Here is a 72,089-nt window from a genome sequence, read left to right on the forward strand (position 1 = left end):
AGAGGATACACATAGCCAACCATAAACAAAAGTCAAGCAGTTGTAACACATATCCTTAATCCAATCACATGGCAGGCAGAGTTGCTGTGTGTTCAAGGACACAGCCAAGTGTGGTGACACACGCCTTTAATCCCAACCATAGAGACCTGGAGGTCTGTATAGACAGGCAGTGACCGGAAATTGAGGTAGCTGGGCTAAGAGCCAATGAGAAGGCAGAACAGCAAGGCAATAAAGGCACACGATAGACAACAGGAAGAAGCTGGCTCTGGGGAAGCTATGGTGGTGTGGAGAGCTAAGGTTAGATGGTGGTTATTCCTATTTCTCTGATCTCTAAGGCTTTCGCCCCTACATTTGACTCTGTGTTTCTTATTTAATAAAACTCTTTAGAAATTCATCTACATTTATGTGAATAAAATTTAATTTGTAATATGTTTATACAACTACACTGAATTAGTGATAATTTTCTAGGTGTAAATAATGATAACTTACAAAAACTTATGTAAATGTTCTCATGACTTTAATTCTGATATTGAGGCAATTTTTATGTTTATTGAATTCAAGTTTTTGGTAAAGATGTTTTAATGTTTTATATGATCAGTAATGACACTTTCTTTAATTGCATTTTATGCCTACATTATATTGGCCTACAAAGCAATTCAAGCTTCAATAGAATAGATTGCAAACACACATGTGGTTTTTAAATGGAACAAAGAATAGAACAGTCGTATGAACAAAATTCATTTTTATGTTCAAACAAGTATTATTGAAGTAGATTGGTGCTGCCAGGACCAGACATAACTCATAGTCATAAAAAAAAACTATGCTATTAAAACACCTTAAATGTCATATTCAGTAAGTCTCTAAAGTGTTTGAAGATGACCTGTCAGTCTAAAACATATCTTCTTCACCTTGAAAACGTACCTAACATGGTAGAGTTTGTAAAGGTGCCTCCCTCCAACCCTGTATTTCAAGAGGTTTACATGATTGAAGGGGACATGACTCCTGTGAGTTGTTACCTAAATCTCTTTCTCTTTCCTAGAAGTATATTACAATGTCATCCACAGACATGGCAATGTTGTCATAGACAGCAATGGAAATGCTCTGAACTCAGCCTTGCTTTGCTGCATTATCATGGATGAATTCTGCAATCACGGCAAGAGAAATAGACCTAAGTGTTAAAAACATGACTGGGGCTAACTTCATGGTTCTTCTTCATGAAGTTATCCCTCAGATAATGCTGCATTTTGTTGGATGTATAGTCTATATTGCATTGTGTGTTAATTTGTTTTTATTACTATAGAGTGGCCAGAAGAGTGTCCCTTTGCTCCACAGCCCTCTTAAGTTTCTTCCAGTCTGGCATGATCATGCCAAGGAATGCCAAGTACAAACATTTTAAAGCCAGATCCCCCAAGATCAATCATTCTGCTGCCATGGATAGACAGCTGGGAGGGAAGGAACTGCTCTGGATTTAGAAATTTCCTATGCTGTGGGTTTCCAACCTCAAAATCTAATCTCCACCTTATATGTAAACTTATTGTCTTCCTCTGATGTCATCTGTTTGAGACTTATGATGTGGGCCAGTGGTTACATGGTATTTATCTTGCTGAAGCACAATCAGAGGTTCCAAAACATGTATAGAGTTCTGTGTCCTAGGTCATCTCCTGAAACCAGAGCCACCTAAATCATCCTTGTCCTGGTGAATAGTTTTGTGCTCTTTTATACAATATCTAACATCTTAACCATGTGTTTAACTTTTATAACTGGAATCACTAGGTTGCGGGTCATTTCCATTGCAGAAACAGCTCCATAATTTCTATAATTTGACCACTTTCTGCTCATCAGGCACTACACCTCAGTTTCCATGCTCTTCTGTACTTGCTAATATCAAACAACAGATTACAATTCAGAGTGTTGCAACATTTACATTGCCTGCCCTCTTTCTATTCTTTTGTTGGAACATTTTATCTTTCCTATAACCAAACACTTACTGAAATTTCGTCTCTACTCAGGCCAATATCTAAAGATGGATGTAAATGTTAAAACAATTAACATTTCTTTCAATGAGATCATAATCAATAGAGAAATGTAAGTATCATAGCAATTAAGAGCATTAGGAATATGTATCATAATCAATGATACATTTTTGTGTGTGTGTGTGTGTGTGAATTATATTGATATATGGAAAAAAAATAAAAGAACAAATTTGAAGCAAATTGGATTTAGCTTAGAAAAATAGCATATGTTTACTCTCATGAACATGCTGGCCTATAATTGTTATATATGGATTTAAATGTGGAGTAAATAAAGGAAATGTGAAGGTAGTTAGAAAAGGCCTATATGTTCTGCTTCCTTGTTATACAGAAAGGATATAATCTCTCAATATATGTACTGGCCCGTGAACTTTACATTTCTACTCCTTGAAAGTTGTTCTTGGAGATTTAGTTGTAGTGCATGTGTTGAGATGCATCAAATTGTGGCTCAGCACTTTATAGTCAGTTGTTCACTGCATTTTGACAAGTTGTGGACTTCTGTAATGATCTCTATTTACTATCAATGGAAGTTTCTTTGCTGATGAGGGGTGAGACCTACTCTTACTTCTGAGTATCAGAGTAAGTACATAGAATACAATTTTAAATTATATTGTTGTAGGAAGGTGGAAATAGTAAGTTCTCTTATAGGTTTATGGCCTCCTCAGCCATGAAGCTATTGAGCTAAGTTAACAGTACCAGACATGAATTCTCTCCTCTTGAGCAAGCCCTCAGTTTATTTATGAAATTTCTAGAATATGATTTTGTAAACAAGGCTTGAACAGTGGCAGCACCACTGGATGGGGATTTTGATAATTCTCTACCTCTGGATGGAAACCTACAAGTAATTAATGAGTGCACGTAAAGGGAGAATTTGTCTTCCCTAGGGATTGGTTATCCAATGCTATGTGGTCAGCCCTAAAATTATATACATTTGATCAATACTACATGAATTTAGAAGTTTATAAATATGCATATAATATTAATTGTAAAAATAAATATATTCAATGCATTTTAACATATATTTACATTTTATATGATTCAAGATATATCATTATATATATGCCTAATTTTATATATATGAAAAGTAAAAGAAAGTATGAATTTAAAAGACAGCTGGCACCCTTCTAATGATATATCTTCTTTATTATATCATATTAATTATACAAAGTAATGAATATCTTTATGTGTGATCACTTCCAAGGACAGACTCAGACATTACAACACAAAGTTCTAAATTCTGGGTCTGGAAAACTCCTAGGTTGTTGACATTGGTTATTGTGTCTAAAACTGGGCATGGATGTAACCTGGATTCACTTTAAAAGTTATTAGCATCATGGGCTTTCTGATGCATAGTGAATGCTTTATACTATAGGCCAATATCTAGGATTAAAAAGGGTTCAGAGGCTGTAGAGGGTCATTGATAAAGCATTGTCTATATCCAACATCTTCCTACCACTGTGATTTTCACAAATCCACTACACCTCATCATACTCCTCTAGTGTTTATTGCATCCCATTTCCACCCTGCAAACTCATTGAGTGACTCTGTGTCTGCATTAGTTTAAACTCCTTAGCAGTGACCTTCCTAGCCAGTCCATTGTCAATTATCTTTGACTCCATCCTCATGTTGTAAGACTCCTCTCAATCACAATATCTTACAGTAGACACTACTCCAAATGCTTTGTGCCTTGTGTTTTAGGCATTTTCAAATCCTCTATGACACTAATAAATACTGTTGACACCTAGAGTCTTTGTCATTTTTGGAGCACTTTTATACAATTCAGACAAACAATTGTCCCATAATCCCTAGTTCCCTTCAGTTTATTTTGTGGGGGGGGGGGCTCATTTACCTTCCTTCATCATATCTGTATCGTTCACCCAATTTATTCCTTTTATTGATATGGCTCAAATATAAAATGCTTCCCAGAAGGGTGGTGACAGCACACGCCTTTAATCCCAGTACTCAGGAGGCAGAGCCAGGCAGAGATCTGTGAGTTTAGGTCATTCTGGTCTACAGAGTGAGGTCCAGGGCAGGAACCAAAACTACACAGAGGAACCCTGCCTTGAAAAACCAAAGAAAGGAAAAGAAAAAAAAATGCTTTCCGAAGACTTGGGTTTTATGGAATGTACCCCAACTATGGCACTATTTAAAAAAATTGTGGAACTTTTTGCAAGTTAAACATAACTCGAGGTGGTTAGTAAGCATATAACTCCTGTGTATAATATTCTTGGTTCCTAACCATTGACAGTAGGTTTATAGTATGCAACCTTTATTATGTTTAGGTATTATCCCTGTATCTCTTGACACTCTATGGCATTTATGGGGAAAATGCTGGAGTTTATTAAAAGTATTTCTGACATCAGTGCTGGCAAAGTGGATGTTTCCATCAAATCCATCCCTTCAGAGAACAGACAACACCATGGGAGAGGAGGTAGAAAGAGCGCAAGAGCCAGAGAGAATGGAGGACACAAGGACAACAGAGCCTTCTAAATCAACTGAGGAAAGATCCCATGGAATCATGGAGACTGAAGTCACAAGAACAGGGACTGCACACATCTTCATCTAGCCCTCTGCACATACACTACAGTTTTCCATTTAGTATTTTTGTGGGCCCCCTGAGTATATGAATGAACAGGTATGTTTTATCCAATTTTGATCAGATTTATTTTATTTCATTATATTTTATGTGTCATGTTCATGATATATATCAGAAGCCTGTCTTTCTAATGACAGAAAGGAAGTGGATCTGATTAGGAGAGGAGGTGGAAGGAACTAGGAGAGGCAGAGGGAGGAGAAGTTGTAATCACGTTATATTGTATAAGAAAGGAAACTATTTTCATTAAAAAAAGGGTAATTTGTGGCATCAAATAAGACATTCGTGTGATTTATGTCTTTTAGTCCATCTGTGTGGTGCACTGTGTTTACTGATGACTATAACTAAGCCATCCTTATATCTTTGGATAAGTTGTGATACCATTTTATTTTAAACTAAAATCACTGTATTGTAATGAACTCATGAATAAAAGCATTAAAGCCCTCCAACAAAATAGCCACGCAAATGAAAACTTACCCAGACACAATTTCTTTATATTTTAATTTAGTTCTGTACAGTTAAAAGAACTATGCCGTAGCAATTGATCTTTGCTTAGGGTATTACACTGTCACTAACAAGTATATTTTTATGCCCTTATTGACTGCAGAATAAGAAATTGGCAGAGTTGAAGACAGAAAAATAACTAACTTGATATACTCTCACATAACTACCTTACTGCCACTTTGCCTGACATTACATTTGGGGTCTCCTTTCTAAGTGTCATAATAAAGATAAATGTACCTACTTACATATAAACATTTGAACCTTATAAGATCAGATATGCATAAAACGGGAGGATTTGAATGTTTTTCTGAGTTGGTGTACCCTGTTTTAGTGTAATTCATTACAAGACCATCCACATTCCTACACTGTTTGTGATTTCTTCTATCACTGGAGTTGAATAATAGTCCATTTTATGTATTAAAACAAATCTGATAAGGATTTATTTGTTTATGGATATATAGCTGGTCTTCATTTCCTTGTTATAATAAATAGAGCAACAATAAAAGTGGATTTGGATATATCTCTGTGAAAGTATATGGGGTTTTCTGGGTATAGGCCCAAGAGAGGAATAACACTTCTTTTTTAGTTTTCTTGGGAGCCTCCAAACTGATTTCCATCATTGTACTATGAATTGGCTTCCAAACTATTGATTAATCCAGCACTGCAGTGATTCCAAACTAGATGTTAATAAAGGAAATTTACAGACTAATCTCCCTGATGAACATAGATGAAAAAAATTCTAAAACATGTTGACATATAAAATTCAAGATAACATTAAAAACATTCATTTCCATTGATTATATTTTTCACTAAGTGCTAAGGTAAGATGCCCTTTCTGAGACCTTGTTGAGGACTATTACCACAAGCTTTGCAAACAAACCTGATTGTCTCTAGTGCAGCTAAAAGCAGGATATTTGGGAAGTTATGGTTGAAGAACTTTTCTGGGACTGGTGCAGGCTAGGGCTGTTGTGAATGGACCAGCCATGGTTTCATTTTTCTTTGCCATTAGACTGTAGGACCCATAAGCTGTTTGTGAAAACTCTAAGCACTCAGGGTGCCTTAGAAAATGAGAGTGGGAAGAAAGCCACCTTTATTGACAGCATTTTGCTAGCTCCTTTGTACATCAGCAGGACAAAGGGATGCCTAGCAAGGGTAAGTTGTAAAGTGAGATAGTCCTCTTACAATGGGATAAACTCATGTAGGCTGCAAATGAAACCAGTTGAAAAAGCTCCCAATTTATCAATTTGGTCAATTGTTAAAAGACAAGACACCAACTCCTTCACTTTCTGTACTGACATTCTGAGGGAGATGGTAGAGTAAACACCTGGATACCACGAAAAAAATATCATTTACATACTTAAAGTAAGAATTAGAGATTTTATTCTTTATCCAGACCAAATTGAGTCTAGGAACCACAGAGTAACGATTTATAAGAACAAAAGGTGCAAAACAGGGAAAACCCAGAGAAGTGAGGCAGTTAATGTTCACCAGCCACCAACTGTGATTATACAAAAGAGCAACACAGCCTTGTAAGATGGAGGAGAGAGTACAAAAAGACAGGAAGATAGACACCAGGGCCAGGATGCTCTGGGTGGCTTTGGACTCAAAGCAGATTCTACTGGAACCACGAGTGCTACGGATGTGTTGAATTCTCTGTTTGTGTCTGTACAGAATGATAACCATGGAGCCACTGGACCAGGCCATGAGCAAAGAAAAGAAGATTTCAGGGCACACCACCAGTGCTGAATAGAGTGAGTCATTAATTTCATCCCTCCCTGCAGTGGAACAGTATCCAAAATCTCGTTTTCTTGTCAGATTTTCACTATTCTTTTCAGTAAGTGGGTACACAAAGAAAATGACATTTATCGACAGGTACAAAACCCAGAGGAGGGCAATGGAGCACCCAATGTACTTTGAAGCTTTGACCTTTAGATCCTTACAGCAGCACTCCTTGTGACTGATTGTGATGACTTGGAAGACACTCAAGAGGCAGGTGGTGGCAATGGACACACTCCTGCCAACTCTTTGAATGTACAAAATTAATCTACATGCAGAATGATTTAAAAAGTGCTTTAACCCAAAAGCTGCCATTGTGTTCGGCACTCCTGTAGAGAGAATGATCCAAGTGTTGGCTGTCATTAAGTGCATGTGAATCAAATCTGTGGGCTTTAATTTGCTTTCTCTGTAGTGAACTCGAAAGTAGTATAGAAGAGAGAAATTTCCCATAATTCCAGCTGTAGTTTGTGATAAGAAAATGATTTTGATGGTCATATTCCAGAAGTCCATTCTGTGATTGCATATGATTTTGTCTAGATATGGCCACAGCCATTTTGCTGGTCAAAATTAATGAAAATATTAGTACTCCAAAGAGAAACAGAGGGACAAAATCAGAATGCTCATTAGAACTCAGGAGTAACATCTCAGTCTAGACTACATAACTAAAATTTTTCAAAGTTAATGTCAGGAAAATTATTTACTTAAAATGTATACTACTCTAAGATGTCTAAAGGCCTCAGCACACACAGGTGTAGAGGGGATGTGTCTCCATAATGACAGAATAGGCAGCATTATGAGTAAGGATATCTGACCTACCTGTGAGAAGCAATGAAAAGTAAGAGTCAACACTATCAATCAAAATGTAACACAATAAAAATATACTGTTATTTTCTAGACTTGGTACAAAAGAAGACAATTTTAATAACCATAACCAAACAAAAAATCATCTATTTTTAAAGCATATCTTATCTAAAATTAAAAGTTGATTAATGAAAAATTTGTAATACCATTCAGAATATATCTACAGCTCTACATAAAAAAATTTGTTAAGATCATAAAATGTATTCTCATGATGGGTCAAGTGAAAGCTTTTATCTTACTAAGTTAAGAGCTAGCTCTTATGAAAAGTCACACACACACATACAATCTCAGGTTATGGTTGTTAGAGCATTGTTGACATACAGTGGGATGAAATCCCACAAAATGCTCAACAGAACAATAATAGACAAAATAAGTCAGCAGAATTAACAAGGATATGATCACTATCTGAAGAATGATAGCTAATGGGGATATGTTTAGTGTCTCTATTGAAACTCTGTCTGGGAAAATCAGGCACCAGACAGAAGTCTAGAGTGGAAAAGGAAGGAAAGAACACAGTCAGTTAAACAGTCCTTAAGTGCAGTAGGAGGAGACTCTCAGGATGCAATACTCTTCCTGCAGGAGAATGTGTGTGTAGCCCTCTTTAGTAGGGTGAGATCCCCTTGAAGAAAAAGGTAGAAGCAGCTGTGAATCAGTACCAGGCTGAACCAAGAAGCCTCAGGAAGGGAGACATTGCTCCACTTACTAATTTGCTATGCAAAGACAGTTAGCCAGCCAATCAGCAGGACAATCAGAAACTGGGGAAAAATTACCAGTGAATCTTGAAATCTGAAGAAGTTAAAAGATGATGAGCAGAGATGAGCTGAGACCAGATAGTAGCAGTTTCCCTTTATCAATGCACTGGGACAGGGGATCTCCCAAGAAAATGAATGTATCAGAAAATTAAAAGTATTCTAGTAAGTGGTGTAATACAGTCTGAGAAGGATAAGTAGTGTACATTGTGTCTCAATGTTGTTTCTTGGCTTATCGTTTTTAAAATACGTGATTATATGGTAATGACTGTGTGTCAAGGCCCCAAAAGCTTGTATGATGCCCATAAGAGGATTAAAAATAGCCTCTCTGAGAGGCCAGTGAAGATGAGAAAATACAATAATAACAGCATAGAAGAAGTGTGTCTGGACCACATATGCTGGATATGGGTGGACAGATGGGGAAAAAAGTGGGATTGGTTCAATCAGAACACTAAATAGGAAAAAGCCCAAAAGAAACCTGCTACTTTTATCTAATTAAAAATTAGTAACCAAAATACAAAGGATACTTAAAATGACAAATGATAAAGGAAAATATAATTGACACCACAAAAGTTGGGTATGATTCTGAGTAAACCAAGAACCTCAAGAACTGGTAATGCCAGTGAATGTCACTACAAACACTCAGGAAAACTGGTCACATCTGCTTATGGGAAACAAATACAAAAAACAACCTACATAAATAAATTTCTTTTTATCAGCAAAGTGGTGGTTATATTTCAATAATAGTCTTGAATACTTCAACCTGCAGACCACCCACATTAACCCACTTACAGTTCTTGATCAATAAATCAATAGAGACACAGGAAAGAATTCTGCATACCAGAAGGTTCTTGAAATCTTACAGTATTTTTTTGTGCTTCATCTGTTGGGTTCCTTGTGATATTTCCCTTGTGACATTCCCGTGAAATATATGGACATGAGTTTTTTTCCTTATTTGAAAATGTACAATACTCAAAGAAAAAAGAAATTGAGTTTGGTTTAGGTTGTTGGAGGAATGGCAGCTTGTGTCTGTACATGACACTCACAGAATCACAGTTTTAGACTGATATTGCAACAAACATTTTCTAATTTCTGTCAACACTGATGCTCACTCATTCAGAGATGACATCACTGAAAAGATCACCAGAACAGTATCACAAATATGTTCTTTGTTGATGTTTTTGCTTCTTCTGATGATGATCACACACACAGGAAATATGACATTTTTTTTTAACTTTTAACTTCTTCATTAATTCTTTTGGAGTTTCAGATCATTCACCCCAATTCTGTTCACCTCCTCATCCCTCCATTTTCATCCTTCACACCTGCAGAGCCCTACCACAAAAGAAAACACATCAAGGAAGGAAGCAAGCAAGCAGCCAAAAAAACAAGAACAAACAAACAAACCCCCCTCGTAGCTTATCCTTCTTCACTACCTCTCCAACACCTCTTCATTCATCCTAGAGGCATTGGGAACCTCAATGTGTCTTATATTATATCCTTTAATCCTATCAGCTTTACTAGCAAATATTCATTGCAATGAGTCACTGGTCTTGTTCAAGGTCTCTGGTTTCTTGTACAAAATCATGACTGGATTCTCACTGGAACTCCTCTGGGATACTGCATTGCTGCCGTGAGTCTTAGAGATCTTAGGAGTGTTGTTTCATAGCCAGTCTTTTCAAAAGCTACAGCATGTCTTAAATGGGGTAGATTTTAGGGTGCATGAACCCATTGCCCAGGTTTGGGCCTGGTTGGTAACTGAACTGGTCATTCTGTAACACTGTGACCACCCACCTCAGGTGAGGCAGAGTCAAATCCCTTATGCCCATGCCTTCAGCATCACTTCCTCCTTGCCTCTGATGAGGGGTGGAGGACCTCTCTCTGGAGTGCATTGGCCAACTGTGATGTATTTTAAGACACACAATATTTAACATAGTACAAATGAAACTCAACATCCCTGGAAGCTTTTTAAAGTTCTACATACCTGCAATTGTGCTTACTGAGAGTCCAGGAACATTTCAGGGTAATTGATGCCAGTGCAACTATATTGTCAAATCTGGGAGGATGGAAAAAAGTACAAGTATCTAAGGTGGAGTGTGGTCACAATGGTCACATCCATTGATATCCTGTATTCTCACATGAAAATACTGTTTTTAAAATTTTTGTAGGTATAAGTGTATAATAGAAAATATAATTTTTGTGAGTTAAATATAATTTATGTATATATGGAAAACAGCAATGACAATTTATGATTCACTGCTATACTCTAAGTTTGACATTTTCTTTGATGTTTAAAACTGTATCATATACACAGTAACATTATTTCCACTGTCAGGAACTGAACTTAGAATCACAAAAAGCATGTGCCTCTTTAAAGACAAAAAATGCTTAGAGTCAATATTGGGACTAGACCATGACTAGTTTGGCACAAGCACAGTCTTCTCAGTCAATGCTAACAAAGCCATGTAGGAGGTCTCAAACCTGTTCCAGAATTCTATGCTGTTTGCGTTCCTCATGTGATTGATTTTTGTTCACTATGTTGATATTCAGTTGTATGTTTGGGCTTTAAAATGTTTTCATTTGAGGGAACTAAAGGTTACTCAATGGTAAGGAAAAGTGGTGTCACTGTAAGGGTTCTGTGTTTGGGTCCCTGCACCCACATGGTGCCTTACAACTGCTGGTAACTCCAATTCCACTGGGTTCTCTCATCATCTAGTGGCCTCTGCAGGCACTGCATTCTCAAAGAGCTCAGTTACATGCAGGCAAAAATACATACGCACACAAAATAAAGATAGACATAAATCTTTCTAGAAATAACTTTTCACTTTCACATAAAGGTTTATGTCACAGGAAATGTCAAGTTCCAGTGCTTCTGAGCTTTGAGTAAAGTGCAGTGTTCTCAGTACAGTTTGACCTCCCAGGAAATTGTCCTAAGTACATCTTGATTTCAGAAGCACAAAATAGACATGTTTTTTATGATGTCACAAGATATATGATTTATTGTCTTCATACATGTAAAGGCTTTAGTAGGTAGTACAGAGGAATTACTATCACTATTAATCTGTAAAAAATATGACATGAAACACTAATTAACATGGAATTAATATATAATTAACAGATAATACCATGAGAAGAACAGTAAGTTCCTATACATTTCTTTTAAATGTGAGCATGCACTTGCTGATTTTTTTTGTGATTTTTTTCATGATTGGGTATTACTATGTAGCTGTGGCTGTCCTCAGTCTCACTATGTAAATTCCGTTGGGCTCAAATTCACAGAGATATGCCTTCCTCTGCCTCCCAAGCCCTGGGATGAAAGGTTTTCACCACATGTCTGGCTTATTTGCTTATTCTTATATTCATGAATCTATTGCAATAAAATTGATAGTGCATTCAGAGAGGAGCAGCATGTGAGATTTTAAAGTATAATCTGAATAATGTGAAACCTTAAATATTGGCTAGTGAGATATAGCATACTAAATGTTAGTGTCAATTTAGTTGACAGAACCCTGGAACATCAAAAACAAGGCTCTGTCTTCCTTTAGCAGTAAGGATAAACAGTGAGTGAAGACATGCCATCAGGTCGTGATTAAAAATAAAATATAATGAAATCAGGGTCAATAACTCAAGATACACTTGGGACTGGCTGTCCTTGTCTGATACTCATAATGGACCTTCTCTTCCATTTTCCTTTTTCAAGTATAAGAGGTAAAGTCTTCAGCTCAGTCATTTTAGCAATGGCCATTCAATACAGATTCAGTTATTGCTTCTAAAACCAGATCATAAATTTAGTGTCACATATAAACTCCTTACTTCACAATCCTAGTCATATCCTGCACTTCCCAGGCATGTGTGCTTCTTATATTTCCATTTTAATCTTTACTAGGAAATTTCCATTCTAATGTTTACATGAATCCAAGGTAATTCAGCTAAAATAATAATACTGAAAAGAGAGTATACACATCATGTTAACTGAGGTGAATTAGCTCATTGTCTTATTACCATAACCTTTCAGCACATTCACAGATGGGCTGCATTATCCTGGTGTTACCCAAAGTCACCCATGGTGGGGGACTTACATTACATTAAGAAAAAAATAGAGACATAATTAGGAACACTTCAATCTTTCTAATTCATCTTTTACATATGCAATTATTCTTATGCCTTCTTTGTCTATTCCATGAATCTGTTTCTATGCCCAATCTCTTACCAGACAGGAACACTTACTCAGGCCTTCCTTCTTTGCTGACTTTCCCACTTTGACTGAAATACCAGGCACTCACCTTGCTTCTTGTCTCTGTAGGATAGTGGATTCATTGGGCAGATCTAGTCCCATTAATAAGCATCACTGTGGGAGAGTTATAACAAGGCGGATGTAGAGGCCTGTGACTCTGTGACCTCACCTACCTCCAGAACTGTAATTTTCATTTCAACTGCAGTGGCAATGACAATGACAGAGCTGGCTTTGGGAGACTAGATTATTTATTAAAAAAGTTCTGGTTGTTAATTAGTAAAGACCCTTTAGAGATCTTAGTGATTTTATCCTAAGGGGTAAAGTGTATTGAAGAGGCTCTGAGTTTTCATGATCCCTGAAGGCTGACCAGGGCACCTGGGGAAGGAGCTAGAAACTTTGAATTCAGATTTATGAGAAAGTTAGAGAAGTCTCTGTGTCTCTTTGGATTCTGCACTTCACTGACTTCTTCCAACACAAACCAACATAGTTAACTTTTAGAATATTTATATGATGTATTACGTAAAACATTTGAGTGTTCTATACATGCATTTATCTTTATTCAAGTCTAAAAATGACTATCTCCTTCCAGTTCCTTTTTTATCCACACACCACAATTCCTTTCAATTTTCATGTGTTCCTTAACACAAGGGAAAAAAGACTTAAAAATTAAAAATCACCAAGTCTACTTAGTGACAGTACTATGTGTCTAGTAGAGTGGCATCTATGGAATCATGAGTAGTCCCTAATAATTAGAAATCTGACACATCCTCTTTCAGAAACCATATGTGACCATTAGCTCTTCAGTTAAGAATGGGACTTCCTGAACACCTCCAGTCTACTGGGATTTTTATAGATTAATTTGTACAGGTTTTGTGCATGGGGTCCTAACAAGTAAATTAACATATGGAAGAGCTTTGTTCTGTCTGGACAAAACCAGTTTCCTCATAATCTTCTATCACCAGAAAGGCTTTAACCTGCTTTCTGCCTCTTCTTTCATGATGATCATTAATTCTTTGGAGGAAGAGGTTTTGTATAGATGTCCTATTTTTAACTGGACACTTCAGCATACCTTATTCACAGTACCATGCATAATATGTGTCATTCCCCATAGACTGTAAAAAGAAGCTTCTCTAATTAGGGTTGAGAAATATACTGATCAATCATCATAATGATAAGAGTTTAGTGGAAAGTTTATTACTATGTCCTTTAAGATAGATAATAGTGTTAGTTTCTTCCCACATGATGAGCAAGTCTGAATCTATCTTAATATTGGTGGCCATCTTGTTTCAATGTCAAAATACATCAAAATACATTCATTTCTGTTTACTGTAAAACCCAGCTCTCTGGTTTCTGAAATTTGACTTGTTCCATACCTTAATTTATCTTGACCTCCATCCTTTCCTAATCCACAGGATGTTCTGCCAGTGAATCTTAAACTGTTATCTGCTCATATATTTTGCATTCAAGGTTTCTGTGTTGCCATGTTCCTCAGGCAACCGCAAGATTATGATTTTCATATATAAAAGGAGTCTAGAAATTTGTATTGTGGCTGTTCTCCTAAGCCCCACATTAGGGGACACAGCTACTGGACCAGCTTTGCTGTGCACAGAAGTAAAACTTGCTTAACTGGATCAAAATTATGGTTGAGCAGTGGTGGTGCTTGCCAGAAATTGGGAGGCAGAGTGAGATGGATATCTTTGAGTTTGAAGCCAGTCTTGTCTTCCTAGGGAGTCTCAGGACAGCCAAGGCTACAGAGAGAAACCTTGTCATGAAAAACCTAAACAATAAAAGCAACAACATTAACAAAATTCAGGCTAATATCATTACACTGATGGTCTTTGTATTTATTCAGTGGATTTAACACTGGGTCTAAGTACTCCATAGCCACATATTCTTGTCCTAGATAATACCCCAAAGCACAGGTTCTGTCATGGGGAGTGGACCTTGAGTTCTTCATGAAATTATTAGTTATTCCCATGATGTTCATGACTGTATTGAACCAGGCTTGTTGATGTTAATGTTACAGTGGTAGATATGGTGTTTTCATGGAACTAGATTACCACCTCCAAAATGTGCTGACAATTCCAGTTGTTTCTGTCAGTATTTCCTCCCTTCCTCACAACTCCACCCACTGTCATTCCACATACAAAATCTAATCTATTTCCCCTTCCCATGGAGATCCTTGTGTCCACATTAATCTCATTGTGTTACTTAGCCTCTCTGGGTCTGTGTACGGTAGCATTTTTTTTTTTTTACTTTACAACTAATACCCTTGTATAAGTGAGTAAATACCATGGCGTTCTTTCTGGGTCATGGTTACTTCACTCAGGATGATTTTTTTTTTCAAGTTCAGGTTTTCATATTGCCTGCAAATTCTACGATGTCACTGCTTTTAACAGCAGAGTAATACTCCATTGTGTAAATGTACAACATTTTCTTTATCCATTCTTTAGTTGGGTGACATCTGGGTTGTTTCTAGTTTCTGGGTATTATGAACAAATCTGATAGGAACATAGTCGAGCAAGTGTCCTTGTGATAGGATGGGATATCTTTGGGTATATGGCCAGGAGTGTTATGGTCTTGAGATAGATAGATTCCAAATTTTCCACAAAATCAACATATTTATTTTAATAGTGGCTGTACAAGTTTGAACTCCCACCAGCGGTAGAGTAGGGCTTCCTTGTTCTACATCCTCACCAGCATGAAAAGTCACTTCTGTTATTGATCTTAACCATTGTGACATGGGAAAGATAGAGTTCATAAGTCATTTTGAATTTCATTTTACTGATTGCAAAGGATGTTAAACATTTCTTTAAGTGCTGCTCAACCATTTCAGATTCTTCTGTTGAGAATTCCATTTAGACCTCTACCCAATTTTTAATTGAATTTTTTAGTTTGTTGATGTTTAATTTCTTGATTTCTTTACGTATTTTGGGTATCAGTGATCTGTTAGATGGAGAATTGGGGAAAACCTTTTCCCATTCTGTGGGCTGACTTTTTGTCCTATTGACAGTGTCCTTTGCCTTACAAATACTCAGTTTCATGAAAATTTATTAATTGTCTAACCTAGTGCATGAGCTTTGTGTTCTGTTTAGGAAGTTGACACCTGTGCCACAGAGTTCAAGGCTATTCCTCGTGTTCTGTAGCAAGTTTATGCAAGATGATTGATATGGACCTATACAAATTTTGCTACAAACAGACATCCAGCTGGATGAGCAAAATTTGATGAAGATGCTTTCTTTTTCCATTTTATAGTTCTGGATTTTTCAATCATAAATCAGTGGTCCCTTAGTGTGTGGATATATGTCTGGGTCTTTGATTCAATGCCACTGATCAATATTTCTGTTTTTATGCAAACACCATGAAGTTTTTATTAATAGGCTATGTAGTAGAACTTTATTTCAGGGTTGGTGAAATCTCCAGGAGTTTCTTTATTTCAAAGGCAATTTTTACCTATCCTGGGTTTTTTAATATTTCCACATCAATATGTGTAGCACAAATCTTAAAATTTCTTATTAATAAAAACAAACCTGGAGCCAGGTATTGGGTTGAACACTAGAAGATCAGAGAAATAGAACAAGCCATAACTACCTCACCTCACCAATTCCTCAGCTGATCCTGTTTCCTCAGACTGGAAGCGTCTGAGTCCTCATCCAAATTGATCTCAGCTGAACTGTGCTGCTCAAAACCTAAAACCTTAACCAGCTCTATTTATTGGTTTTCATGCCTTCTATACATTTCTACATTCTGCCATAACTTCCTGGGATTAAAGCCATGTGTCACCATGCCTAGCTATTTCCAGTGTGGCTATGAACTCAAAGAGATCCAGATGGATCTCTGCCTCCAGAATGCTTGGATTAAAGGGGTGTGTGCCACAATTTTCTGGCCTCTGTATCTAGTGGCTGTTCTGTTCTCTGACTTCAGATGAGTTTATTAGGGTGCACAATATTTTGGGGAACACAATATCACCACAAATATTAGTACTAGTCTTTCATGCTTGTAAAGAATTGTGTTAGAATTTTGATGGTGATTATATTGAAACTGTAGATTTCTTTTAGTAAGGTGGCCATTTTTACTATATTAATCTTACTGATCCATGAACATGGGAGAACTTTCCGTCTTCTGACATATTCTTCAATTTCCATCTTCAAAGTCTCAAAGTTTCTATCATAAAAGTCTTTCACTTGCTTGGGTAGACTTACTCAAATATATTTTATATCATTTGTGTCTATTGTGAAGGGTGTTGTTTCCCAGATTTCTCTCTCAGACCTAAACTTCAAAGACAGACACTACCTCAGAGTAAAAAACTGGGAAAAGACTTTCCCATCAAATGGACTTAGGAATCAAGTTGGTGGAGCAATCCTAATATCTAACAAAATAGACTTCAAACTAAAATCAATCAAGAGAGACCGAAACAGACGTTACATACTCATCACAGGAAAGATCCACCAAGGTATGTTTCAACTCTGAACATTTGTGCCCCAAATACAAATGCACCCAAATATGCATAAGAAAAATTCTAAAGCTTAAATCCCACATCAAACCCACACATTAATAGTGGGAGACTTCAACACCCCACTCTCACCACTGGACAGATCTTCCAAGTCAAAACTTAATAGAGAATTAAGGGATCTAACAGATGTTGTGACTCAAATAGTCTTAACCTATATCTACAGAGCATTCCACCCTAACAAAAAAAGAATATAGCTTCTTCTCAGCACCCCATGGAACCTTCTCTAAAATCAACCACATACTCAGTTACAAAGCAAATCTCAACAGATATAAAAAAAAATTGGAATAGCATCCTGTATTCTATCAGACCACCATGGTTTAAAGTTAAGTTTCAACAACAACAAAAATTTCAGAAAGCCTACAATCTCATGTAAAATAAATAATGCTCAACTGGATCACCAAAGGATCAAGGCATAAATAAAGAAAGAAATTAAAGATTTCCTAGAATTCAATAAAAATTAATGTACTACATAACCAAACTTCTGGGACACTACGAAAGCAGTGCTAAGAAGAAAATTCATATCACTAAATGCACACATAAAGAAGTTAGAGAAATGTCACACTACTGACTTAACAGGACAGCTCTATACGAAGAAGAAGCAAAGTTATACTGGAGGAATAGTCACCAGGAAATAATCAAATTGAGAGTTGAAATCAATAAAATAGAAACAAAGGCAACAATACAATAAATCAATAAAACAAGGAGTTGGTTCTTTGAGAAAATAAACAGCATCAACAAGCCATTATCCAAACTAACCAAAAGGCAGAGAGAGAACACCCAAACATACGAAATCAGAAATGAAGAGGGAGACGTAAAAACAGACATTGAGGAAATCCAGAGAACCATCAGATCATGCTTCAAACACCTGTACTTCACAAAATTGGAAAATCTAAAAGAAATGGGCAATTCTCTGAATAGGTACCACATACCAAAGTTAAATCAAGACCAGATAATCAATTTAAATAGACCAATAACCCCTAAGGAAATAGAAACAGTCATTAAAAGTCTCCCAACCAAAAAAAGCACAGGACCAGAGGTTTTCAACACAGAATTCTACCAGATTTTCAAAGAAGAGTTAATACCAATAGTCTTTAAATTGTTCCACACAATAGAATCAGAAGTAACATTACCAAACTCCTTCTATGAGGCTACAATTACCCTGATTCCTACGTCAAACAAAGATGAAACAAAGAAATAGATCTATCTGAGTAAGAAATCAGAGAAACATCACCATGTTCAATAGCCACAAATAACATCATATACCTTGGAGTAATTCCAACTAAGCAAGTGAAAGACCTGTATGGCAAGAACTTTAACTCTCTGAAGAAAGAATTTGAAGAAGATATCAGAAAATGGCAGGATATCCCATGCTTGTGGATAGATAGGATTCACATAGTAAATACGGCAACCTTACCAAAAGAAATCTACAGATTCAATGCAACACCCTTCAAAATCCCAACACAATTTTTCACAAAGATGGAAAGAAAAAAAGACAACTTCATTTGGAAAAACAGAAAATCCAGGATGGCTAAAGAATCCTGTACAAGACAGTCACCTCTGGAGGTGTCACCATCCCTGATATCAAGCTCTACTATATAGATATGATTATTTTAAAAAAACAACTTGGTGTTGGCATAAAAAAACCGACATATGGACCAATAGAATTGAACTGAAGACCCTGATATTAATCCACATACTTATGCCCAACTGATTTTTGACAAAAAAGCCTTAACTGTAAAACGTTAAAAAAGAAAGGATCTTCAACAAATGGTGATGGCATAACTGTACATCAACATGCAGAAGACTGCAAATAGACCCATATCTATTGCCATACACAAAACTCAAGTCCAAGTGGATCAAAGACCTCAATTTTAAACCAGCTACTCTGAATCTGATAGAAGGGAAAGTAGGAAATAGTCTTGAATACATTGACACAGGAGATTACTTCCTAAATATAACACCAGTAGCACAGACACTGAGAACAACAATTAATAAATGGGACCTCCTGAAACTGAGAAGCTTCTGTAAGGCAAAGGACACAGTAAATAAGACAAAACAACAACATACATAATGGGAAAGATTTTTGGTAACCCCACATCTGACAGAGGGTAGATCTCCAAAATACATAAAAATTCAAGAAACTAGACATCAAAATACCTAACAGTCCAATTAAAAAATGGGCCATACAGCTAAACAGAGAATTCTCAAAGGACATTTAAGGAATTGCTTAAATGCCAAAAAACATTTAAGGAATTTCTCAACATCTTTAGTCATTAGGAAAATACAAATCAAACCAACTCTGAGACACCATCTTACACCTGTCAGAATGGCTAAAATCAAAAACACTGCAGACAGCTTATGTTGGAGAGGATATGGAGCAAGGGAAACATTCCTCCACTGTTGGTGAGAGTGAAAACTAGTACAGCTACTTTGGAAATCAGTATGGCAATTTCTGAATATGGGGACTCAATCTACCCTGAGACTAAGCTGTACAACTCTTGGGCATATACCCAAGGAATGCTCAATCATACCACAAAGGCACATGCTCAACTATGTTCATAGCAGCATTATTTGTAATAGCCAAAACCTAGAAACAACCTAGATGCTCCTCAATTTAACAATGGATTAAGAAAACGTGGTGTATATACCCAGTTGAATACTACTCAGCAGTAAAAAACAATGACATCATGAGGTTTGTAGGCAAATGGATGGAACTAGAAAATATCATCCTGAGTGAGATAACTCATACTCAGTAGGACAAATATAGTATGTACTCACTCACTCATAATTTGATACTTGATGTAAAGTAAAGGATAACAAGGCTACAACCCACAGCTCCAGGGAAGCTAGATAACAAGGATGACCCAAACAGTGACAGATGGATTGCCCTGGGAAGGAGAAATAGATGAAATCTCCATGAGTTAACTGTGGATGATGAGTGGGCAATGGAGGGTAGGAAAACTATAAATTTTACTTGTAACCAGATTTTTTCTCTATTTTGCTATTTTTTTTACAATGTTCTCTTGTTACTTTCAATATCTTTTTGGATCGTTTTAGTAACAGAAATGTTCAATTAAAGGTCTTTTTAGAAAAGCAATTCCACATTCCCTTTCTAAAGCTCTGTGCATTGATTTATTGTCTCCATAGACATGAGGAGCACTGGATACTCTAAGGCTTCCATGCTCTCTGAGTGATTTATGCATAAATCTGAGTGAGGAAAAGCCAGAATATAATGATTTCCAGAGCCGTCTTATGTGGTGATATTTTGTTCCCCAATATATTGTGCACCTTAATAAACTTATCTGGGGTCAGAGAACAGAACAGCCACTAGATATAGAGGCCATAAAATGGTGGCGCACACACACCTTTAATCCTAGCATTCCAAAGTCAGAGATCCATCTGGATCTCTATGAGTTCAAAGCAACACTGGAAACATCCATGCATGGTGACAGATGCCTTTAATCACAAGAGAAGTAATGTAAGGGGTAAAAAGGTATATAAGATGTGAGAACCAGGAACTAGAGACTGGTTAAGTTTTTAGACATTTTAGCAGTAGTTGAGCTGAGATTCATTCTGGATGAGGATTCAGAGGCTTCCAGTTTGAGGAATCAGTATTGGCTGAGAAGTGGGCAAGGTAAATTAGATGTAGCCTATTCTGTCTCTCTGATCTTTCAGAGTTCACACCAATACCTGCCTCCAAGTTTTTTTTATTAATAAGACCCTTTAAGTTTCATGCTACAATCTTATGGCTCTTTTAATTATGATTTAACTCACACTCCTCCTTTACAACTCTGACCTCCATACTTTTGTGTAAATTTATTTCAGGTTTCTTTTCCACATCATTCTCATTCTTTTCCTTCATCTTCTCTGGAGTTACTTGAGCAGTGAGGCCTGATAAAAATTTTTTAAATCCCCATTGTCAATGTTGCATGACACTATGGTCATCAAGTTCATCAAGTTCACAGTGTAACACATGTTAAAATTCCCTTTGAGAACATAGTAAGAGAATGAACAATGCTGACTTCTGAGCTTTTGGTCTTTATGATTCACATTTAACATAGTTACAGAAGTAGTTTTGCTTCAAATACATTTAAGGTTTTAAGTACTATGCCTAAATTGTATATATAAACCTCAAATGTCCCTAAACTTTATAGGATGTAACATAACTGTACATTAGGAATTTTCCAAACATGAAAATCTACTTTTAAAAATAGGCTGATATTGTAAAATTTGCTATTCTTAAAAGATAGTAGCTGTCTTGAAAACAACAACAACAAAAAGATAGAAGGTCATAAGGCTAACTGCATTTTCATCATTTGTAATCAAACTTCCTTACTCTGCTCTGAAAGATGACTAAGACACTTACAAGACACATATTTTTAAATCAGCCTTTATCTACATGCAGGCAGAATACACATAACCTTGTGAATTATGACTATACAATCCCTAGATTGATAGGGCTAGCTTCTATATTTTGGATAAGCTCATGGCTGTGGTGATATTTTATTTGTGCAGAAATGTGGTGATATTTAATTTATGCATTAATAAATAAACCTTGCTTGGAGATCAGGAGTAAAAGGCCAGCCATTTTAAGTATAAAAGAAGTCAAGCAGCACACTCCATTAATTGATTAGCAGGCAAGAACTCTGTGTGTTCATGGTCACACTAGGGAACAGAGCCAAGCACGGTGACACACACCTTTAATACTAGTATCAACCATAGAGACCTGGATGTCTGTAGAGACAGACAGACAGTGACACAGCTATGTAGGAAGAGGAAGTTAGGTAGCTGGGTTAAGAGCCAATAAGAGGGCATAAAAGGAAGGCATATAAGCCTGGGTAGAAAGGAAGTCACTCTTGGGACACTGTGGTGTTGGTGACGGAAGGTTAGCTGGTGAATTTCTATATTTCCCTGATCTCTCTAAGGCTTTAACCCAAATTTCTGGCTCCATGTTTTTTATTTAATAAGATCTTTTTAAGATTCATATTACATTTGGCACCCAACATGGGGCTCTCAAAATTCCATAAGGCCTAAAAGGTTCAAAAACAGCTTCTAAATATATCATAACAGAGGCAAAAACAGATTTGTACTTCTTGTCTCACAAGGGTCAAGATATAGTGATGCCATGGTGTGTAGACTTGAGCTACAATATGGCGGGTTCACTGCTTATGGGCTTGAGTGCAGCATGGCAGATTCCTGCCACTGTACACGGTGGCATCTGCAAGCCATGCAGCGTGGTGTGTGATGGATACAGCTTTTGCTAGTATAAAAAAAATAAGATTTCTAGGCTACACACTGCTGGATGGAGGTATGTACCCATCACCTCCCATACTCAGTGGAGATCATGGCTCCCAGAACTGGCAATGAATTACCTCCACCATATTGGGAATCTGAGGTGGGCAGATCCAGCAGCCAAAGCCGATAGCTTGATCTAGCCATGAAGTTTAGCAGTTTAAAATCTTTTTTGGTTAGGCAAAGATTATAGATTCACAATAAGACAGATTCAAATGAAATAAAACTCTAAACAGGTTACATTGTGTGTAAAATGCACATAGGTTTGGAAGAGAGAGGAAAAGGAGGTTAGACAATTATGTAAAGAAATGTAAGTTTTAAAAGATAAAGTCTTTAAAGAGAAAGTAAAAGTAATATAAAAAATAAGCCATGTAATGGTGGAATTAACACAGACAGTCTGGATTATACTGTCTTTGGGATTTTTTAAATGTGGAAAAACATTTAATTATAAAGGCTGCTCAGTTAAAGCAATATGTATAGTTTAAAGGTATCTTGACTTCAAAATTTGGATCTAAGTATATGATGCTTTGGAAAGGAGGCTCTGGTTTTGTTTCCACAGGAAGCAAGAAGCTATGGATTTGTTTCAGGTTACAATGGATCAGATTTCATCAAGTCAGACCTCTGAACATCAACAGATGATTCCTAACAATAAAGGTTACAGCTGGTCTTTCCAGGACTTGTCAAATATCTAGAATTTTCTCAGGATCCCCATAAGACTACCAGCACCCCCTGTCAGCAGGAAGTAGCATAGAACACTATGCCTATATATCCAAAAAAATGAATTGTGGGTGTTTGCCTTTGTTTAGGTTGTTGGTTACAAATTGTTATTGGCCATAGTCAACCTCTTTCTAAAACAAGAAAGAGTGATATGATACAGAATTATAGGATACAGATATGATAGGATAAAAAGATAGATTATTGAATCTACTCTTAGAGAGCAACTTGTATAAAATGTTTTACATTGGTATAGATTTTAGTTTATTGATTCAAATTTAAAGTTAATTTTATTATACTATACATATTTCTACTCTTGTTTAAGGTATGTTATGTAACTCATTTAAATTGCAATGGTTAATTAAGAAATACAGATTAATAATTAGTCTTCTGTGATAATCAAATTTAAGTTTTCTAGGTATACATAGATAAATTTCAGTTAGGTAAGTAATCTTCAAAAACTTCAAAAATCTGCAGTATACAGCATTTAAAATATTTTGAAAACTTAGAATTTTCTAGACAATGAGGCATATTTGCTCCTGGCATCACCAATTATTTCAAGGAGAATGGCAGTCATGGAATAAATTCATTATGGAGTTTGCTTTCTTTGTGCCAAAAGTTAGCCACTGGTCATAAAACATGCCCTTGCATCAAATGATTGACTGTATGTTGTATAAACTGGACAAGCAGGACCCATATATAAGAAGGTGACCACTGAAATATGCAAGGTATGATTGTCCTTCAGGTTTCTTCTTTGCAGAAAAATCTTCCAGACATTTGAAAGGACACAGAGAGAGGTGACTGAGAGACTCTAGGCCTATGGACTGAAGAAGAATGCCCCATCATTGCAGATGAACTTTTGATGACTGTCCAGTCAGACAGATGCCAATGTCATTTCCAGAATTTTGAATGTTGCTTACAATGCATTTCTTGCTTACTTAGGTAATTTTGTATCCTTCTGAGGTCTTCCACATAGTTGAAGACTAGATAGTTATGATTATCATTTTCCTAGGTTATGATAAGACATAAGTTATATATGAAACCCTAGACTCACAAATAAAGGATATATAAAAAATTTTCTTTGAATTTGCCAAATATAAATAGACTAGACATTATAACTGTAATTTTGCTTGATATCTGTTTTGTTATATGTAATTTTACTATGTTAAAGTTAAAACCATCATTTTTAATTAGACAGAAAAGGAGAAATGATGTGTGATATTGCTCTCTATGCTGTGAATGTATTGCACTGATTGGTTGATAAATAAAATCCTGTATGGCCAGTAGCTAGGCTGGAAGTTTAAGCAGGATAAGCAGACAAAGAGAATTCTGGGGACAGGAAGGCTGAGTCAGGAGTCACCAGCCAGACACAGAGGAAGTAAGATGTGAAGACAGGACTGAGAAAAGATACCAAGCCACGTGGCCAAACATAAATAAGAATTATGGGTTAATTTAAGTGTAAGAACTAGTCAGTAATAAGCCTGAGTTAATGACCATACAGTTTGTAATTAATATAAGCCTCTGTGTGTTTAGTTGGGGGACATGACTGGGAGAGATTTGTCCTGACCACCGGCCAGCTGGGAAACAGGAAAACTTCCAACTACATTTGGCACCCCATGTGGAGCTCGAACCCATGACACTGAGATTAAGAGTCCCATGTTCTACCGACTGAGCTACCCTGCCTCTGTGTTTTATTTTTATTTTATAAGACCTTTTAAGATTCATATTATACATGGCTACAAACCTGGGCCCAATCTGTAAAGGTAGCAGTAGCTATATAAAAATCCCATTCTTACTAAAATCGATTCATGACCATAAAGAATCTCTGAGTTACTCCAGATCCATAAGAAAAGCAAGCTATGCTAAATGGAAATTTTACTTTCATAGTGCATATCTAATTCCCTTTCTCCTAAATTAAAATAACAATGTGTTCCCTTAGTTGTCATGGAACTGTGGCACTAAGTAATCCAAGTCTTGTTCCTACAAAGAAATTTCTACAGGTTGTGTTTGTCTTACTGGAAAAATAATTTGGATTGCTATTGTGTGTGTGTGTGTGTGTGTGTGTGTGTGTGTGTGTGTGTGTGTGTCTGTGTCTGTGTTTGTGTGTCTCTGTGTGTGTTAATGACATTTTTATTGGTTTAATCAGTAAATTTTAGGGATATTGATTCCAAAATTCAAAATCCACCTATAGCATTCCGTTTCACCATTATTCACTATTCTCCAGAATCCATACCTCTCCTCCAGCTCCTTGGGTTCCTTTGTGTCCTAACACCCTAGGAGAACAGATCCCAGGTAAGTCTTCAGTATTTCTTTCCGGTCTTTAAAAAAAGATTGAAAGTTTCTCAGTTTGTGATGGGAAGAAGTATTCTTCAGGAATGACATCAACTCCTCAGCAGGCAGTGTTATGTTTGTAACTTCAAATTGACCATAAGGAAGATGAGGTCTCAGCATATTAACATGTCAATAACACTCTATGATTGACTCCCTCCTACATGGAGACAGGCTGTCTGTCACATTGGCAACTGAGTGGCTATCTAGGATTTGTCATCACTGAGAAATATATTTTGATTTGTTCCCTCGAGCCCACAGAAGCTATAACTGCAAACTTTGTTAAATTAGTAGTTTGCTCTTTCTTTAGAGAAACCAGCAGAGGTAAAATACCTAAAGAGAGACTGATGATCGATGACACCTCAGCATAACAAAGGTTCAGAAACCTGTACATGAGATGCTTTTTCAGTCCTGTTCAGGTCTTCTTGGAACTATTTGCTATTGTTTTAGCCATAGGTCAATACCAGTAAGACAGAGGAGGAATCTTTGTGATTGTTACTTGTTATCACAATGCTTAGAGGTTATCCTCTTCTCCCTATACCTTTGAAGATATCTCATGCCCTTTTCAGTGAGATTCTGCAATGCATGGTAAGCATGTTGAGATAGGATTGTGTTTTCCTATAGACTTGAACCACCTTTGCCTAACTATATAAACTCCCTTTCCAGAAGAATTTGATCAATGATTTTCTTTTTCCTAGTTTAAACCTCAGGTGATAGTGGATATTAAGAGGCTATTTTCCCTTTGTGAATAGAAGTACTAGTACTGAGGAATTATGTTGAATTTATGTGTATAAAATTATAAAAGTCCATTATCTATAGATACCAATAGCAAGTGATTCTAATGGGTTACTCTCATTGTACCAAATATAATTATCATTGTTGGAGCTGGATGTTTACATTACTTATATCTGAATTTCTAATTGGTAGACATTATTTTGCCTTCTGGGTTCTTCCTTGGTGGTATATGCATATAGTACGTATTTTCACTCTGTATACTTGCTAATATTAGATACTGTATTTATGTGAATAAAATTTAATTTATAATGTATTTATACATCTACACTGAATTAGTGATAATTTTCTAGGTGTAAATAATGATAACATACGAAAAATAGGTAAATGTTCTCATAACTTTAATTCTTATATTGAGACAATTTTTACATTTATTGAATTCAAGTTTTAGGTAAAGATGTTTTAATGTTTTATATGATCATTATTGACACTTTCTACACTTGTATTTTATACCTTCAGTATATAGGCCTACAAAGTAATTCAAGCTTCAATAGGATATTTTGGAGATGCAGGTGGTGTTTTTAAATAGAACTAAGAAAAGAACAGTCATATGAACCAAATTCATTTTTACATTCAAACAAAGATTATTGAAGTAGATTGGTGGTTCCAGGAGCAGACATGTCTCATAGTCATAAAAAAAGTCCATAAATGTCATATTCAGTAGATCTCTGAATTGTTTGAAGATGACCTGTCTATCTGAAATATATCTACTTGACATTGAAAACGTACCTAATATGGTTCAGTTTGTAAAGGTGCCTCTCTCCAACCCTTGTAATTCCAGAGGTTTACATGATTGAAGGGAACATGACTCCTGTGAGTTGTTACCTAAATCTCTTTCTCTTTCCTAGAAGTATATTACAATGTCATCCACAGACATGACTATGTTGTCAGAGACAGCAAAGGAAATGCTCTGAACTCAGCCTTGCTTTGCTGTATTATCATGGATGAATTCTGAGATCAGGGCAAGGGCTATAGACCTAAGTGTTAAAAACATGACTGGGTGCTAACTTCATGATTTTTGTCCATAAAGTAATTCCTCAGACAATGCTGTGTTTTGGTGGATGTATATTCTATATAGCATTGTATGTTAATTTGTTTTTATATCTATGGAGTGGCCAGAAGATTGTCCCTATGCTCCATATCCCTCTTAAGTTTCTTTCAGTCTGGCATAATCATGCCAAGGAACGCCAAGTACAAACATTTTAAAGCCAGATCCCACAAGACCATTTGACTTTCTGTTATACTATGCTGGTCCCTGCAACTTGTTATTAATGGATTCATTGTTCTTCTGTTGACAAACATCTGGGATGGAAAGAACTGCACTGGGTTTAGACATTTCCCATGCTGTGGGTGCCCAAACCTAAAAGTCTAATCCACACCTTATATGTAACCTTATTGGGTTCCTCTGATGTCACATGTTTGGAACTCATGATCGGGGCCAGTAGTTACATGGTGCTTATCTTGTTGAAACACAATTAAAGGTTCCCACACATGTATAGAGTCCTGTGTCCTAGATCATCTCTTGATACCAGAGCCACACAAATCATCTTTGTCCTAGTGAATACTTTTGTGTTCCTTTATACAATATCTGGCATTTTAAACATATGTTTAAGTTTTATAAATGGAATCAGTAGGTGACTGGTCAATGCCATTGCATAAACAGCTCCATGCTTTCAAGCATTTTGCCTCTTTTTGCCTACCAGTCACTACACCTCAGTTTCCATGCTCTTCTGTACTTGCTAATACCAAACAACAGATTACAATTCAGAGTTGCAATATTTACATTACCTGTCTTCTTTCTATTCTTTTGTTGTAACATTTTATCATTCCTATAATCAAACACTTACTAAAAATTCATCTGTACTCAGGCCAGTATCTAAAGATGGATGTAAATGTTAAAACAATTAACATTTCTTTCAATGAGATCGTAATCAATAGAGAAATGTAGGTATCCTAGCAATTAAGAGCATTAGGGTTATGTATCATAATCAATGATACATTGTGTGTGTTTGTGTGTGAGTATGTGTGTGTGTGTGTGTGTGTGTGTGTGTGTGTGTGTATGTGTGTGTGTGTGTATTTTATTGAGTTTTGGAGAAAAAAATAAAAGAACAATTTTTTGGCAAATTGGATTTTGCTTAGAAAATAGCATATGTTATTCTCATGAACATACTGACCTTTTATTGTTATATACAGATTTAAATGTGGGAGTATATAAAAGAAATGTTAAGGTAGTTAGAAAGGGCCTATATGTTTTGCTTCTTTGTTATACAGAGAAGATATAATCTCTCAGCATATATACTGGCCCTTGAATTTTATGTTTCTACTCCTTGAAAGTTGTTCTAGGAGGTTTTGTTGTAGTAGATGTGTTGTAGATGCATTAAATTGTGGCTCAGCACCCTATAGTCAGTTGTTCTGCATTTTGACTAATTGTGGACTTTTGTAATGATCTCTATTTACTGTCAATGGAAGCTTCTTTGCTAATGAGGAGTGAGACCTACTCTTACCTCTGAGTATCAGAGTAAGTACATAGAATACAATTTTAAATTATATTGGTATAGAAAGTTGTTAATAGTAAGTTCTCTTCTAGGTTAATGGCCTCCTCAGCCATTAAACTACTGAGATATGGTAACAGTACCAAGTATGAATTCTCTCTTCTTGAGCTAGCCTTAACTTTTTTCATGAAGTTTCAAGAATATGATTATCCATACAAAGCCTGAACTTTGGCAGCACCATTTGACAAGCAAACATTGATGGGAAATCTGACAATTCTCCACCCCTGGATGGAAAGCTACAAGTAATTAATAAGAGCACATAAAGGGAGAATCTGTACTCCCTAGGGATTGGTTACCAAATACTATGTAGTCACCCCTAAAATTATATACATTTGACCAACACTAAATGAATTTAGCTGTATATAAATTTGCATATAATGGTAATTATTATAAAAATAAACATATGTAATATATTTTATCATATATTTACATTTTATATAGTTCAATATGTAGCCTTAATATATGTCTAATTTTATATGTATGTAAAGTAAGAGGCTATAAATTTGAAAGACACCTGGCATCCTTCTGATGGTACTTCTTCTTTATAATAGCATATTAATTATGCAAAGTAATGGGTATCATTATGTATGGTTGATTCCAAGGATAGGCTCAGACATTACAACACAAAGTTCAAATTCAAGATCTAGAAAACTCCTAGACATGTTGACAATGGTTACCATGTCTAAATCTGGGCATGGATGTAACCTGGATTCACTTTAAAAGTTATTAGCATCATGGGCTTTCTGATGCATGGTGAATGCTTTGTAATATAGGCCAATATCTAGGATTAAAAAGGGTTCAGAGGCTGTAGAGGGTCATTGAGAAATATTATCTGTATTCAAAGTCTTTCTACCACTGTGATTTTCACAAATCCACTACACCTCATCATACTCCACTAGTGTCTATTACATCTCATTTCCACCCTGCAAACTCATTGAGTGACTCTGTGTTTGCATTAGTTTAAGCTCCTTAGCAGTGACCTTTTTAGCCTAGTCCATTGTCAATCATCTTTGACTCCATCCTCATGTTCTAGGACTCCTCTCAATCACAATATCTTACAGAAGACACTACTCCAAATGCTTTGCCCCTCATATTTTAGGTATTTTCAAATCCTCTATGACACCAGTAAATACTGTTGACATCCAGTCTTTGTCATTTTTTGGAACACTTTTATATAACTCAGATACACAATTGTCCTATATTCCCTAGTTCCCTTCAGTTTTTTGTGCTCATTTAACTTCCCTCATCATATCTTTATTGTTCACCCATCCTGTTCCTTTTATTCATAGGGCTCAATAAAAAATGCTTTCTGAACTTGTGTTTTATGGGATGTACCCCAACTATGGCACTATTTAGAAAAATTGTGGAATCTTTTGCAGATTAAACATAACTCGAAGTAGTTAGTAAACATATAACTTCTGTGAATAGTATTGTTGGGTCCTAACCCTTGGCTATTGTTTTATAGTATGAAACCTTTATTATGCTGGGGTATTATCCCTGTATCTCTTGACACTCCATGGCATTTATGATGAAGGAATGCTTGATTTTATTAAAAGTATTTCTGACATTAGGGCTGGCAAATTGGATGTTTCCATCAAATCCATTCCTTCAGAGAACAGACAACACCATGGGAGAGGAGGCAGAAAGAGTGCAAGAGCCAGAGGGGATGGAGGACACCAGGACAACAAAGCCCTCTGAATCAACCGAGAGAGATCCTATGGACTCACTGAGAAGGAAGCCAAAAGCACAGGGAATGCATGGGTCTTCATCTAGTCCTCTGCCTATATATTAAAGCTTTCCATTTAATATTTTTACGGGCCTCCTGAGTATATGAATGAACAGGTATGTTTTCTCCAACCTCGATGGGATTTATTTTATTTTATCTCATATATATATTTCTTGTCAGGTTATTGTTATATATCAGAAGCCTGTATTTCTAATGACATAAGACAGTGGATAAGATTGGGAGGGGATGTCAAGAAGAACTGGGAGAGATAGAGGGAGGACTAGTTGTAATTAGGATATATTGTATAAGAAAGGAAACTCTTTTCAATAAAACAGAAAAAAAGGATATTTTGTTGCATTTGATAAGTCATTCATGTTATTTCTGTCTTTCAGTCCATCTGTGTGATGCTGCTTTTACTGCTGGCTCTAGCTAAGCCATCCCTACATCTTTAGATAAGTTGTGATACTATTTTATTTTAAACCAAAATCACTGTAGTGAAATAAATTCATGAATAAAAGCATTAAATACCTACAATAAAATAGCCACTCAAATGAACATTCGCCCAGACCCAGTTTGAAGACAGAAAAATAACTAACTTGATATACTCTCACATAACTAACTTACTGCCTCTTTGCCTTACATTTCCTTTTTTGGGTCTCCTTTCTAAGTGTCATAATAAAGTTAAACACACCTACCTACATATAAACATTTGAACCTTATAGCATAGGATCTTCATACAAGTGAGAGGATTTGATTTTTTTTCTTACTGAATTGGTGTTACCTGGTTTAATACTATTCACTATAAGTAAATCAACTTTCCTACAATTTTTGTGATTTCTTCTATCACTGTAGTTGAATAATAGTCCATTTTGTGTATGAAAACAAATCTGATATGGATTTTTCTGTTTATGGATATATAGCTGGGCTCCATTTCCTTGTTATAATAACTAGAGCAGCAAAAAAATGGATTTGGATATATCTCTGTGGAAGTATATGGGGTTCTCTGTGTATAGGCCTAAGAGAGGAATAGAGGTGTCACATATTAGTTCTCTTTTAGTTTCTTAGGAGCCTCCAAACTGATTTCCATAATTTACTATGAATTGGCTTCCAAAATATTGACTAATATGGCATTGCAGTGATTCCAAACTAGATATTAATAAAGGAAATTTACAGACTAATCTCCCTGATGAACATAGATGAAAAATTTCTAAAACATGTTGACATATAAAATTCAAGATAACATTAAAAACATCATTTATTTCCATTGATTATATTTTTTACTAAGTGGTAAGGTAAGATGCCCTTTCTGAGACCTTGTTGAGGACTATTGCTATAAGCTTTGAAAACCAACCTGATTGTCTCTAGTGCAGCTAAAAGCAGGATATTTGGGAAGTTATGGTTGAAGATCTTTTCTGGTACTGGTGCAGGCTAGGTCTGTTATGAATGGACCAGGCATGGTTTCATTTTTCTCTGCCATTAGACTGTAGGACCCATAAGCTGTTTGTGAAAACTCTAAGCACTCAGGGTGCCCTAGAAAATGAGAGTGGGAAGAAAGCCACCTTTATTGACAGCATTTTGCTAGCTCCTTTGTACATCAGCAGGACAAAGGGATGCCTAGCAAGGGTAAGTTGTAAAGTGAGATAGTCCTCTTACAATGGGATGAGCTCATATAGGCTGCAAATTAAACCAGCTGACAAAACTCCCAATTTATCATTTTGGTCAATTGTTAAAGGACAAGACACCAACTCCTTAACTTTCTGTACTGACATTGTGAAGGAGATGGTAGAGTAAACACCTGGATACCACACACACAAAAAAAACCCATATAATTTACATACTTAAAATAAGAATTAGAGGTTTTATTCCTCATCCAGACCAAACTGAGTCTAGGTCCCACAGAGTAACGATTTATAAGAACAAATGGTGCAAAACAGGGAAAACCCAGAGAAGTGAGGCAGTTAATGTTCACCAGCCACCAACTGTGATTATACAAAAGAGCTACACAGCCTTGTAAGATGGAGGAGAGAGTACAAAAAGACAGGAAGATAGACACCAGGGCCAGGATGCTCTGGGTGACTTTGGACTCAAAGCGGATTCCACTGGAACCACTAGTGCTATAGATGTGTTGAACCCTCTGTTTGTGTCTGTACAGAATGACAACCATGGAGCCACTGCACCAGGTCATGAGCAAAGAAAAGAAGATTTCAGGGCACACCACCAGTGCTGAATAAAGTGAGTCATTAATTTCATCCCTCCCTGCAGTGGAACAGTATCCAAAATCTTGTTTTCTTGTCAGATTTTTACTTTCAGTAAGTGGATACACAGGGAAAATGACATTTATCAGCAGGTACAAAACCCAGAGGAGGGCAATGGAGCAGCCAACGTACTTTGAAGCTTTGACTTTTAGATCCTTACAGCAGCATTCCTTTTGACTGATGGTGATGACTTGGAAGACACTCAAGAGGCAGGTGGTGGCAATGGACACACTCCTGCCAACTCTTTGAATGTACAAAATTAATCTACATGCAGAATTGCTTAAAAAGTGCTTCAACCCAAAAGCTGCCATTGTGTTCGGCACTCCTGTAGAGAGAATGATCAAAGTGTTGGCTGTCATTAAGTGCATGTGAATCAAATCTGTGGGCTTTGATTTGCTTTCTCCATAGTGAACTTGAAAGTAGTAAAGAAGAGAGAAATTTCCCAGAATTCCAGCTGTAGTTTGTGAGAAGAAAATGATGTTGATGGTCATATTCCAGAAGTCCATTGTGTGATTGGGTATAATTTTCTTTAGATAATGGCCAAAGCCATTCACTGGTTAAAATGAATAAAAATATTAGTACTCCAAAGAGATACAGAGGGACAAAATAAGAATGTTCCTTAGAGCTCAGGAGTTACATCTCAGCCTAGACTACATAACTAGAATTTCTCAAAGTTAATGCCCGGAAAATTACTACTTATGATGGTACTAATCTAAGATGTCTAAAGGCCTCAGCACACACATGTATATGGAAGATGGGCCTTCGTAATCACAGAATAGGCAGCATTATGAGTAAGGATATATGACCTGTGAGAAGCAACAGAAACTGAGAGGCAATACAATCAATAAAAACATAACACAATAAAAATATACTGATAATTTCTAGACTTAATGTAAATGAAGACAATTTTAATAACCATAACCAAACTCAAAAGCATCAATTCTTAAAGAATATCGTACCTAAAATTAAAAGATGATTAATGAAAAATTTATTATATCATTGAGAATATATCTACAGCTATACATAAAAAATTTTGTTAAGAGCATAAAATGTATTCTCATGACAGGTCAAGTGAAAGCTTTTATCTTATTAAGTTAAGAGCTAGCTCTTATGAAAAGTCACACGAAATAAACACACACATGTACAATTAGGATTAGGGCTATTAGAGCATCCAATTGGATGAAATCCCACAAAATGCTCAACAGAACAATAATAGACAAAATAAGTCAGCAGAAATAACAAGGATATGATCACTAGGTGAAGTATGATAACCAATTGGGAAATGTTCATTGTCTCTATTTAAATTCTGTCTGAGATAATCAGGCACCAGACAGAAGTTTAGAGTGGAAATGGTAGGAAAGGACAAGGTCTGTTAAACAACCCATCAGTGTAGTGGGAGGAGACTCTCAGAATGCAATACTCTTCTTGTAGGAGAATGTATCTGTAGCCCTCTTTAGTAGAGTGAGATCCCCTTGAAGAAATAGGCAGAAGCAGCTCGGAATCAGTATCAGGCTGAACCAAGAAGCCTCAGGAAGGGAGACATTGCTCCAGTTACTAATTTGCTATGCAAAGACAGCTGGACAATCAGCAAGACAATCAGGAACTGGGAAAGAACTGCCAGTGAATCTTGAAATCTGAAGAAGTTAAAAGAAAGTGCATAGATGAGTTGAGGCCTTAGGAACTACCAGATAGTAGCAGTTTCCCTTTATCAATGCACTGGGACAGGGAATCTCCCAAGAAAATGGATGTATCAGAAAATTAAAAGTATTCTAGTAAGTGAGGTAATACAGTCTGAGAAGATAAGTAGTGTACATTGTGTCTCAATGTTGTTTCTTAGCTTATCATTTTTAAAATATGTGATTATGTGGGAGTGACTGTGTGTCTAGTCCACAAAAGGTGTTATGAGGTCCATAAGAAGATTAAAAGAGCCTCTATGAGAGGCCACAGTGAAGATGAGAATATACACACGATAAGAGCATAGAAGAAATATGTCTGGATCACATATGCTGGATTTGGGTAGACAGATGGGAAAAAAGGTGGGATTGGTTCAATCGAAATACTAAACAGAAAAAAGCCTAAAAGAAACCTGCTACTTTTATCTAATTAAAAAATTAGTAACCAAAATACAAAAGATAATTAAAATGACAAATCATAAAGGAAAATATAGTTGACAACACTAAAGTTAGGTATAATTCTAGATAAACCAAGAACCTCACGAACTGGTAATGCCTGTGAATGTCACTATAAACTCTCAGGAAAACTGGTCACATCTGCTTATGGGAAAAAATACAACAAAACAACCTACATGCCAACAATGTCAGTCCAAAGAATGACAACCAAAATAAATTTCTTTGTATCATCAAAGAAAAGTGGTTGTTATAATCCACTAATAGTCTTGGATACTTCAACCTGCAGACCACCTTCATTAACCCAGTTACAGTTCTTGATCAATTAATCAATACAGACACAGGATAGAATTCTGCATATCAGTAGATCCTTAAAATCTTACAGTATTGTTTTGTGCTTCATCTATTGGGTTCCAAGTGATATTTCCCTTGTGACATTCCCATGAGATGTATGGGATTGAGTTTTGTTTCCTTATTTGAAAATGTACAATACTAAAAGAAAAAAGAAATTGAGTTTGGTTTAAGGCTGTTGGAGGAATGTCAGCTGGTGTCTGCACATGAAACTGATGGAATCACAGTTTGAGACTGAAAATGCAAAAAACGTTTTCTATTTTTATCAACACTGATGCTCACTGAGAGACAAGATCACTGAAAAGTTTACCAGAACAGTATCACAAACATATTCTTAGTTGATGTTTTTGCTTCTTCTGATGATGATCACACACATAGGAAATACTATATAATTTTTAATTTTTAACTCCTTTATTGATTCTTTCTGAGTTTCACATTATTCACCCCAATTCTGTTCACCTTCTCATCCCTCCATTTTCACCCCTCACACCTGCAGTGCCCTCCCACAAAAGAAAACATAACAGGCAAGGAAGCAAGCAAGCAGAGAAACAAAAACAAGAACAAGCAAATTAAAAAACCCTCTTAACTTCTTTTTCTTTTCCATCTCTCCAACACCTCTTCATTCATCCTGGAGGCATTGGGGACCTCAATGTGTCTGATTGTACCCTTTCCTCCTATCAGCTTTACTAGCAAATGTTCATTGCAAAGAGTCACTTGTCTGGTTCAATGCCTCTGGTTTCTTGTACAAAATTATAACTGGATTCTCACTGGAACTCCTCTGGGTTTCCACATCGCTGCCCTGAGTCTTAGAGATCTTGGGAATATTGTCTCATAGGACCAGTCTCTTCAAAAGCTACAACATGTCCTAAATGGGGTAGATGTTAGTGTGTGTGAATTCTTTGCCAAGGTTTGGGCCTGGTTGGTAACTGAGCCAGCCATTCTGGATCACTGTGGCCACCCATCTCAGATAGGGCAGAATCAAATTCCTATGCCCATGCCTGCAGCCTTGTTTCATCCTGCCTCTGATGAGGGTTGGGGACACCTCTCTGGAGTGCAGGGGCCAACTGTGATATAGCTTAAGATACACAATATTTAACATGATACAAATGAAACTCAACATCCCTGGAAGCTTTTTAAAGTTCTATATACCAGGATTTGTGCTTACTGAGAGTCCAGGAATATTTCAAGGTAATTGATACCAGTGCAACTACCTTGTCAAATCTGGGAGGATTGAAAAAAGTACAAGTATTGAAGATAGAGTGTAGTCACATCCAGTATTCTCACATGAAAATATTCAGTTTTTAAAATTTTGTAGATATAATTGTTTAATAGAAAATATAACTTTTGTGAGTTAAATATAATTTATGTATACATGGAAAACAGAAATGACAATTTATGATTCACTGCTATACTCTAAGTTTGACACCTCCTTTGATGTTTAAACCTGTATCATATACACGGTAACATCATTTCCACTATCAAGAAATCAACTTAGAATCTCAAAGAGCATGTGCCTCTTTAAAGACTAAAAATGCTTTAAGCAAAGTCGATATTGGGACTAGACTATGGCTAGTTTGGCACAAGCAAGGCCATCCCAGTCAATGCTAACAAAGTTATGTTGGATGGTCCCAAACCTGCTCCAGAATTCTATGCAGTTTGTGTTCCTCATGTGATTGATTTTTGTTCACTATATTGGTATTCAGTTGTATGTTTTGGCTTTAATATGTTTACATTTGAGGGGACTAGAAGTTGCTCAGTGTAAGGAAAATGAGTTGTCACTGTAAGGGTTCTGTGTTTGGGTCCCTGCACCCACATGGTGCCTTACAACTGCTTGTAACTCTAATTCCATAGGGTTCCCTCACCCTCTAGTGGCTTGTGCAGGCAGTGCATTCTCAAGGAGCTCATAGGTACACGCAGGCAAAAATATTCTTGCACACCAAATTAAGATAGACATATATGTCTTTTTAGAAATAACTTTTCACTTTGACATAAAGGTTTATGTCATAGGAAATGTCAAGTTCCAGTGCTTCTGAGCTTTCCCTTACCTGCAGTATTCTCAGTAAAGTCTGACCTGATAGGAAATTGTCCTAACTCAAGTTTGATTTCATAAGGACAAGATAGACATGATGTTTATGATGTCACAAGAAATATGAATTATTTTCATCACACAGGTAAAGGGTTAACTGGTAATACAGAGGAATTACTAACACTATTAATCTGAACAAAATATGACAAGAAACACTAATGTGTAACTAACAAATAATAGTATGAGAAGAACATTAAATTCCTAAACATTTCATTTAAAAGTGAGCATGCACTTGCTAATTTTTTGTAAATGTTCATGACTGGGTATCACTATGCAGCTCTGGCTGTCCTCAGATTCACTCTGTAGATCCTGATGGACTGAAATTCACAGAGATATGCCCTCATCTGCCTCCCAAACCCTGGGAAGAAAGATTTTCACCACATATCTGGTTTATTTGCTTATTCTTGTATTGATGAATCTACTGCAATGAAATTTATAATGCATTCAAATAGAGGAGTGGCATATGAGATAATAAAGTACAATCTGAACAATGTGAAACCTTAAATATATGCCAGTGAGATATAGCATAATAAATGTTAATGCCAATTTAGTTGACAGATCCTGGGGACATCATGCATAAGGCTCTGTCTTCCTTTAGCAATAAGGATAAACAGTGAGTGAAGACATGCCATTAGGTTGTGCTTAATAATAGAGTATGATGAATAACTCAAGATACACTTGGTACTGGCTGTCCTTTTCTGATACTCATACTGGCCCTTCCCTTCAAACCAGTCTTTGTAGCAATGGCCACTCAATACAGATTCAGTTACTGTTTCTATAACCAGATCATAATTTTAGTGTCACATATGAACTTTTTACTTCACAAACCTAGTCACATCCTGCACTTTCCAGGGATGTGTGCTTCTTATATTTCCATTCTAATGTTTACTAGGATATGAAACCAAGGTAATTCAACTAAAATAATAATAATACCAAAAAGAGATTCTACACATCATGTTAGCTGATGTGAATTATCCCATTGTCTTATTACCAAAACCCTTCAGCACATTCACAGATGGGCTGCGTTATCCTGGTGTTACCCAAAGACACCCATGGTGGGGGACTTATATTACATTGATAGAAAAACAGAGACATGATTAGGAACACTTCAATCTTTCTAATTCACTTTTTACTCATGCAATAATTCTTATGCCTTCGTTGTCTTTTCCATGGATCTGTTTCTGTCTTCTATGCCATTACCAGACAGGAACACTTACGCAGACCTTCCTTCTTTGTTGACTTTCCCACTCAGACTGAAATACAAAGCACTCACCTGGTTTCTTATCACTGCAGGATGGTGGGCACATTGGGCAGATCTAGTCTCATTAATAAGCTTTACTGTGGGAGAGTAGAGCTCTGTGACTTAGTGACCTCACCTCCCTGCAGAACTGCACTTTTCATTTCAACTGAAGTGCCAATGACAGTGAGAGAGCTCGCTTTGGGAGACTAGATCACTTTTGAAAAAGTTCTGGCTGTTAATTAACAAAGACCCTTTATAGTTCCTAGTGATTTTATCCAAAGGGATAAAGTCTATTGAAGAGGCACTGAGTTTTCATGAACCCTGAAGGCTGACCAGGTCACTTGGGAAGATGCAAGCCACTTTGAGTTCAGATTCATGAGAAAGTTAGAGAAGTTTCTGTGTTTCTTTGGATTCCACACTTCACTGACTTCTTCCAACACAAACCAACATGGTTAAATTTTAGAATATGTATATCACATATTTTTAAAACTTTTGAGGGTTTTATACATGCATATGTATTTTATTCAAGTCTAAACATGACTATCTCCTTCCAGTTCATTTTTTATATACACACCACAATTCCTTTCAATTTTCATGTGTTCCTTAACACAAGGAAAATAGACCCAAAAATTAATAATCACCAAGTCAAATTAGTGACAGTACTATGTGTCTAGTAGAGTGGCATCTATGGAATCACGAGTAGTCTCTAAAAGATAGAAAACTGACACATCCTCTCCCAGAAACTATCTGTGGCCATTAGCTCTTCAGCTAAGAGTGGGACTTCCTGAACACCACCATTCTACTGGGATTTTTCTAGATTAATCTGTGCAGGTTTTGTTCATAGGGTCCTAACAAGTAAATTACCAGGTGTAAGAGCTCTGTTCTGTCTGGACAAAACCAGTTTCCTCCTAACCATCTATTGCCATAAAGGCTTTAACCTGTTTTCTGCTTCTTCTTTCAAATGATGATCCTTAATTCTTGGGAGAAAGAGTATTTATATGGATATCCTATTTTTAGCTGGACATTCAGTGTATTTTATTCTCAGTACCTTGCATAATGTGGGTCTCTGTGTCAATCCTCCCAGACTGAAAAACAAAGCTTCTCTAATGAGGGTTGAAGATTTTACTGATCAATCATCATAAAGGTAAGAGTTTACTGGCCAATTTATTACTATGTCCTTTTAGCTGAATAATAGTACTAGGTATTCCTACATTATGAACCAGTCTGACTCCATCTTAATATTGGTAGCCATCTTATTACAATGGCAAAATACATCAAAATACATTCATTTCTTTTTTTCCTGTCAAACTCAACTCTCCGGTTCTGGAATTTGACTTGTTCCACACCCTGAATTATCTTGACCTACATCCTTTCCCAGTCCATAAGATATTCTTCCAGTTAATCATAAACTGGTATCTGCTCGTATATTTTGCATTCAACTTTCCTATATTGCCATATTTCTCAGGCAACCCCAAGATTATGATTTTCCCATATAAAAGGAGTCTAGAAATTTGTATTGTGGCTGTTCTCCTAATCCCCACAAAAGGGGGGACAGATGCTAGACCAGCTTTGCTCTGCGCAGAAGTAAAACTTGCTTAATTGGATCAAAATTATGGCTGGGCAGTGGTGGTGCTTGCCTTTAAAGCCCGCACTTAAGAGGCAGAGTCAGGTGGATGTCTTTCAGTTTGAAGCCAGCCTTGTCTTCCGAGGGAGTTGCAGGACAGCAAAGGCTACAGAGAGAAACTCTCTCATGTAAAACTTAACTAATAAAAGCAACAACATTAACAAAACTCGGGGTTAATATCATTATACTGATGGTCTTTGTATTTATTCAGTGGATTGAACACTGGGTCTATGTACCCCCTAGCCACATATTCTTGTCCTTGAAAAGATCCCAAAGCATGGGTTCCATCATGTGAAGTGGACCTTGAATTCTAGATGAAATTGTTAGTTACTCCCATGATGTTCATGACTCTATCGAACCAGGCTTGTTGATGTTAATGTTACTTTGGTAGTTTCCATGGTGTTTTCATGGAACTAGATTACCACCTCCAAAATATGCTGACAATTCCAGTTGTTTCTCTCAGTATTTCCTCCCTTCCTCGCAACTCCACCTACTGCCAATCCACATGCAAAATCTATTCTATTTCCCCTTCCCATGGAGATCCTTGTGTCTACACTAATCTCATTGTGTTACTTAGCCTCTCTGGGTCTGTGGATTGTAGCATGATTATTGTTGTACTTTACAATTAATATCCTTTTATAACTGAGCAAATACCATGGTGTTCTTTCTGGGTCATGGTTACTTCACTCAGGATGATTTTTTTCAAGTTCAGGTTTTTCATATTGCCTGCATATTCCATGACATCACTGCTTTTAATAGCAGAGTAATACTCCATTGTGTAAATGTACAACATTTCTTTATCCATTATTTAGTTGGGTAACATCCAGGTTGTTTCCTGTTTCTGGCTATTATGAATAAATCTGATAGGAACATAGTTGAGCAAGTGTCCTTATAATAGGTTGGAATATCTTGGGGTATATGGCCTGCAGTGTTATGGTCTTGAGATAGATAGATTCCAAATTTTCTATGAAATCAACAGATTTATTTTAATAGTGGCTGTACAAGTTTGAACTCCCACCAGCAGTGGAGGAGTGCTTCCTTGCTCTATATCCTCACCAGCATGAGATGTCATTTGTGTTATTGATTTTAATCATTGGTAAGTATAACCATAAGTCATTTTGAATTGCATTTCACTGATAGCAAAGATGTCGAATACTTCTTTAAGTAGTGCTTAGCCATTTCAGATTCTTCTGTTGAGAATTCCATTTAGACCTTTACCTCATTTTTAATTGAATTTTTTAGTTGGTTGATGTTTAATTTCATGATTTCTTTATGTATTTTGGGTATCAGTGATCTGTTAGATGTAGAATTGGGGAAAACATTTTCCTATTCTGTGGGTTGACTTTTTGTCCTATTGACAGTGTCCTTTGCCTTACAAATGTTCAGTTTCATGAAAATTTATTAATTGTCTAACCCAGTGCATGAGCTATGTGTTCTGCTCAGGAAGTTGACACCTGTGCCACAGAGTTCAAGGCCATTCCACATGTTCTGTAGCAAGTTTGCACAAGATGATTGATATATACCTATTTGTATTTTGCTACAAACAGACATCCAGCTAGATGAGCATAATTTGTTGAAGATCCTTTCTTTTTCCATTTCATAGTTCTGTATTTTTCAATCACAAATCAGTGGTCCATAAGTGTGTGGATTTATGTCTCGGTTTTGACTCAATGCCATTTTTCAACATTTCTGTTTTTATGCCAATGCCATGAAGTATTTATTACTAAACCTATAAAATAGAACTTGATTTCAGGGTTGGTGAAACCTCCAGGAGTTCTGTAATTTCATAGGCAATTTTTACCTATGCTGTATTTTTTTAAATTTTCCATATGAATGTGAGTACTAGTCTTCCATGCTTATAAAGAATTGTGTTAGAATTCTGATGGGGATTGCACTGAAACTGTAGATTTCTTTTAGTAAGGTGGCCATTTTTACTATGTTAATCTTACTGATCCATGAGCATGGGAGGTCTCTCCGTCGTCTGACATTTTCTTCAAATTCCATCTTCAAAATCTTGAAGTTTCTATCATACAAGTCTTTCACTTGCTTGGGTAGAGTTACTCAAATATATTTTATATTATTTGTGTCTAGTGTGAAGGGTGATGTTTCACTGATTTCTTTCTCAGACCATTGGTCATGCATCTATAGATCCTTTTCATTTTCTCAGATTTCCCATATCCAGAAATCCCTCAGTTTGTAGTTTTCATTGCTTCAATTTTGATTTTTATGACTTGAACATTGTCCTTGGCCTGGTTGTTTTTTTTTTCTTTACTTTCTTTGCATTATTTTAGGGAATTATTGTAGCTGGAGTTTTCCTGCCTGGCCCACGGTCAGGGCAAATCTCTCTCACCTGCCAGTCCCTCAGCCTATCAGACCCAACCAAATAAACACAGAGACTTATATTGGTTACAAACTGTATGGCCGTGGCAGGCTTCTTGGTACCTGTTCTTACAGCTTAAATTAATCCATTTCTATTAATCTATACCTTGCCACATGGCTCGTGGCTTACCAGCATCTTCACATGCTGTTTCTCATCTTGGCGACTGGCAGTGTCTCTCTGACTCAGCCTTCCACTTCCCAGCTTTATTCTCCTCCTTGTCTCGCCTATACTTCCTGCCTAGCCAATGGCCAATCAGTGTTTTATTTATTGACCAATCAGCAACACATTTGCCATATAGACCATCCCACAGCAACTTATTGATTTCCTCTAGTTCTTTGTTTCTGTTTTCCTGGATTTCTTTAAGGGATGTTTTCATTTCCTCTTTAAGAATCTCTATCATCTCCATAAAGTTGTTTTGAATGTAGTTTTCTTGTGCTTCAGACACATTAGAATATTTGTGTTTTGCTACAATAGGATAGCTGGACTCTGGTGGTACCTGCATGTTGACATTATGTTCTTACACTGGCATTTATGCATCTGTATTTGGGTTGATTATAGATCTAGATGCTGATTTCTGAGGTTTTCTCTTTTTGGATGAGTGTATTGTTTCTTTGTTTCTGTTTCCTCTTTGGCCTTCTGGTCTTTGTGGCCTGGACCCATCTTTCTGCTGCATTCAAGAAACACAAAAACTTTACAGATAGTCACTACCTCAGAGTATAAGGCTAGGAAAAGACTTTCCAGTCAAATGGATTTAGGAATCAAGTTGGTGGAGCAATCCTAATATCTAACAAAACAGAGTTCAAACTACAATCAAATAAAAGAGATCAAGAAGGACATTACTTATTCAACACAGGAAAGATCCACCAAGATGAAGTTTCAATTCTGAACATTCATGCCCCAAATACGAGTGCACCCAGATATTTAAAAGAAATATTACTAAAGCTTAAATCACACATCAAACTCCACACATTAATAGTGGGAGACTTCAACTCCCCATTCTGACCACTGGACAGATCAGTCAGATCGAAACTTAACAGAGAAATTAGGGACATAACAGTTGTTGTGACTCAAATGGACTTAATCGATATTTACAGAACATTCTAACCTAACAAAAAAATTATATTCTTTTTTCTCAGCATCCCATGAGACTTTCTGTAAAATCGAAAACATACTTGGTACAAAGCAAATCTCAACAGACACAAAAAGATTGGAATAACCTCTTGTATTCTATCAGACCACCTGGTTAAAGTTAGATTTAAACAACAAAAATTACAGAAATCCTATAATCTCATGGAAAACAATGATGCTCAACTGAATGACCATTGCGTCAAGGAATAAAGAAAGAAAGAAATTAAAAATTTCCTAGAATTCAATGAATATTAATGTAGTACATAACTGAACTTCTGGGACACTATGAAAGCAGTGTTAAGAAGAAAATTCATATCACTAAATGCTCACATAAAGAAGTTGGAGAAATCTCACACTACTGACTTAACAAAACACCTAACAGCTCTATAAAAAGAAGAAGCAAAATCGCCCAGGAGGAATAGTCACCAGAAAATTATCAAATGGAGAGCTGAAATCAATAAAATAAAAACAAAAACAACAATACATTAAATCAATGAAACAAGGAGGTGGTTCTTTGAGAAAATCAACAGGATAGACAAGCCAGTATCTGTACTAACCAAAACACACACACACAGAGAGAGAGAGAGAGAGAGAGAGAGAGAGAGAGAGAGAGAGAGAGAGAGAGGGCATCCAAACATACAAAATCAGAAATGAAAAAGGGGGACATAAAAACAGACAATGAGGATATCCAGAGAACTATAAATTCATGCTTCAAACACTGGTACTCAACAAAATTGGAAAATATAAAAGAAATGGAAATTTCTCTGAATAGGTACTACATACTGAAGTTAAATAAAGACCAGATAATCAATTTAAATACACTATAACACCTAAAGAAATACAAAGTCATTAAAATTATCCAAACCAAAAAAAAAAAAAAAAGCCCAGGACCAGAGGTTTTCAGCACAGGATTCTGCCAGATTTTCAAAGAAGACTTAATACAAACACTCTTCAAATTGTTCCACACAATAGAAATAGGAGGAACAAAACCAAACTCCTTTTATCATGCTAGAGTTGTATTTATTCCCAAGCCACACAAAGATGCAACAAAGAATTACAAACCAATTTCTGTATGAACATTGATGGAAAAAAACTAAATACATTATTGGCAAACCAAATCCAAGAACATATTAGAAACAATTATCCACCATTATCAAGTAGGCTTCATCCCATAGATGCAAGGATGGTACTGTATACAAAAGGCTGTCAATGTAATACACAACATAACCAAATTGAAAAAAAAACATGATCATTTCATTAGATGCTGAAAAGGACTTTGACAAAATCCAACACCCCTACAAGATAAAGGTCTTGGAGGGATCAAGAATACAAGGAACATACCTAAACATAATAAAGGCAATTTATAGCAAGCCAGCAGCCAACATCAAATTAAATGGAGAATAACTCAAAGTGATTCCACCAAAATCAAAAACAAAACAAGGTTGTCCACTCTCTCCATATTTATTCAATATAGTACTTGAAGTTCTAGCTAGAGCAATAAGACAACATAAGGAGATCAAGGGGATACAATTTGGAAAGGAAGAAGTCAAACTTTCACTATTTGCAGACGATATGATAGTATACATTAGTGACCCCAAAAATTCTACCACAGAACTTCTACAGCTGATAAACTCCTTCAGTAATATAGCAGGATACAAGAGTAACAAAAAATAGCCCTCCTATATACAAATCATAAACAGGCTAAGAAAGAAATCAGAGAATCATCACCTTTTTCAATAGCCACAAATATCTTTGGGTAACTCTAACTAAGCAAGTGAAAGACCTGTATGGCAAGAACTTTAAGTCACTGAAGAAAGAAACTTAAGAAGATATCAGAAAATGGCAAGATCTCCCTTGCTTATGGATAGCTAGGATTAACATAGTAAAAATGGCAACCTTACCAAAAGAAATCTACAGATTCATTGCAATCCTCTTCAAAATCCCACACAATTTTTCAGAGATGGAAAGAACAATAGTTGACTTCATTTGGAAAAAGAGAAAACCCAGGATAGCTAAAGAATCCCGTACAACACAGTCACATCTGTAGGTATCACCATCCCTGACATCAAGCTCTACTATAGAGCAATAGAAAAAAAAAAGAAAAAGAAACAGCTTGGTATTGGCATAAAAACTGATATGTGGACAAATGGAATCGAACTGAAGACCTTGACATTAACCCACATACCTATGTACACCTGATTTTTGACAAAGCAGCCAAAATTGTAAAATGGTAAAAAGAAAGCATCTTCAACAAATGGTATTGGCATAACTGTACATCAACATGCGGAAGACTGCAAATGAATCCATATTTATTGCTATGAGTAAAACTCAAGTCCAAGTGGATCAAATTCCTTAATTTAAAACCAGTTACACTGAATCTGATAGAAGAGAAAGTAGGAAACAGTCTTGAATGCATTGGCACAGAAGACCACTTCCTAAATATAACACCAGTAGCACAGACACTGAGAAAAACTATTAATAAATGGGACCTCCTGAAACTGAGAAGCTTCTGTAAGGCTAGGGAAACAGTAAATAAGACAAAACAACAGCATACATAATGGGAAAAGTTTTTTGCTAACTCCACATCTGACAGAGGGCAGATCTCCAAAATAAATAAAAATTCAAGAAACTAGACATCAAAATACCTAACAGTCCAATTAAAAAATGGGCTATATAGCTAAATAGAGAATTCTCAAAGGACATTTAAGGAATTGCTTAAATGCCAAAAGACATTTAAGGAATTTCTCAACATCCTTAGTCATTAGGAAAATGCAAATCAAACCAACTCTAACACACCATCTTATACCTGACAGAATGGCTAAGATCAAAGACACTGCAGACAGCTTATGTTGGTGGATATGGAGCAAGGGGAACACTTCTCCACTGTTGGTGGGAGTGCAAACTGGTACAGCCACTTTGGAAATCATTGTGGCAATTTCTCAGAAAATTGGGAATCTATCTACCTCAAGACCAAGCTGTACTACTCTTAGGCATATAACCAAGGAATGCTCAGTCATACCACAAAGACACATGCTCAACTATGTTCAAAGAGGCATTATTTGTAATAGCCAGAACCTAGAAACAACCTAGATGCCCCTCAATTGAACAATCGATTTAGAAAATGTGGTTTATATACACAATGGAATACCACTCAGCACAAAAAACTATCACATCATGAAATTTGCAGGCAAATGGATGGAACTAGGAAATATCATCCTGAGTGAGGTAACCCAGACTCAGAAGGGCAAATATAGTATGTACTCATTCACTCATAATTTTATACTTGATGTAAAGCAAAGGATAACCAGACTACAACCCACAGCTCCAGAGAAGCTAGCTAACAAGGAAGACCCAAAGAGGGACAGACGGCTCACCCTGGGAAGGAGAAATAGGTCAGCTCTCCATGAGTAAACTTGGGATGAGGTGTGGTCAATGGAGGGTAGGAATAACTATAGATATTACTTGTAAGCAGATTTTTTTCTCTGATTTGCTATTCTTTTACACTGTTCTCTAGTTACTTTCAATATCTTTTGGATTGTTTTAGGAAACAAAAATGTTCAATTAAAGGTCTTTTTAGAAAAGCAATTCCCCATTCTCCTTCAAAAGCTCTGTGCATTGATTTATTGTCTCTATGGACATGAGGAGCACTGGATACTCTAAATCTTTTATGATGTCTGAGTGATTTATACATAAACCTGAGTGAGGAAAAGCCAGAATTTAAAGATTTCCAGAGCCATCTTATGTGGTGATATTTTGTTCCCCAATATATTTTGCCCTTTAATAAACTTATCTGGGGTCAGAGAACAGAACAGCCACTAGATATAGAGACCATAAAATGGTGGTACACACACCTTTAATCCAAGCATTCCAAAAGGAGAGATTCATTTGGATCTCTGTGAGTTCAAAGCCACACTGGAAACAGCCCTGCATGGTGATTCATGCCTTTAATTCTGGAAAGCAATGTAAGGAGAAAAAAGCTGCACAAGGTGAGAGGACCAGGAACTAGAGAATGGTTAAACTTTTAAACTTTTTAACAGCATTTCAGCTTAAATTCATTGTGGACGAGGATTCATATTGATCCAAAGCTGGATTGCATTTTGGTTATTTTACCTTCTAGGCATTCTCCATCAGGAATATTAATGCAAAGGGAAGATATTATATTGGAATGGATATTTTTACCAAATAAACCAAATAAAAAATTAAAAACTTATATGGAAAAAATCTCTGATTTGATTTGGAAAGGATAATTGAGACTTCGTCAATTAGCAAGAATAGACCCAGCAGAAATTGTCATACCTTTAACTAAGGAGGACATTGAAAAATTATGGATGGAAAATGAAGCTTGGCAAAAAGCTTGCAGTATTTTTTGGAGAAATTAACAGCAAATATCCCAAAAGCAATAGAATTGATCTTATAAAGAGAGCTGAATGGATCTTGCCTTGAATTGTGCATAAAAAAATCCATATCTGGAGTTTGTACATTTTATACAGATGCCAACAAACAAGGAAAGGCGGGTTACAAATCAGAAAATTTAAGTAAAGTGGTTCAAAGTCCTTATAATTCAGTTCAAAAATCAGAATTGTATGCTATTCTGTTGGTATTAATGGATTTTTCAGAACCTCTCAATGTAGTAACTGACTCTCAGTATGCTGAAAGAGTAGAATTTATCCATTCTGATGAGACTGCAGAATTTATCCCTGATGCTTCAGAATTAACTTCACTATTTATTCAATTACAAGATACAATCAGGAAAAGGAGTCATCCTTTATATATAACACACATTCGATCCCATACTGGTCTGCCAGGCACTCTAGCACAAGGCAATGATGAGATTGATAAATTATTGATAGGAAATGTGCTGAAGGGCTCAGAATTTCATAGAAAACATCATGTCAATAGTAAAGGTTTAAAAAAGGATTTTTCCACAACCTAGCAACACGCCAAAAAAATAGTAAAGAAATGTCCTACTTGTTCCTTCTACAATCAAACACCATTACCAGCAGGATGTAACCCAAAGAGTACTCAGAGGAATGAAATTGGGCAGATGGACATGTTTCACTTTGCAGAATTTGGAAAATTGAAATAAGTACACCACACCATTGATACTTATTCAGGATTTCAATGGGCAACTGCTTTGAGTTCTGAAAAAGCTGATTCTGTAATCACTCATTTGCTAGAAGTTATGGCCATCATGGGTATGCCTGCACAAATCAAAACTGATAATGCCCCATTATATGTCTCTGTTAAAATGAAACAGTTTTTTGCTTATTACAATATAAACCATGTTACAGGTATACCACATAATCCTACAGGTCAAGCAGTTATAGAAAGATCAAACAGAACTCTAAAGGATGTGCTAAATAAACAGAAAGGGGTAACAAAAAAACCCAGAAATTTTCTCAATGGCAATGAGAAAGGAACAACAGCTGCAGAGAGACATTGGATAATAGAAAAAACTACAGAATTAAATCAACCTATATACTTTAAGGACATACTGACCTCAGAATGGAAACTGGGATATGTGTTACATTTGGGACAAGGTTTTGTTTTTATTTCTACAGAAGAAGATAAGCTGTGGGTACCATCAAAATTGATAAAGTTTGGATTTGAACAAGATAGACCTCTTAATTAGAGGAGGTGATAGTTCATCAGCCAGCATGAACATCCAATTTAAACTAACTTATACCAGTAACACATGCCTTTTCATTCAATCAGATAATAACTTGCCAAAAAGGAACATTCCCAAAATTAGTCTTGGGGAAAAGATTTGTTTTGTCTTTTAGGAGAATGAAGGTTAAGGAATTTGAAGAACACTGGACAAATTAGACAACTGAAGAAAAGAGACAAATCATCTATCCCAGGAAACAGAGTGAAATGGCGTATGGTATATCATCTAAAAATTTTTATGTCTTCCTAATGTTTGTTTCTGCTTTTCTCTAAAGATTTAACACTATTGGTCTTCTAACAGTCCCAGTTCAATAAACATTTAAAGCTGACTTTGGAGTTGGAGAATGGTTCTCTCCTTCTTTAAACTCAAGCATGTTGTTAAAAGGAAACTCCCTGTATCATGCCAGAAGAAAAGAGCCATTTTCTGCTATTGGACAGGAGAAAAGCCAAATTAATTAAGGGACTATTCTATCACTAATCTCAACTCTTTGATTCTGTTCTGATTCTTTAAACTTTTCTTAAAGTATGAATTTATATCAAAATTTACAAGATTAATATATATAGATATATAGATATATATACATTTTAAAATTTGTTAAGATATGAATGGTCATATAGAGTACTAATTCTAAAAAGAAAAAAAGCTTCAATTAGCTGCATATATATATATATATATATATATATATATATGTATGTGTGTGTGTGTGTGTGTGTGTGTGTGTGTGTGTGTGTGTCTTTGTGTTTGAGTCTCTTATCAGTTTTCTGCAGGAATTCACGGCCAGGCCTAACATCAACTGAAGTCTCCAAGAAGAAGATGGGGCCCCCAAAAGCAACAATTCCACTTGGACAATAATAACATCACTAAGCTGACAAACATCATCTACAGATCAGCTTTGAACTACAAAGTGCTCAAAGCAACTTTGAGAAGGCTAGCTGAGATGATCCAGTCTCAAAGACTACTTAAATAAGGATTTGAGATAAACCCTGAACTTTGGCATTATACACAGACTGGATAATGAAGGCTATAGTTACCTTTCCTAGAATTTGACAATTAATCTAAAATTTTTCTTTTCAGGATAAAAGTACCTTCGCCCATACCCAGCAGGAAGCAATTTTAAGAATACGACGCCCACATTCCCAAAGAGGTGGTGTTTTTGTCTTTTAATGGGTTTTGGGTCTGGGATAATTTTCATTGATTAGGAGAGTTGGTTACAAGTTGTTGTTAAGGGCTAGTAAAAGAGCTAAGCAAAGGAGATTAGATTTAAGGTTCTTGTTTTAAAAAAAGAAAGAAAAGAAAAATGTAAATACATTACATTGGATTGGATTGGTTTATATTGTATACAAATTATATATATATTGAAATTGATATTGTTAGAAAATGCTATATGTATATTTCTAATTGTACTTATACTGTTCATTTAACAATGTAATGTAATTTTCTGATCCTTGAATGTTATTATTACCAACTATTAGGATATAAAGAAATGAAAGTTAGTAGTTAGACATTGTAATAGTACTTGTAGTCATATTAGGTATATTTTCAAGATTGAGTAGATATATTTTAGATAGACAGGTCATCTTCAAACCCTTCAGAGATCTACAGAATATGGCATTTAAAATGTTTTAATAACTTAGAAAATTTTTCTTTTTTGTTATGACTATGAGACATGTTGGCTCCTAGCAGTACCAATCTACTTTAGAGAAAATATGGGCATTGAAAAAAACTGCAATTGGAGTTAACTTTCTTTGTGGCAAAAGTTAGCCACTGGACAACAAAGTATCCTAGAAACAACAGCTGACAAACAGGTCAAACAGGACATGAAACAAGTACTACTGATTCTTGCCAAAACAAGTGTGGTTATGGCTTTATCAAAACGCATCTTTTGAGGACAGGACAATATGGAACCATCCCTGAAGTGACCTTTGCAATCTGGAAAAGGTACAGTGCCCTTTTCTTTGAAGGCAGCTGAACAGGCAGTGGGCCGATGGCTTCTGATGTGCAATGGAACAACAGCTGAAAGAGTTATTCTTGAAGAGTAATTAAGCTCATACCTCTCAATAGTAGAATGGCATTTAATAGAGGGATGTGGAGAAGAATGGGATGCTGAGATGAAGCCACATACACACATAGCCAAGAAGAATGGACAGCTGAATTCAAAAGACAACAACAATTTCCAGAATTTAAAATCCTGGATCATGACATGATACTAGTGGAATTCAAGTGTTTCTGGTATATAGACTGCTCTCACCCAATGTGAGGTTGAACTGTTGACCTTGTGTACATCCTACTTCACAAATGAGTCTGTCAGGTACACTAAGCCTATAGGCCAACGATGATGCCCCAACACTGCGGAGAAACCTCAGATGACAGTCCAAGCAGCTGGCTGTTTCTGTCAACTCACAATTTTTTGGAAGTTGCTTGCATGCACTTCCTGTTTTTATTTTCATTAGCTAATATTATTTCTTTCTTGGGTCTCTGAGGGAGTTAAAGATTAGTTAGTTATAATTGAAGATTAATTAGGATAGAAAGTGAATTAGATACAATAGGAGATATAATGGAATTATTTTCTCTGAATTTGTCAAATGCAAATGAACTAGACATTGTTTAAATATTTATTACTTGGATATATTGTATATAGTTATTGTACTATTGTATATAGTTTTTCTTATCTTAGTTATAAGCTTTTTCCTTTTTGTTTTTATTAAAATAGAAAAGGGGAAATATGGTGATATTTTATTTGTATTAAAATATTATTTGTATGTTAATAAATAAAGTTGCTCATGGTCAGAGCTATTAGGAAGCAATAGGAAAACAGGGCAGTGGTGGCATACACTTGTAATTCCAGCACTTGGTAGCCAGAGTTAGGTAAGTCTCTGTGTGTTTAGGGATACAGCCAGTATTGGATACACATGTCTTTAATCTCAATACCAATCATAGAAAACCTGGAGGCCTATACCAACAGGCCGTGACGAGGCAGTCATGTGGTTGGGTTTACAACCAATGAGAAGGCATAACAGAAACTCTATATAAAGACTTTAACACAGAAAGTAGCTCTGTGTTTGGAGAGGTAGGGTCACTGCAGGATGAAGGGTAAGGTTTTAGCTCCTAGTTCTGATCTCTTGGCTTTCTTCTTTGCATTGGTTCTGTATTTCTTATTTAATAAGAAGGTTGGTTACAGCTACACTGTGTAGAAAGGAAGTCACTCTTGGGACACTGTGGTACTGTTGACAGGAGGTTAGCTGGTGGTTTTCTATATTTCCCTGATCTCTCTAAGGCTTTAATACCAATTTATGGCTCCATGTTTTTATTTAATAAGACCTTTTAAGATTCATATTACATTTGGCACCCAACATGGGGCTCTCAAAATTCCATAGGGCCTAAAAGAGTTCAAAAACAGCTTCTAAACATACAATAACAGAGGCAAAAACAGATTTCTACTTCTTTTCTCACAGGGGTCAAGATATAGTGATGCCATGGTGTATGGACTTGAGCTACAGCATGGCGGGTTCACTGCTTATTGGCTTAAGTGCAGCATGGCAGATTCCTGTCACTGTATACAGTGGCATTTGCAAGCCATGCAGCATGATGTGTGGTGGATATATCTTTTGCTAGTATAGAAAAAATAAGATTTCTGGGCTACACACTGCTGGATGAAGGCATGGACCCATCGCCTCCCATAGTCAGTGGAGATCATGGCTCCCAGAGCTGGCAATGAATGGCCTCCACCACATTGGGAATCTGAGGTGGGCAGAGCCAGCATCCATAGCTGACATCTTGATCTTAGCCATGTAGTTTAGCAGTTTAAAATCTTTTTTGGTTAGACAAAGATTATAGATTCACAATAAGACAGATTCAAATTAAATAAAACTCTAAACAGTTTACATTGGGTGTAAAAATGCACATAGGTTTGGAAGAAAGACAAAAAGTAGGATAGACTATTATGTAGAGAAAAAGAAAGTTTTAAAAGATAAAGTCTTTAAAGAGAAAGTAAAAGGAATATTATAAATAAGCCATGTAATAGTGGAAATAACACAGAGTGTGGATTATACTGTCTTTGGGATTTCTAAACTGTGTAAAAAAATTAATTATAAAGGCTGCTCAGTTAAAGCAATATGTATAATTTAAAGGTATCCTGACTTCAAAATTTGGATCTAAGTCTATGGTACTTTGGAAAGGAGGCTCTGGTTTTGTTTCCACAGGAAGCAAGAAGCTATGGATTTGCTCCAGGTTACAGTGGATCAGATTTCATCAAGTCAGACCTCCTGAACATCACCAGATGATTCCTAACAACAAAGGTTACAGCTGGTCTTCCCAGGACTTGTCAATTATCTCGAATTTTCTTAGGATCCCCATAAGACTACCAGTACCCCATATCAAAAGGAAGTAATATAGAATACTATGCCTACATATCCAAAAAAATGGATTATGGATGTTTGCCTTTGTTTAGGTTGTTGGTTACAAATTGTTATTGGTCATAGTCAACTTCTTTCTAAAAGAAGAAAGGGAGATATGATATAGAAATATAGAATACAGATATAATAGGATAAAAGGGTAGATTATTGAATCTAATTTTAAAGAACAACTTGTATAAAATGTTTTATATTGGTATAGATTTTAGTTTATTGATACAAATTTAAAGTTAATTTTATTATACTATACATATTTCTACTCTTGTTTGAGGTATTGTGTTGTGTAACTCATTTAAATTGTAATGGGCAATTAAGAAATACAGATTAATAACTAGTCTATGATAATAAAATTTAAGTATTCTAGGTATACATAGATAAATTTCAGGTAGGTAAGTAATCCTCAAATACTTCAAAGATCTGTGGAATACAGCATTTAAAATGTTGTGAAACCTTAAAATTTTCTGGACAATGAGACACATCTGCTTCAAGGAGAATGGTGGTCATTAAATAAATGCATTATGAAGTTTGTTTTCTTTGTGGCAAAGTTAGCCACTGGTCATAAAATGTGCCCTTGCATCAAATGATTGACAGTATGTTGTATAAACTGGACATTCAGGACCCATACATAAGAAGGTGATCACTGAAATTTGCAAGGCAAGATCGTCCTTCAAGTTTCTTCTTTGCTGAAGAAACTGCCAGACATTTGACAGGACACAGAGAGAAGTGACTGAGAGACTCTAGGCCTATAGGCTGAAGAAGGATGCCCCAAAATTGCAGACGAACTTTTGATGACTGTCCAGGAAGACAGCTGTCTCTGTCATATCCAGAAATTTGAAAGTTGCTTACAGTGAATTTCCTGCTTACTTAGGTAATTTTGTATCCTTCTGAGGTTTTTCATATAGTTGAAGACTAGATAGTTATGATTATCATTTTTCTAGGTTATGATAAAAGATAAGTTAGATATGAAATCACAGACTCACAAATATAAGATAAATAAAATATTTTTTTTAATTTGTCAAATATAAATAGACTAGATATTATAACTGTAATTCTTGCTTGATATCTGTTTTGTTATATGTAATTTTACTATGTTAAAGCTAAAACCTTCCTTTTTGATTAGACAGAAAAGGAGAAATGATGTGTGATATTGCTCTCTATACTGTGAATGTGTTGCACTGATTGGTTGATAACTAAAATTCTGATTGGCCAGTAGCCAGGCAGGAAGTGTAGGTGGGATAAGCAGACAAGGAGAATTCTGGGGAGAGGAAGGCTTAGTCAGGAGTCACCAGCCAGACACAGAGGAAGCTAGATGTGAAGGCAGGACTGAGAAAAGGTACCAAGCCACATGGCCAAACATAAATAAGAATTATGGGTTAATACATGTAAGAGTTAGTCAGTAATAAGCCTGAGTTAATGGCCATACAGTTTGTAATTAATACAAGCCTCTGTGTGTTACTTGGTAGACATGATTTGGAGAGATTAGTCCTGACTGCCATCAAGCTGGGAAACAGGAAAGCTTCCAACTACCTTTGGCATCCCATGTGGGGCTTGAACCCATGACCCTGAGATTAAAAGTCCCATGTTCTACCGACTGAGCTACCCTGACTTTTTTTTTAATTTAATGAGACGTTTTAAGATTCATATTACACATGGCTTCAGACCTGGACCTAATCTGTAAAGGTGCCAGTAGCTATATTAAAAGCCTATTCTTATTAAAATTAATTCATGGCCATCAAGAATCTCTTAGTGACTCCAGATCCATAAGAAAAGCAACCTAAGCTATATGGAAATTGTACTTTCAAAGTGCATATCTAATTCCCTTGCTCCTAAATTAAAATAACAATGTGTTCCCTAAGTTGGACAGAACTGTGGCACTAAGTAATCCAAGTCTTGTTCCTACAAAGCAATTTCTACAAGTTGTGTTTGACTTACTGGAAAAATAATTTGAACTGCTATTGTGTGTGTGTATGTGTGTGTGTGTGTGTGTGTGTGTGTGTGTGTGTGTGTCTGTCTGTCTGTCTTTGTGTGTCTGTGTGTGTGTTAATGTCATTTTCTATTGGTTTAATCAGTAAATTTTAGGGATATTGATTCCAAAATACAAAATCCACCCATAGCATCCCTTTTCACCATTATTCATTCTTCCCCAGAATCCATAACACTCCTCCTTGGGTTCTTTGTGTCCTAACACCCTAGGAGATCAGAACCCAGGTAAATCTTCAGCATGTCTTTCTGGTCTTTCAAAACAGATAAAAAGTTTCTCAGTTTGTGATGGGAAGAAGTATTCTTCAGAATTGACATCAATTCCTCATCAGGCAGTGTTATGGTTGTAACTTCAAACTGACCACAAGGAACATGAGATCTCAGCATATTAATATGTCAATCACCATCACATGGTATGATGGACTTCCTCTTACATGGAGACAGGCTATCTGTCACATTAACATCTAAGTGCTTCTCTAGGATTTGTCATCACAGAGAAATCTATTTTAATAAGTGAGTCTTGATTTATTCCCTCCAGCCCAGAGAAGCTACAACTGCAAGCTTTGTTAGTAGAGTTCACTAGTACTTTTCTCTTTCTTTAGAGAAACCATCAGAGATAAAATACCTACAGAGAGACTGATGATCCATGACTCCTCAGCATAATAATGGTTCATGAGATGCTGTTTCAGTCCCGTTCATGTCTTCCTGGAAATATTTGCTATTGTCTTAGCTGTAGGTCAGTGCCAGTAAGATGGTGGTGGGATCTCTGTGATTGTAACTTGTCATCATGGTGCTTACAGGTTCTCCACTCTAACTCTTTGAAGACACCTCAGGTCCTATTCAGTGAGATGCTGCAATGCATGGTAGCCATGGTGAGATAGTGAAGTGGTTTCCTATAGACTTGATCCACCTTTGCTTGACTGTATAAAATCCCCTTCCAGAAGGATTCAATCAATGGTTTTCTTTTTCCTAGTGTAAATTTCAGTGCACAGTGAATATTAAGAGACTATTTACCATTTTTAAAGGAAAATAATAGTACTGAGGAAATAATGTTGAATTTATGTATATAAAATGTAGAAAAGTCAGACATCTGTAGATACCAATATCAAGTAATTCTAATGGTGTTCTCTCACTGTACCAAATATAATTTTCATTGTTGAAGCCTGATATTTACATTACTAATCTTTGAATTTTTGATTTGTAGACATTATTTTGTCTTCTGGATACATATACTCCCTGGTTGTATATGCAGACAAAGTACATATTTTCATTCTATATATTTGCCAATACTAGATACTGTATTTATCTATGTGAATAAAATTTAATTTGTAATATATTTATAAAACTACACTTGTCGGGGGGGGGGGGGGTGGTGTACGCCTTTAATCCCAGCACTCAGGAAGCAGAGACAATTGGATCTTTGTGAGTTCAAGGCCAGCCTGGTCTACAGAGCGAGATCCAGGAAAGGCACAAAGCTACACAGGGGAACCCTGTCTTGAAAAAAAAAAACTGCACTGAATTAGTGATAATTTTCTTTGTGTAAATAATAATAACATAAAAAATTAGGTAAATATTCTCATGACATCAATTCTGATATTGAGGCAATTTTTACATTTATTGAGTTCAAGTTTTAGGTAAAGATGTTTTAATGTTTTATATGATCAGTATTGACACCTCTATAATTGTATTTTAAACCTACATTATATTGGCCTACAAAGCAATTCAAGCTTCAATAGAATAGATTGCAAAAACAGATGCAGTTTTTAAATGGAACAAAGAATAAAACAGTCATATGAACAAAATTCATTTTTATATTCAAACAAGTATTATTGAAGTAGATTGGTGCTGCCAAGAGCAGACATGTCTCATAGTCATAAAAAAATCTATGCTATTATAACACTTAAATGTCATATTCAGTAAGTCTCTAACATGTTTGAATATGACTTGTCAGTTTAAAATATATCTGTTTCACCTTGAAAACATACCTAACGTGGTTCAGTTTGTAAAGATGCCTCCTTCTAACCATTGCAATTTCAGAGGTTTACATGATTGAAGGGGACATGACTCCTGTGAGTTGTTATCTAAATCTTTTTCTCTGTCCTGGAAGTATATTAGAATGTCATCCACAGACATGGATATGCTGGCCCAGACAGCAATGGAAATGCTCTGAACTCAGCCTTGCTTTGCTATATTATCATGGATGAATTCTCTGAGATAAGGGAAAGAGTTATAGACCTAATTGTCAAACACATGACTAGGGCTAACTTCATGGTTCTTTTCCATGAAGTAATACCTCAAACAATGCTTCATTTTCTTGAATGTATGTTCTATATAGTATTGTATACTAATGTGTTTTTATTTCCATAGAGTGGCCAGAAGATTGTCCTTATGCTCCACATCCCTCTTAAGTTTCTTGAAGTCTGGCGTGATCATGTTAAGGAATGCCAAATACAAATATTTGGGTGCCACAGCCCCCAAGATCATTGGACATCTGTCATCCTATGCTGGTCCCTGCAACTGGTGGTTAATGGATCCATTCCTCTGCAGTAGAAACACATCTGGGATGGAAAGAACTGCACTGGGTTTAGACATTACCTATATTGTGCTGTGCCCAAACCTGAGAATCTAATCCACACCTTATATGTAACATTATTGGGCTCCTCTGATGTGTGTTTGGGACACATGATGGGGGCCAGTAGTTACATGGTGCTTATCTTGTTGAAACCCAATCAGAGGTTCCAACACATGTAAAGAGTTCTGTATCCTAAGTCATCTCCTGACATGAGAGCCACCCAAATCATCCTTGTCCTGGTGAATAGTTTTGTGCTCTTTTATACAATAGCTGACATCTGAACCATGTGTTTAACTTTTATAACTGGAATCACTAGGTGGCTGGTCATGGACATTGCACAATCAGCTCCATGTTTTCCAGCTTTTTGTCCCTTTCTGCTCATCAGTCACTACACCTCAGCTGCAATGCTCTGCTGCACTTGCTATTATCAAACAACACATTACACTTAAGAGACTTCCAACATTTACATTGCCTGTCCTCTTTCTATTCTTTTGTTGTATCATCTTATCTTTCCTATAATCAAACACTTACTGAAAATTTATCTCTACTCAGGACAAAATCTAAAGATGATGTAAATATTAAAACAATTACCATTTCTTTCAGTGAGATCATAATCCATAGAGAAAAGTAGGTATCATAACAATTAAGAGCATTAAGAGTATGTATCATTATCAATGATCATGCTGGCCTATAATTATTGTATATGGGTTTAAATGTGGGAGTAAATAAAGGAAATGTGAAGGTAGTTATAAAGGGACTGTATGTTCTGCTTCTTTGTTATATAGAGAAAATATAATCTCTCAGCATATGTACTGACCCTTGAATTTTACATTTCCTCTACTTGTAAGTTGTTCTTCGAGATTTAGTTGCAGTATATGTGTTGTAGATACATCAAATTGTGGCTCAGCGCCCCATAGTCAGTTGTTCTCTGCATTTTGACTAGTTTGGGACTTCTGTAATGATCTCTATTTACTACCAATAGAAGTTTCTTTGCTGATGAAGGCTGAGACCTACTCTCACCTCTGGGTATCAGAGTAAGTACACAGAATACAATTTTAAATTATATTTGTGTAGGAAGGTGGAAATACTAAGTTCTCTTGTAGGTTAATGGCCTCATCAGGCATTAAACTATGGAGCTAAGTTAACAGTATCAGACATGAGTTCTCTCCTCTTGAGACAGCCTTAAGTTTATTCATGAAATTTCAAGAATATGATTTTGTAAACAAGGCCTGAACAGTGACAGCACCATTTGACAGGCCAACATGGATTGGAAATCTGACAATTCTCCACCTTTGGATGGAAAGCTATTTAATGAGTGCACATAAAGGGAGAATCAGTCTTCCTTAGGGATTGGTTATCCAATACTATGTAGTCAGCCCTAAAATTATATACATATGACCAACACTAAATGAATTTAGCAGTGTATTAATATGCATATAATACTAATTATTATAAAAATAAATATATGTAATATATTTTATCATATATTTATATTTTATACAATTCAAAATATATCATTATATATATATGTCTATTTTTATATGTATGTAAAGTAAAAGGGACTAGGAATTTGAAAGACAGCTGGCACCCTTCTAATGGTAGATCTTCTTTATTATAGTATATTAATTACACAAAATGATGAATATCACTATGTATGATCACCTCCAATGACAGATTCAGACATTGCAACACAAATTTCTAAATTCAGGATCTAGAAAACTCCTAGGCATGTTGACAGTGGTTATTGTGTCTAAATCTGACTATGGATGTAACATGGAATTAATTTAAATGTTATTAGCTTCATGTGCTTTCTGATGCATGTTGAATATTTTGTACTATAGTCCAATATCTAGGATCAGAAAAGCTTTCAGAGTCTTTAAAGGGTCATTGTGAAAGCATTGTCTACATCTACCATCTTTCTACCACTGTGATTTTCTCAGATCCACTATACCTCATATTACCATACTAGTGTCTATTGCATCCATTTCCACCCTGCAAACTCAATGAGTGACTCTGTGTTTGCATTAGTTTAAGCTTTTTAGCAGTGACCTCCTGAGCCTCAATTCCATTGTGAATCATCTTTGATGCCAACCTCATGTTCTATGACTCCTCTCAATCACAATATCTTACAGTAGACACTACTCCAAATGCTTTGCCCCTCATGTTTTAGGCATTTTCAAATCCTCTATGACACTAATAAATACTATTGACACCTAGAGTCTTTGTCATTTTGGGGATCACTTTTTTTATACAACTCACATACACTATTGTCCTCTATTCTGCAGTTCCCTTCAGTTTTTTTTTTTTGTGCTCATTTAACTTCCCTTATCATATCTTTATAATTCACCCAACCTGTTCCCTGTATTGATATGGCTTAAATAGAAAATGCTTTCCAAAGACTTTTGTTTTACAGGATGTTCCCCAACTATGGCACTATTTAGAAAAGTTGTAGACCTTTTTGCAGGTTAAACATAACTTGAAATGGTCAGTATGCATGTAATTCCTATGTATATTTTTCTTGGGTCCTAACCTTTGGCTGTACATTTGTAATATTTGGCATTTATTATGCTGAGGTATTATCCCTGTATCTCTTGACATTCTCTGCCATTTATGATGAAGGAATGCTGGATTTTTATTAAAAGTATTTTGGCCATCAGGGCTGGCAAGGTGGATGTTTCCATCAAATCCATCCTCTCAAAAATCAGACAACCCCATGGGAGAGGAGGCAAAAAGAGTGCAAGACCCATAGGGGATGGGTGACTTCAGGACAATAAGACCCTCTGAATCAATTGAGCAAAACTCTATGAATTCACTGAGACTGAAGTCACAAGCACAGGGACTGCACAGGTCTTCATCTAGTCCTCTGCAATACATTATAGCTTTCATTTAGTATTTTTATGGGCCTCCTGAGTATATGAATGAGTGGGTTTGTTTTGTCCAACCTCAATGGGATTTATTTTATCTTATGTTTTTGTCATTTTTTGTTATATAACAGACTTCTTTTCTAATGACAGAAAGGAAGTTGTTAAGATTGAGAGCGGAGGTGGAGAGGAACTTCAAGGAGTCGTGGGAGGAGAAGCTTTAATCAGGATATATTGTATAAGCAAAGAAACTATTTTCAATAAAAGGGAAAAAAGAAAGTATATTTTGTGGCATCTAATTAGATAATCAAGTGATATCTTTCATTGAGTCCATCTCTGTGATGTACTACATTTAATGGTGGCCATAGCTCAGCTATTCTTATATCTTTTGATACATTGTGATACCATTTTATTTTATACTTAAATCACTTTATTGTAATGAGCTCATAAATGAAATCTTTAAAGAGATAACATTGAAATAAATACTGAAAGGGACACTTGCCCAGACCTAAGCTCAGCGTGATTCAATTTAGTTCTAGACAGTTAGAATAGGAATGGTGAGCACTCCGGAGGCAGAGGCAGGTGGAACTCTGTGAGTTCAAGGCCAGCCTGGTCTACAGAGTGAGATCCAAGACAGGCGCAAAGCTTACACAGAGAAACCCTGCCTTGAAAAATAATAATAATAATAATAATAATAATAATAATAATAATAATAATGGTGAAGCCATAGAGTTTTGCTTAGGGTTTTATACTGTCACTTGCAATTTTATATTTATGACCCTATCCACTGCAGAATAAGAAAATGGCAGAGTTGAAATTAGAAAAATAATTAACTTGATATACTGTTCCATAACTAACAAATGTTTTTGCCTGCTCCTTTGCCTAACATTACCTTCTTTGGTCTGCTTTATACGTGTTATAATATAGTTATACTCACCCATTTACCTATACACATTTGCACATTATAGGATAGGATTTGCACATGAAAGAGAACGTATGATTTTTTTCCTGAGTTTGTGTATCTGGCTTAATGTTATTAGATATGTCCATCAATTTCCTTACACTTTTTGAGATTTCTTCAACCACTGTTGTTGAGTAATAGTCCATTTTATATATGAACAGAAATTTGATTATGGATTTACATGTTTATTAATATATATGTGTGTTCCATTTCATTGTTATAGTAAATAGAGCAACAATAATCATAGATGTGCATGTATCTCCATGGAAGAATATGGAGTTCACTGGGTATATGTCTAGTAGTGGAATAGCTGGGTTATAAAGTAGTTCCATTTTTAGTTTTTTGATGAATGTCCTCAATGGGTGTATTAATTGCCTTCTTAACTCTTCTTTTCTTTTCTTTTTTTTATTATGAAATATTCTATTTATTTTATATACCAACCACAGATTCCTTCCCCTCCCTCCCATCCCCCAGCCTTCCACCCACCATCCCACCCCCCATTCCCACCTCCTCCAAGGCAAGGCCTCCAGTGGGGAGTCAGCAGAGCCTGATACACTCAGTTGAGGCAGGTCCAAGCCCCTCCCCCTGCACCAAGGCTGTGTTGATACCATACCAGATAACAACACCACAGCAACAAAGAAAATTTACAGACTAATCTCCCTAATGAACATAGATGCAAACAATATTCAAGATAACATCAAAACCATCATTCATTCCCCTTGGTTTCTGTAGGAGATGAAAGATATTGATCATATTTATTGAAAAAAGTTGCAAGGGAAGATTCTCTTTTCTGAGACTTTGTTGAGGTCTGTTGCTAGAAGCTTCAGAGCAAGTCAACCTAATTGTCTCTCATGGAGCTGAAAGCATGTATTTGGGAAGTTATGGCTGAAGAAGTTTGCTGGTACTGATGCAAAGTAGAACAGTGATGAATGGACCAGGGCTTCCTGAAGCACAACTTCCTGGCCAAACATGGTTTTAGTTTTCCTTGCAGTTAGATTTTAGGACCAACAAGCGGTCTGTAAAATAACCAAGTACTCAGGATGCCCTGGCAGAATAAAAGCCAGAAGATGGGCAGCTTAATTGAGAGAATTTTTTACTTCATCCTTTGGACATCAGCTGGACAAAAAGGAAGCCTAGCAGGTGTAAATTGAAGAGTGAGATCATCCTCTATACAATGGGATAAGTTCAGGGAAACTGCTAATACAACCAGCTGACAAAACTCTACAACTCACCATTTTGGTTAATAGTTAAAAGACAAGGAATTACCTCCTTAACTTTCTGTATTGACTTTCTGAGGGTGAGGTGTAAGTAAACACCTGTATACCACATAAAACATAGAATTTACACACTAAAAATAAGAACAAGTGATTTTTTCATGATCCAGAACAAGTGAGTCTAGGCACCATGGAGTAATGATTCATAAAAACAAAGGGTCCAAAACAGGGAAAACATAGAGATGTTAGGAAACTGATGTTCACCAACCACCAATTGTAATTATTCAAAAGAGCAATGCAGCCTTGTAAGATGGAGGAGAGAGTATAAAAAGCCAGAAATGTAGACACCAGGACCAGGATGCTCTGGGTGGCTCTGGACTCAAAACTGATTCTCCTGGAACTACAAGTGCTATGGATGTGTTGAACACTCAGTTTGTGTCTGTACAGAATGACAATCATGTAGCCACTAGACCAGGCCATGAGAAAAGAAAAGAATATTTCAGGGCACACCACCAGTGCGGAATAGAGGGAGTCACTGATTTCATCTCGCCCATCAGTTGAGCAGTATCCAAAGTCCCGTTTTCTTGTCACATTTTTACTATTCTTTTTGATAAATTGGTACACAGGGAAAATGGCATTTATCAACATGTACAAGACCCAGAGGAGGGCAATGCAGCATTCAATGTATTTTGCAGATTTAACTTTTTGATCCTTACAGCAGAATTCCTTCTGACTGATGGTGATGGCCTGGAAGATACTCAAGAGGCAGGTGGTGCCAATGGACACACTCCGGCCAACCCTTTGAATATATAAAATCAGTCTGCATCCAAAATAATTTACAAACTGCTTCAATCCAAAAGCTGCCATTGTGTGTGGCACTCCTCTAGAGAGAATGATTAAGGTATTGGCTGCCATTAGGTGCATGTGAATCAAATCTGTGGGCTTTAATTTGCTTTCTGCATAGTGAACTAGATAGTAGTAAAGATGAGAGAAATTTCCCAGAATTCCAGCTGTAGTTTGTGACAATAAAATGATTTTGATGGTCAGATTCCAAAAGTCCATTTTGTGATTGGGTATGATTTTATGTAAATAATAGCCAAAGCCATTTCTCTGGTCAAATGAATGACAAGTATTAGTAATCCAAAGAGCTATAGAAATGACTAAATCAAAATATCCTTTAGAGCTCTGGAGTACAATCTCAGCCTAGACTACATATCAAGAATTTCTCAAAGTTAATGACAGGGGCAATTATTTCTTACCATGCATACTACTCTAAGCTATCCAAGGGCCTCAGCACACACATGTGGCTGAAAAATATGCCTTCATAATGATGGAACAGGCAGCATTATGGGCTAGGATATTTGGGCTGTGAGAAGCAATGGAATGTGAGAGCCAATACTATTAAGCATAATGTAAGAGAATGAAAATATACTAATATTTTCTAGAATTGGTATATAGGAAGATAATTTTAGTAGCTGTAAAAACACTCAAAGACATCAATTCTTCTTATGTATCTCATCTAAAAGTAAAAGATGAGTAGTGAAAAGTTTATAATGTCATTCAGAATATATCTAGAGTTATACATAAGAAAATTTTATTAAGAGCATAAAACATATTCTGATGATGGGGTAAGTGACAGCTTTTATCTTATTGAATTAAGAGCTAGCTCTTATGTAAAGTCACACCAAATAGACACACACACTATTGTGCACACTTAGGTTAGGACTGTTAGAGCATTCAGAACATCCAATGGGATAAAATGCCACACAATACTCAACAGAATAATAGTAGGCAAAATAAGTCAGCAGAAATAACAAGGAGAGCTTCACTATCTGAAGCTAATGGGGAAATGTTCATTGTCTCTATTGAAGCTATGTCTATGATATTCAGTCAGCACTCAGAAGTCTAGAGTAGAAATTGTAGAAAAGAAGGCAGTTGGTTAAACAGCCCATAAGTGCAGATGGAGGAGACTCTCAGGACGCAATTCTCTTTCTGCAGGAGAATGTGTGTGTAGCCCTCTTTAGTAGGGTAAGATCTCCTTGAAGATGTAGGCAGAAGCAGCTGTGAATCTGTACCAGGATGAACCAAGGAGCCTCAGGAAGGAAGACATTACTTCACTAATTTGCTATGCAAAGACAGTTAGCTGGACAATCGGCAGGGCAATCAAGAACTAGAGGAGAATTGCCAGTGAATCTTGAAATCTGAAGAAGTTAAAACAAAGTGCAGAGATGACCTTAGGAACTACCAGACAGAAGCAGTTTCTCTTTAACCATGCTCTGGGACTGGAAACTCCCTAGAAAATGGATACATCAGAAAATGGAAAGTATTCTAAGTGAGGTACTACAGGCCTTGAATGATCAATAGTGTACATTGTGTCTCATTGTTATTTCTTAGCTTATCATTTTTAAAATATGTGATTATGTGGAGGTGACTGTGTATCAAGGCCACAAAAGCTATTATGGGGCCCATAAGGGGATTAAAAAGAAACTCTATAAGATGTAAATGAAGATGAGAAAATATGAGGATAACAGCATAGAAGAAATGTGTCTGGAATACATATGCTGGATATGGGTGGACAAATGGGGAAAAAGTGGGATTGGTTAAATCAAAACACTAAATAGGAAAAAGCATAAAAGAAACCTGCTACTTTTAATCTAATTAAAAATTAGTAACCAAAATACAACAGATAATTAAAATGACAAATATTAAAGGAAAATATAGTTAACAACACCAAAGTTAGGCTATAATTCTGGGTAAACCAAGAACATCACGGCCTGGCAATGCCTGTGAATGTCACCAAAAACACTCAGGGAAACTGGTCACATCTGCTTATGGGGAACCAATACAACAAAACAACCTACATGCCAAAATGCCAGTCCAAAGAATGTCAACCAAAATAAAGTTCTTTGCATCATCAAAGAAAAATGATAGTTATAATTCACTAATAGTTTTGGATACTTCAACCTGCAGACCACTCACATTAGCCCAGTTACAGTTCTTGATCAATTAATCAATACAGACACAGGATAGCATTCTGCATATCATTAGGTCTTAAATCTTACAGTATCATTTTGTGCTTGATCTGTAGGGTTCTAAGTGATATTTTCCTTGTGACATTCCTGTGAGATGTATGGGTCTGAGTTTTGTTTTCTTACTTGAAAATGTGCAAATCTCAAACATAAATGAAATTGAGTTTGTTTAAAGGTTGTTGAAGGAATGGCAGCTGGTGTCTGCACATGAAACTCATGGAATCACAGTTTGAGACTTACATTGCAACAAACATTTTACAATTTTTGTCAACACTGATGCTCACTGAGAGGTGAGATCAGTGAAAAGTTCACAAGAACAGTATCACAAACATGTTCTTTATTAATGTTTTTGCTTCTCCTGATGATCACACACATAGGAAATATGATATGTTTTTAATTTTTAGCTCCTTTATTATTTGTGAGTTTCACATCATTCACCCCAATTCTGTTCACCTCCTCATCCCTCCATTCCCCCCACCCACCCTGCAGGGCCCTCCACAAAAGAAAACAAAACAAGCAAGCAAGCAAGCAAGCAAGCAGAGAAACGAAAATAAGAACAAAAAACAAAACAAAACGAAAAAAACCTCTTAGCTTCTCCTTCTTTTCTACTTCTCCAACACCTCTTCATTCATCCTAGAGGCATTGGGGCCCTCAATGTGTCATATATTATACCCTTTCATCGTATTAGCTTTACTAGCAAATGCTCATTGCAATGAGTCACTGGTCTGGTACAAGGCACCTGGCTTCTTGTACACCGTCATCATTGGATTCTCACTGGAACTTCTCTGGGATATTCCATGACAGCCCTTAGTCTTGGAGATCCCTGCAGTATTGTTTCATGGGATCAGTCTCTTCAAAAGCTACCGCCTGTCCTAAATGGGGTAGATGTTAGAGTGGGCCCAGTTGTGGGCCTGGGTAATAACTGAGCCAAACTTTGTGGATCACTGAGGCCACCCACCTCAGGAGGGGCAGAGTCAAATCCCCAATGCTCATGCCTTCAGCATTATTTCATCCTTGCCTGTGATGAGGGATGGGGAATATCTCTCTGGAGGACAGGTACCAAGAACAACAGTTTAAGACACACAATGTTTAACATAGGACAAATGAAAACTCAATATCCCTGGAAGCTTTTTAAAGTTCCACATACCTGGCATTGGGCTTAATGAGAGTCCAGGAACATTCCTAGGAAAATGATGCCAGTTCTTCTGCCTTGTCACATCGGGGAAGATGTAAAAAAGACAAATATTGTAGACAGAGTGTCGTCACAATAGTCACATCCACTGATATCCTATATTCTACATGAAAATATTGTTGTAAAAATTTTGTAAAAAATTAAGTGTATAATAGAAAATATAATTTTTTGTGAGTTAAATATAATGTATGTATATGTGCAAAACAGCAATTACAATTTATGATTCACTGCTATACTCAGTTTGACATCTTTTCCAATGTTTAAAATTATATAACGTAGACATACCACTGTTTCCACTGTCAAGAACTGAACTTAGAATCAAAAAGTGTGTGTGCCTCTTTAAATCCAAAAACTGCTTAGAGGCAGAGTCAATATTGAAGGGACTTGACCATGGCTAGTTTGGCACAAGCACGGTCATCTCAGTCTATGCTAACAAAATCATGTAGGGTGGTCTCAAACATGATTCAACCTTCTATGCAGTTTGTGTTCCTCATTTTATTTTTGTTCACTTTATTGGTATTCAGATGTATGTTTTTAGCTTTAAAGTGTTTTCATCAGGGGGTACTAGAGAGGTTGCTCAGTGGTAAGGGAAATGTGTTGTTACTCTAAGGGATTTTAGTTTGGTCCCCCTGTGACTCCAATTCCAAGGGGTTCTCTCACCGTATAGTGGCCTCTGCAGGCACTGCATTCTCAAAGAGATCATAGATGCAGACACAAACATACATGCACACATAATAAATATAGACATATAAGTCTTTTTAGAAATAACTTTTCACTTTGACATGAAGGTTTATGTCATAGGAAATGTCAAGTTCCAGTGCTTCTGAGCTTTCAGTAAAGTGCAGTGTTCTGGGTGCCATCGGACCTGACAGAAAACTGTCCCATCTCCCAGTTTGATTTCAGAAGCACAAGATGGACATGATGTTTTTGATGCACAAGAAGTATAAAGTGTTGTCATTACATGGGTAAAGGCTGTAGTTGATAATACAGAGGAATTATTAACACTATTAATCTGTACAAAATATAACATGAAACACTAATATGTAATTAGCAAATGATAGCATGAGAAGAACATTAAGTTCCTAAACATTTGTTTTAAAACTGAGCATGTACTTGCTGCTTTTTTGTGATTTTTCATGACTGGGTATCACTATGTAGCTGTGGCTGCCCTCAAACTCACTACATAGATCCTGTTGAGCTCAAATTCACAGAGAGAGGCCTTCCTCTGCTTCCAAAGTCCTGGGATGAAAGATTTTCACCACATGTCTGGCTTATTTGCTTATTCTTATATGAATGAATCTATTACAATGATATTTATGATGCATTCAAATATAGGAGCTGCATGTGAGATAATAGAGTGCAGTCTGAATAATCTGAAACCTTAAATATTGGCCAGAAAGATATAGCATACTAAATGATAGTACCAAATTAATTGACAGAACCCTGGAACATCATGTACAAAACTCTGTCTTCCTTTAGCAATAAGGATAAACAATGAGTGAAGACATGCCATCCAATCATGCTTAATAATAGACTATGACGAAACCAGAGGAAATAACCCAAGACACACTTGGTACTGGCTGTCCTTGTCTGATACTCATATTGGACTTTCCCTTCCATTTTCCTTTTCCAAGTACAAGAGGTAGAGTCTTCAAACCAGTCTTGTAGCAATGGCCATTCAATACAGATTCAGTTATTGCTTCTATAACCAGATAATAAATTGAATGTCACATATGGACTTTTTACTTAACAAACCTAGCTACATCCTGCACTTCCCATGGAAGTGTGCTTCTTATAATTCCATTCTAATATTTACTAGGACATGAAACTATGGTAAATTCAACTAAAATAATAATAGTGAAAAGAGAGTCTACACATCATGTTACCTGAGGTGAATTATTATATTTTCTTATTACCACAATGCTTCAGCACTCTCATAGATGGGCTGCATTGTGCTGGTGTTACCCAAAGTCACCCTTGATGGGGAACTTACATTACATTAAGAAAAAACAAACAGAGACAAGTTTAGGAACACTTTGATCTGTCTAACTCATCTCTTACTTATGCAGTTTTTCTTGTGCCTTCTTTGTCTAATTCATAGATCTGTTTCTATCCCCTATCTCCTTACCAGACAGTAACACTTACTCAGAACTTCCTTTTTCGCTGGCTCTGCCAATCAGAATGAAGTACAAAGCACTCACCTAGCTTCTTGTCTCTGCAGGATGGTGGGACTATCATAGGGCAGATTTAGTCTTATTTATAAGCATCACTGTGGGAGAGTTACAACAAGGCAGATGTAGAGGACTGTAACTCTGTGGCCTCACCTCCCTCCAGAACTGCAATTTTCATATCAACTGCAATGGCAATGACAGTGACAGGGCTGGCTTTGGGAGACTAGATCATTTATGAAAAAGTTCTGGTTGTTAATTAACAAAGACCCTTTAGAGATCCTAGTGATTTTATCCAAAGGGGTAAGGTGTATTGAAGAGGCACTGAGTTTTCATGACCTTGAACACTGACCAGGGCACCTGGGGAAGGAGGTAGAAACTTTGAGTTCAGATTTATGAGATTTATGAGAAAAGTAGAGAAGTCTCTGTGTCTTTTTGCATTCCACACTTCACTGACTTCTTCCAACACAAACCAACATAGTTAACTTGTGGAATATTTATATCATTTGTTACTTAAAACTTTTGAGTGTTTTATACATGCATATGTGTTTTAGTCAAGTCTATAAATGATTTTCTCCTTTCAATTCCTTTTTTATCCACAGACTACAATTCTATAATTTCTTTCAATTTTAATGTTCCATAACACAAGCAAAAAAAAAAAAAACATAAAAATCAACACATCTACTTAGTGACACTATTATGTGCCTAGTAGAGTGACATCTATGGAATCATGAGTAGTCTCTAAAGGTACATATCTGACACATTATCTCCCAGAAACCATCTGTGGCCATTAGATCTTCAGCTAAGCGACTAAGAGTGGGATTTCCTGAACACCTCCAGTCTACTGGGATTGTTCTAGACTGATCTTTGCAGGTTTTATGCATAGGGTCATAACAAGCAAATTCACATGTATAAGGTCACTCTTCTGTCTGGACAAAACCAGTTTTCTTGGAATCACCTACCAACAGAAATGTTATAACATGCTTTCTGCCTCTTCTTTTATAATAATCCTTGATTTTTGAAGGAAGAGTGCTGTGGGATAATGCTTTTATATACTGGTTTATTAAAATGTTAATTGGCCATGAGCCAGGCAGGAAGTATATGTGGAATAAACAGACAAGGAGAATTCTGGGAAGAGGAATCTGAGTGTGGAGATGACAGGCCACCATCCAGGGAGCAGCATGTAATGCCACACAGGTAATACCATGAAACATGTGGCAACATATAGATTAACAGAAATGGGCTGAGTTTAAGTATAAGAACTAGTCAGTGGTAGGCCTGAGATAATGACCAAGCAATTTTAATTAATATTAAGCCTCTGTGTGATTATTTTATAAATGGCTGCGGGACTATGGGTGAGAGATGTGTCCCGACCTTGGGCCAGGTGAGACACAGAAAAAATTCAGCTACAAAAGAGGTATTATAAAGATGTCCTATTTTTAGCTGGCCCCTCCAGCATATCTTATTCTCAGTACCTTGCATAATCTGGGCTTCTGTGTCATTCCCCACAGACTGAAAAAAGAAGCTTCTCTAATAAGAAGAGATAATAAGTTGAGAGATATACTAATCAATAGGTATAAAGATAAGAGTTTAGTGAACAATTTTTTACTATGTTCTTTTACCAGAATAATAGTACTAGGTTCTTTCCAGGTGATGAACCAGTCTGACTCTATTTTAGTATTGGTAGCCATCTTGTTACAATGTCAAAATAAATTCATTTCTATTTACTTTATAACTCAACTCTCTAGTTTCTGGAATTTGAATTGTTCCACACCTTGACTTTATTTTGACCTTCATCCTTTCCCAAACCACAAGATATTCTGCCAGTTAATCTTAAACTGTTACCTGCTCCTGTACTTTGCTTGTAAGGTTCCTATGTTGTCCAATTCCTCAGGCAACCTGAAGATTATGATTTTCCCCTATAAAAGGAGTATAGAAATTTGTCTTGTGGCTGTTCTCCTAAGCCCCACATTAGGGGGACATAGCTGCTGGACCAGCTTTGCTGTGCACAGAAGTAAAGCTTGCTTAATTGGATCAAAATTATGGTTGGGCAGTGGGAAGTGGTAATGCTTGCCTTTAATCCCAGCATCTGGGAGACAGAGGCAGTGGGATGTTTTTGAGTTTGAAGCCAGCCTTGTCTTCAGAGGGAGTCCCAGGAAAGCCAAGGCTACAAAGAGAAAC

General features: G+C 36.3%; 3 protein-coding genes across 3 annotated transcripts; all 3 read right to left on the bottom strand.

The window, feature by feature from the left end:
- Window positions 1–6,375: 6,375 nt before the first annotated feature.
- Window positions 6,376–7,422, bottom strand: LOC131902026 (vomeronasal type-1 receptor 4-like). The gene has a single exon (XM_059253102.1). It carries the CDS (start codon window positions 7,411–7,413, stop codon window positions 6,376–6,378), a length of 1,038 nt encoding a protein of 345 aa, XP_059109085.1. The 5' UTR covers window positions 7,414–7,422.
- A 2,788-nt stretch (window positions 7,423–10,210) lies between these two features.
- On the bottom strand, window positions 10,211–41,121 carry LOC131902119 (vomeronasal type-1 receptor 4-like). Its single transcript, XM_059253182.1, has 4 exons — window positions 41,001–41,121; window positions 32,503–33,472; window positions 10,498–10,569; window positions 10,211–10,412 (listed from the first exon to the last, which is right to left on the bottom strand). The coding sequence occupies exons 1-4, from the start codon at window positions 41,119–41,121 to the stop codon at window positions 10,211–10,213; spliced, it is 1,365 nt and encodes a 454-aa protein (XP_059109165.1).
- A 22,557-nt stretch (window positions 41,122–63,678) lies between these two features.
- On the bottom strand, window positions 63,679–64,590 carry LOC131902214 (vomeronasal type-1 receptor 4-like). The gene has a single exon (XM_059253270.1). The coding sequence runs from the start codon at window positions 64,579–64,581 to the stop codon at window positions 63,679–63,681; it is 903 nt and encodes a 300-aa protein (XP_059109253.1). The 5' UTR covers window positions 64,582–64,590.
- Window positions 64,591–72,089: the final 7,499 nt, after the last annotated feature.

This window comes from Peromyscus eremicus, chromosome 1, assembly GCF_949786415.1.
Source record: "Peromyscus eremicus chromosome 1, PerEre_H2_v1, whole genome shotgun sequence".
Lineage (NCBI taxonomy): Eukaryota > Metazoa > Chordata > Mammalia > Rodentia > Cricetidae > Peromyscus > Peromyscus eremicus.

Excerpts from the sequence above, each read along its gene's own strand:
- LOC131902119 (XM_059253182.1), bottom strand. The coding sequence starts at position 41,121 with ATGGAGTATTACTCTGCTATTAAAAGCAGTGATGTCATGGAATATGCA. Across the intron at positions 33,473-41,000 it reads GACCCAGAAAGAACACCATG|TGAATGGCTTTGGCCATTAT; the intron begins GTATTTGCTCAG and ends CATTTTAACCAG. Across the intron at positions 10,413-10,497 it reads CTCAGTAAGCACAATTGCAG|TTGGCCAATGCACTCCAGAG; the intron begins GTATGTAGAACT and ends AATACATCACAG.
- LOC131902214 (XM_059253270.1), bottom strand. The coding sequence starts at position 64,581 with ATGGACTTTTGGAATCTGACCATCAAAATCATTTTATTGTCACAAACT.
- LOC131902026 (XM_059253102.1), bottom strand. The coding sequence starts at position 7,413 with ATGGACTTCTGGAATATGACCATCAAAATCATTTTCTTATCACAAACT.